This window comes from Chiloscyllium punctatum, chromosome 10 (assembly GCF_047496795.1).
Source record: "Chiloscyllium punctatum isolate Juve2018m chromosome 10, sChiPun1.3, whole genome shotgun sequence".
NCBI classification, from domain to species: Eukaryota; Metazoa; Chordata; class Chondrichthyes; order Orectolobiformes; family Hemiscylliidae; genus Chiloscyllium; species Chiloscyllium punctatum.
The window spans coordinates 78,555,935-78,628,023 of NC_092748.1; the positions used below are offsets into that span (position 1 = coordinate 78,555,935).

The following is a 72,089-nucleotide window of genomic DNA, read 5'->3' on the forward strand; positions in this document are numbered from 1 at the left end:
GCTTTGTCTACCCAACCAAACCAACACCCGAAGGAAAGACACTAGCACCTACCACTTGCTGTTTAAAATCCTGCAGAGCCCACAATCTGTTATGGACTAGGCCAAACCACTCAATTTATTGCCCTGCTGAACAAAATCAAAGACAGAGTTTCCTTAAGCCAAGGAACAGCTTCTAGGTGAAAAGAGACTAGTTTTGTGACAAATGAGCTGCCAGATGGAGGCTGGTACAATTATTAAAAGGCATCTGGAAGGGTATGAATAGGAAAGGTTTAGAGGAATATGTGCCAAGTGCTGGCAAATGGAACTAGATTTACTTAGGATATCTCGTCAGAATGGATGACTTGGACTGAAGGGTCTGTTTCCATGCTGTCCACCTCTATGACTCTATGGTCACCTACCACTTTTCTTTACAGTGCAGACCAAAACTACCTAACCTTTCTTTATAGGAGAATCTCTCCATGCCAGGTATCAATATAGGGAGCCTTCTCTGGACTGGCTCTAATGCCGTACAGTATTGAGTCCTGAAGAAGGGTCACTGGACCTGAAACATTAATTTTGATTTCTCTCCATAAATACTTCCCGTTCTCCTGAGACTTTTTAGTGGTATCTGTTTTTGTTTCAGATTTCCAGCATCCATATGGCTCTTTCAGAGTTTTGTCCACTGTAACATTCCTCAGGAAAGTGGACAAAGACTGTTCACAGTATTCCAGGTATGGTCTAACTGGTGCCTTGTATAGTTTTAACAACTTCTGCACTTTTAAAATAAAAACACCAAAGTGCTGGAGAAACTCAACAGGTCTGTTAGCATCTTTGCTAACAGAGAGAAACTGAATTAATAATGGGTGGGGGAACTGGAGAATGGATTTAATCAAAGTGGAGGACAGAAGTCATATTTTGCACTTGTTGAATTTAATTTTTGAGTCCGAGAGGGCATAAAGTGTGTAAGCAGAAAATGAGGTTTTGTTTCTCCAGCTTATGTTGTGCTTTGTTGGAACACTGTAACAGACACAAGATGGAAATGTCATAGGAGCAAGATGCTTCATTAACATGACAAGCAACTGAAGGGTTAAGATCATTCCGACAGGCAGAGAGGAGATATTCTGCAAAGCAGTCACTGAGTCTGAGTTTAGTCTCACCAGCATAAAAGAGATCCCAAAATTGAATACAATCATTTAGATTCAAAGAAGTATAAGTAAAACGTTGCTTCACCTGGAAGGGATGTTTGGGACATTGAACAATGAGGAGGAATAAGGCGATAGGGCAAGAATGACACCTTCTGTGATTGCATGGGAAGTTCACATGGGTGGGGGGTGGTAATTGAGTGACAATGTATTAGGAGCGATGGAGTGTGTCAGGGTGTGTTGTGGAGAAAATATAGAGAAGCACCAGGAGACGCAGAGTTCCTCAAGAAGTGGGTCTTTCATTTGCAAACAAAAAACCGTGACACTGAGAAAGCAGATTCGCGAATACCCCCGAACCTCAGGGTCCATGGATTTTTTTTTCTTTTTTAATCATGCTTCTGTTAACTTATCAGCATGTCCAAGGACTGATTTGGGATAGTCAGCATGGCTTTATGTGTGGGAAATCATGTCTCACAAACTTGATTGAGTTTTTTGATGAAGTAACAAAGAAGATTGATGAGGACAGAGTAGTAGATGTGATCGATATGGACTTCAATAAGGCGTTCGACAAGGTTCCCCAGGGAGACTGATTAGCAAGGTTAGATCTCATGGAACACAAGGAGAACTAGCCATTTGGATACAGAACTGGCTCAAAGGTAGAAGACAGAGGGTGGTGGTGGAGGGTTGTTTTTCAGACTGGAGGCCTGTGACCATTGGAGTGCCACAAGGATCGGTGCTGGGCCCTCTTCTTCTTGTCATATACATAAATGATTTAGATGCGAGCATAAGAGGTACAGTTAGTAAGTTTGCAGATGACACCAAAATTGGAGGTGTAGTGGACAGCAAAGAGAGTTACCTCAGATTACAACAGGATCTTGACCAGATAGGCCAATGGGCTGAGAAGTGGCAGATGGAGTTTAATTCAGATAAATGCGAGCAGCTGCATTTTGGAAAAGCAAATCTTAGCAGGACTTATACACTTAATGGTAAGGTCCTAGGGAGTGTTGCTGGACAAAGAGACCTTGGAGTGCAGGTTCATAGCTCCTTGAAAGTGGAGTCGCAGGTAGATAGGATAGTGAAGAAGACATTTGGTATGCTTTCCTTTATTGGTCAGAGTATTGAGTACAGGACATTGGTTATACCACTGTTGGAATATTGCGTGCAATTCTGGTCTCCTTCCTATCGGAAAGATGTTGTGAAACTTGAAAGGGTTCAGAAAAGATTTACAAGGATGTTGCCAGGGTTGGAGGATCTGAGCTACAGGGAGAGGCTGAACAGGCTGGGGCTGTTTTCCTTGGAGCGTCGGAAGCTGAGTGGTGACCTTATAGAGGTTTACAAAATTATGAGGGGAATGGATAGGATAAATAGGCAAAGTCTTTTCCCTGGGGTTGGGGAGTCCAGAACTAGAGGGCACAGGTTTAGCGTGAGAGGGGAAAGATATAAAAGAGACCTAAGGGGCAACTTTTTCACGCAGAGGGTGGTACGTGTATGGAATGAGCTGCCAGAGGATGTGGTGTAGGCTGGAACAATTGCAACATTTAAGAGGCATTTGGATGGGTATATGAATAGGAAGGGTTTGGAGGGATATGGACCGGGTGCTGGCAGGTGGGACGAGATTGGGTTGGGATATCTGGTTGGCATGGACGGGTTGGACTGAAGGGTCTGTTTCCATGCTGTACATCTCTATGACTCTATGTCCAACTACATTAATCAAAGTACCTCACTCTAGCTACACAATAAACTAGTGATGTTAGTTCCCATTTCCTACTTTGTTGTACATTCTGCTTAATGCTATTCTAATGTCACGGTTAGATATTTATTGCTAACTCTGCTACAGTGAACTGCTATTCCAGACTAACCTGTCATGAGAGATATTTAGCTATACCATCTATTACAATAGCCTCCTGTCTCAAGCTGACTCTACTATTAATTAGATATTTAATGTTATGTCCCAAATATTTATGATCCCAATCCTGTCATCATAACACTTAACAGAGAAACTTGCCTTATTACTTGTGTTATCTCATCTCGCCATAGTGACCTTTGAGCCTTAACCATACTCTACTAAATGGTGTAAGAGCATTCCACTATTCTTATCCCATCCTGCCTTCCATAGATCACAGCTTGCCAGTGGTCTTCATGCTTTAACCCTTCCTATGCTTTCATGTTATTTTCTGCAGATGGCACTGAGGGAGAAGTCTTTACTGAATGATTGTAAAAATCACACAACACCAGCTTAGTGCAATGGATTTATTTGAAACACTAGTGTTTGGAACGCTACTCCTTCATTAGGGGTTAGTGAGAAAGGAAGACCTTAGACACAGAACTTATAAGGAAAAGATCAAAGGGTCATACAACTCATGCAAATAAATTGATTACACATAAATGGCTCTTAAATCTTTGATCAGTTAAAATGCAGGTTTCAATTGCTTAATGTGCCAATCCCAGAATTTATTTCACGGCACCGCCCTGAGACAACTTATGGTGACACCTCTGATCAGACAATGTATTTTAGGCGAGTGTTAGGTGAAGGGGTAAATGTAGGGGAATGGGTCGGTGTGGACTTGTTGGTCCGAAGGGCCTGTTTCCAAACTGTAAGTAATCTAATCTAATCTAATCTTGTTTGGAGTCTGACTGTGACTTTTATTTTCAAAGTAGGAGTTTATAAAATGCCACATTGACTGGCTGTCTTCAAATTGTGTGCTTTTTGAACAAAATAGAATGCATTTGCAAATACAGATCTGCAAATGCAAATACACCCCACAGACTTATATGTACATGCATGTGCAAGTAAGAGAGAGGGAGAGACACAGTGTGTGGGTATGTGTGTGTATATTTGAGAGTGTGTGAGAGTATGAGGGAGTCTATGCATCTGAGTGTGTGTGTGTTTGAGAGATACTGGGTGTGTAAGTTTCAGAGAGAGTGTGCGTGAGTGTGGTGGACTATATGCATCTGAGAGTGTGCGCGTGTCCATGAGAGCAGCACTCCAAAAGCTAATGCTTTCAAATAAACCCATTGGACTATAATCTGGTGTCATATGGTGTTTGACCATGTCCAACCCAGCCCAACACTGGTACCTTATGAAATAATTACAGAGGAGAGGAAGGAAAAATGTATTTTATCCTGCTGGAGGCATTGGTAGATGACTCTTTGGAGGTAACTGTTGGGGTGGAAAGTGAGGATAAGAAGAACCATATCAATCTGAGAGGGAGGAGAAGGGCTGGACACCACTGAAGGCCTTGTCATCACAATGGGAATTGGGCAGGATGTGATCCCTCAGATGAGGAATGAGGACCATATATCAAATGCACCCTGGTCAAATGTTACATCATCAGAACAAATGCAACGGATACAGAGAAATTGGGATAATGGAATGGCTTTTATTAAGTGGCATCACGTGTAACATCTTATTGAATGCCTTTTAGAAATGTAAATTTCACCTACTGGTTCTCTTTATAATAGACCCTGACATTTTATCAATGACAGGTGTTAAGCTAACTGGCTTATAACTACCAATATTGTTTCCCTTCCATATTGAATAAAGGTGCTAACTGGCAGTTTTCCAAGCCCATTAAGACTTTTCCAGAAACTAAATGTTCTTAGCAGACTAATTCCAGTGCATCCAATATATCTACAGCTATTTCCTTTAATATCTTAGGATTCAATCCACCACATCCAGGGACTTATTGGCCTTAACTCTATTACTTTCCCTAGCATTTTTTTCTAGTAATCGTTATTGTATTTATTTCCTTTAAAGCTCAACCTTTGATTATTTAGTACCTTCGGAATGCTATGAGCATCTCCTATAGCAATGACTGATATTAATTATTTACTCAACTTCTCTACCATGTCCAGATTTCCCATTATTATTACCCATTGATATTTGCTTAGGGACCAACATTCATTTTGGTCTTCCTTTTTATATATTTAACGAAGTTGTTACTGTTTGTTTTTATGCTACTTGCTAGTTTAACCTCAAAGTTTATGTTGTGTGTCATCTTTCATTCATTTTAAAGAAGATTAGAAAATTTTTGAAAGAGAATTCTGAGTTATTTGATGTGTCATATATTGCTTAACTTAAACAAGATGTTGCATTCTTGGTAATAAGTTATCCAGTCATTTAGATGCATTGCTCTATTTGTCCACAGTGAGTTATAGATTTGTAAAGCACAGACACAGACTTTTCAGACCAACTCATCCATACTGAACAGCTATCTTAAACTAATCTAGTACCCCATACCAGCATTTCACTCATATCTGTCTGAACTCTTCATAATCATGTACCCATCCGGATGCCTTTTAAATGTTGAACCTCTGCCCACCAGTTCATTCCATAGAGGCACCAGCCTCAATGTGAAAAGGTTACTCCTCAGGTCCCTTTTAAATCTTACCCCTCTCAACTTAAACCTATGCCCTCTAGTTTTGGACTCCCTACCCTGGGGAAGACCTTGATTATTCACTCTATCCATGCCCCTCATTTTATAAACCTTGAAGTTCACCCCCTCAGCCTCCAACACAAGAAAAAAAAACCCAGCCTCTCCTTCGAGCTCAAATCCTCCAATCAAGACATTCTTGTAAATCATCTAATAGACTCAATATTTATTTCTTCAGCAATACATGAAATTATAATATTTGATCATTTCTCATGGCCATTTGCAGGATCTGGCTATATGCAAATCAGCTGCTGTCTTTGCTAACATAATGAAAAGAACTGGGCCACCTTGAAGAGCTTAGAGGGTTCAGGCTCCACAAGTACAAGCCCTTTCTAGCATGAGTTAAGTCCAGATTGTCCAGTTACAAAGGCCTGTATGAGGTAATCTATCGTCACGGTGACAGAATAAATCAAACTGATGTGGGCTTCTCTGGCTATACTAGTATTTACTGCCCATCCTTAAATGCACTTGAAAAGGAGGTGGTTTCTTGAACTGCATCTGTTCATTTGGTGTGGAGTCAGAGTATTGTTGAGGAGGAAATTCAAGGATTCTGATCCAGCAACACCATATTTCCAATGCAGAACGGTGAATGATTGGAGAGGCATATGCACATAGTGGTTCTCTATGTATCTACTGCCCTTGTCCTTCTGGATGCAATGTCAAAATTCACCAAACCTCCTTACAAAGTAACTTCTAAACCTATAAGCACTGTGAATTTTGACATTGCATATTATAGATGGCACACACTATTGCTACAGTGGAGATGCAGTACTACGCAAATAGGTTGCTTTGTCCTAGATACAGCTGTCTGTCATTGGAAATACACTGATCCAAGCAAGTGGAGGGTACTTTATCATAATTCTGACCTGGCCTTTGTGGATGGCACACAGGTTTTGCTGAGTCAGATATGTCATATATTGTAACAATCTATATGTGACACCAGACAAATAGCAATGCAGTTGACTCTCAACTGCCGTCTGCTGTGCATTACCAAGCCACGCAGAGGCATCAATCATTACGAAGTCTCAACAAGAAAACAAAACTGGACAAATCACTTAGTATTAACCCAAGCACTAGAGCTGAATGGCACAAACAGCTCTGTTGACCCTGCAAATTCCACAGTATTAATAATATCTTGGAACTACTGCCAAAATTGGGAGAGCGGTCTCTGACTAGTCAAGCAGCAGCTTCACAGTCACAAATTCAGAATCACACCGTACAACATTCCAGATGCTACCATCACCACCCCTGGACATGTCCTGCCCACTAGCGGAGATGGCAGCACAGTAGTATTCAGTCAAGAAAGAATGACCAGGTCTCATGGTTTCAGGTTAAGCTTGGGTAAGGAAAGGTCCTGTTGATTACCACATACCATACTCCCTCATTTGATGAATCAGCATTCCTCCATGTTGAACAATACCTAGAGGAAGCACTGAAAATGGCAAGAGCGCAAAATGTACTCCGAGTGGAGGATTTCAATGCAACACTACTGATCAAGCTGGTTGGGTCCAAAAGGACAATTAGACTCAGTCTGCAGCAAGTGAAGGAACCAACAATGTAGAAACATACTTGACCTCGTCCTTACCAATCTGTTGGTTGCAGATGAATCTGTCCATGACAGTATCAGAAAGAGTGACCACCTTGTGGAGATAAGTCTTGCTGTCACAGTAAGAATACCTTCCATTGTGTTAAGTGGCAGTATCATTGTGCTAAATCGGACAGACCTTGAACGAATCTGGCAACTCAAGACTGGGCATCCATGATATACTTGGCTATCAATAGCAGAATTGTACACCTCCACCATTTTCAACCTCATGGCCCAGTATATCTTACCATCAAGCCTGAGGATTAACCCTGGCTCAGCACAGAGTGTATAAGGGCATGCCAGGACCATATGAAAAATGAGGTGTTAACTGGTGAAACTACCAAATGGGCTACTCACATGCCAAACAACATAAGCAGACAGTTGCAATTGTTGGAGCTCAGTCATCTCAGTGTAAGGGCATCTCAGTATGAGTTCTTCAAGACAGTGTCCTAGGCCCAGCCATTTCAGCTTCCACCATCAGGTCAGAAGTAGGAATATTTACTGATGATTGCACAATATTCAGTACCAATTGTAACTTCTCAAAAAATGAAGCAGTCTATGTTCACATGCAACAAGACCTAGACAAGAGGCAAGTCATATTTCCACTACCCACATGCCAGGCAGTGACCATCTCCAGTAAGATACAATCTAACCATTGCCTCTTGACAATAACTGTGTTATCATCACTGAATTTCACACAATCAACATCCTGAGGGTTATCATTGGCCAGAAACTCAACTGAACTCACCATAAAAATAGTGGCTAAAACAGCAAGTCAGAGGCTAGGCAAGAAACTCACTTCCTAATTCCACAAAGTCTATCCACCAATTACAAGGCACACGTCAGAAGTATGATGAAATGCACTCTACATACCTGGACGAGTGCAGCTCTAATAACATTCATGAAATCATCCAGGACAGAGCAACCCACTTGTTTGTCCCACATCCACTCACTCTACCACCAACACTCAGTAGCAGCAGTGCATTCCATTTATAAAGATAAACCACAGAAATTCACTAAAGGTCCTCAGGCAGTAGTTTCCAAACCAATGACCATACAGTCATAGAGATGTACAGAATGGAAACAGACCCTTTGGTCCAACTTGTCCATGCCGACCAGATATCCCAACCTAATCTCGTCCCACCTGCCAGCACCCGGTCCATATCCCTCCAAACCCTTCCTATTCATACATCCATCCAAATGCCTCTTAAATGTTGCAATTGTACCAGCCTCCACCAAATCCTCTGGCAGCTCATTCCATACGTGTACATCCTTCTGTGTGAAGTTGCCTTGTAGGTCTCTTTTATATATCTTTCCCCTCTCACCTTAAACCTATGCCCTCTAGTTCTGGAGTCCCCAACCCCAGGGAAAAGACTTTGCCTATTTATCCTATCCATGCCCCTCATAATTTTGTAAACCTCGATAAGGTCACCCTTCAGCTTCCGACACTCCAGGGAAAACAGCCTCAGCCTGTTCAGCCTCTCCCTGTAGCTCAGATCCTCCAACCCTGGCAACATCTTGAACAGCAGCAGAAGATATATGGTTAGATTAATAGTTGATCAGCTACCCATCCAAAAAAAACAGATTTGTTAGTTTGAGATCCAGAGACTTTTTTTAGATGCATCAACTGGAACATTTAAAGTGATTAAACTGGTCACTTTCTTTCATATTTTAATGCACTTGTGTTCAAGATTTAGAGATCCCAAAAAGTATTGGGAGGTTATGAAGCTTTCCAAAAATGAAAGGCTGTAAACTGCATTTTAAGATGACTACCAAGGTCTTGCAACTGGAGTTGAACATAGGTTGGGAGAGATTTTGTGGTCAGCACAGGCCACTGTTGTAGTTGCATCTAATGGATGAGGCTGCACATGTAACTAACATGTTCAAGCTCAGGTCAGTAGGTACAGAAGGATGCTGGAATCAGTCAGGCTCTCATGACTGTGTTCAAGGAAGCTTGTGTAGTTCCCACAGGGAACCTATCTATGAATCAAATACTACTCAAAAAGGAGGCCCTCCCATGAATGACCTTTTAGCAGGAGAACACTAATTCCTGGGAGATGCCACTATAAGTAGAAAAAGGCTCCATAACTGGCCAGAAATAGCTGAATTGGGTCAATGACACCTTTCCCATTTCTGGCAAGATTGTACAACAGAAATTTATTAAGTAGGTACATTCAAAGTGAGAATTTATTGCTTTATATTTCTTGTATTTATTCATTAATAATAATAATAGAAATAACATGATAGCTTCTGATGCTAAGAATTCTAGGCTTTTTCAGTTATATCCAAATGTTCAAAAATCTTTTTACTGACCGAATATCGTTTTTGAGCTTAATTCCCAAGACTAGCTCTAAGCATGCTCGTGGACAAGAACTTGAGCAGTAATTCAAATATTTGTTAACTAGGTTTTGGTTAGTAAATCATTTTCTCATGGCAGCACATTTTCTGAAAGACAACACTGAGCATGAAAACTTAAAACAATGAAATACCTGAAATTTGAATTAAAGATAGTTGCAAAAATCTCACTACTACCTCCCATTGCCACTAGGATAGCTGTTGCCATCAGTACTAAGGTCTGCACATAAACTTGACGAACATTGCTGGAAATATGGCGCGAGTAGAAGGGCATTTAAAGTCACTCAAAGTCACTTGTCGTCTAGCATTAATAGGCTTGCATTCCTACTGTGGACCTACTCAACCTTGATTGTTCAATTTCCAGCACAACTTCCTATTAAAAGTTTAACCTTATAGTAAGTGTATAGCATGTCTATGTCAGGTTCTGGATTGAGTGTTTTTATTTGCTACCTACTAGGATTTATTTCTCCTAACAAAACAACAATAGAATGTAGTACAGTCACCACATGAAGTGAGTGTAACGATATCATTAAACATATCAACAAAAGCACTATGCAAAAAAAAAGTAACAAAAATCAGTCCATGGCACTGGTTAGTCATCTTCCTCTGTATTAACAAAACCAGTAAAGTTGTTTATAACTGTACACAATTCAGTATAAACGAACATATGGCCCGAGAACAATTCTCATTGGAAATAATGTATATAGTTGTGCGGTTGGGATGAACTTGCGACATTAGGAATTTATTATGGCTTTAGTATAAACATAGGAAAAGAGAATTGATGGTTATAGGGTGTAGATAGGAAAGTAGAACTGAGACCACAATCAGATGAGGCATGATCTTATTGAATGGTAAAACTGACTGAAAGGTTTAAATGACCAACTTCTGTTCCTGTATGCTTATGGTCTAAGAGTAGCTGAGGTTAAGACTAGATGCTTAAAATAAAACCTATGCTATTTTGAAAGTGATGCAATATTAACACAGCAAAATGCCTCCCGAAAGATGGATTTAGAATACCAACTATGGAAAAGATAAATGTACATTTGTAAATGACATTAAAAAAGGGACTACTAATCAACAAAGCTTTATAGTCAGCTTGAACTCGTAGAGCACTGAACATGTTATGCTCCTTCTGGCTTTTCCTCCTTTGGATGGCATTGGACTGACCTTTGTGTAGATTAGCCAAACATGGAATGGTTTATTATAGTCAGCAAAAGTGAAAATTTTTACATTTCTAGACTATATATTCAACATCACTATCAATATCCCTGGTCCTGCTAAGTATCTTAAAAAAAAAATCAGTTCAATGGGAAATGCTTTGCTGAACCCAAGACATGGCAATGTGATCCTTAATATTACTCAATGTACTCTAACATTGTCACAATTTACAGATTGATTTATAAATCAGGGTTTTATGTTCAAACTAAATGCGTTTAAGTAGCAAATTCTATAAAAGATCATGTGTAAAGACAATATAGTTTTACATGAGTAGAAGTGTGACTGAATCAGTTACTGACTGCTTTAAATCAGTACTGTCTGAAGTTGCCAATGCTGCTTAATCAGAGGTATTTATTGTAGAAGAAAATCCCAATGCTCTGGCATTAAAAAGGATAAATAAAATTGCAGTTGTGTTGGGCTATTTAACGAGAAAACTGCCTTTTGTCTGCTTTACTCCTGCCAACTTGCTTGAAGATCTTTGCTTTACGGACATTTTTGGCCTTCTGGTACCCAAATCCACCTCCACCACCTCTCTTCTTCAGTTTCGCCCCTCTGCTTGCATTTATATCTAGAGAATTCTGGTTAAGGAAAAACTACGTCAGAAAGAAAAAGTTCAAATTATAGCTGAAATGATTAGGAAGAAATACACTGAGTACCATTTGCAAACTAATAACAAAATTCAGACATGAAATACCGTTAAACATGTCTAACAAAAATTTTTAAAAAAGTTAAATAGGCTGGAGAGACATAGTTTAACTTACATTTGACATTTTATTATCTTCCCTTGTCCTTTTTCAGAAAAATGGCCAGATCATCTCTCAAACAAACAGTCATTTTGTTTATTGTTCCAAATCATTAAAATATAAACTGCATGAATGTGAAAAAAATATACATTTTTAATCAGTTTAAAAAATCTGAGAGGGGATCTAAAGAATTATAAAAAAATAGCCATAAGGATAAGACAAGAGCAGAGTATACATAAGGTAAAGATTTGGTTTGAGTGGCTTAATGTTTTTGGACAAGGTGGCAAAATGGCTACATACTCCAATCCTTCCAACCGACAAGCAGTTTCGCTTAAATGTATATTCATATCAATTAATCCCACGAGTAGCAGCGGAAGTGAATATTGTGGACACACTTAAAAGGAAGCCACATTTGGATTGGCAAAAAGGAATAGGGTATTATAACAGGGCTAGACATCCAGGCAAAGAAAGAAACCTTATGTGGAGCATAAATGCCAACAGAACCCTGTACACAACCTTTTTCTGTACTGTAGTCATTATGTAACTCTATAAATTGCTGGTAAGAATAGGCTTGATTCATTAACAAATACCCCAAGTCCAAGACTGCAAACAGTAAAATAACTATTGGGAGAACAAGGAGGCAGAGCAGGAAGAGGATATAAATTTAGAGTTACGTAAAATCAACAACTAAATGGATGATTTAAAAAAAAACAATTATGGTCATGATAAACATTTAAGCTCCTTGCCAATTAGAAATTCTGTTTTAACTGTTCTTGGGTCAACATTTAAGTACAAAATTCACTAGAGTATTTAAGAGCTTGCCATTTTGGAACAGTATTCCAATTTACTTTGCATTATTTGAAAGAAAAATCAACCATCTAATTAAATTAAACCATCTAATTTCATTTTAAAAGAAATGACAACTTTGGGACAAACTGATGTAGATACCAACAATTCATTAACATCTCAAAGCACCCCTTCACTTTATGCTTGTTATCAAAATTAGATTTCAAACTACAAGAAACACCCACAATGGCACCTTAACCATTTTCTTATATATATATACACACACACACACACACACACACACACACACACACACACACACACACACACACACACCTTCTTTCAAATATAATGCTTTCATTTGAAATGGCTTTCATTTACACTGCTTAAATCAAGATGGTCAAAGAAATGATTAGAAAAAACAAAGAGCAATTTATTTTGAAGGCTGTCAATATGATTATATATAACCTACTTCAATCTAGAAATAAATAAAGGAAACCACTTTTAAAAGGATACTAAGATCAACAAATGGTGGCACTTTGAAGCCAAATGAAAGAGCTACTTTGGGCAGATCCAGGGTTCTGACACTGTATATGTCTTTAAGAGAATGAGAAGCATAGGCACGGATGTAAGACTTGTACGCTTCCTGTGCTGATCTGTGCAAGTAATAATTTTGTTCAACTAACTTTTCAAGCTGAAATAAGAACAAAAACATATTTAGATTGTGTCGTTCCTTTTACATTAGTTTCAATCACTAGGAATCTGAGATCAACTACTGTAATACCCGATTTCTGAGGTTTACAAATTGAACTGATCATGATTCATTATATAGCTTTCGGAAAGACACTTCTAACATAGATGTAACCAGAGGGACGGGGAGGAGAATGAAAAACACTGAGCGCAAACTTTCCTCATCACTCGATTTCTGTTTTACTGAAAGGATGATAAAGTGAACCTAAAATGATTGTCCCCATGTTTAATGCGTACAGATGAGAATGAATAGTGGACACAATTGCTGCTTGGTGTTCAGCGGCCAGAGTGAACACACCAGATAAATCCATTTGCAGTATTAAACAGAAATTAAAATATGCCTTGGAGAGAAAACAGACAATTGTGTGTTTTATTCAAGTAAACACAGTGATCGAGTACTTTGCGGTATGGTTCTATAAAAGGTGATTATGCCCTACAGAGCAACTTTAAATAAGAGCAACTGAACTTTGCAGCAAATGGGGAAACTAATGTTGTTAGGCAATGTTATTAACATATCTAAACACTGCAGTTTACAAGTGGCTGAAGATGGCTGCTGATCAATTACATGTCGCAAATGTTCGATTTCTATTATAAATGTTTTTCTCATCCACATAGTTCCTGGGGCACACCCGCAGTCAGATCCCACTAAATACCATTCTGTAGCCAGCTGCCGAAGTTGACGCAGCAGTTATTTGATAACTATTCCTCTCCAGAAACTCTCTTGTATATTACTGCAAGTTGTTGCTTCAGTATTTGCCACAAAAATAATACATCCCAGAAAGGATTCCTGAACAAATTATATTTTCAAAAGCACACAATTGCTCCAGAATTGATGTCATTTGTATTTGCCTCCAGAGCTATTGCATTGCAGGATTGCCAATCAGTCATGCGACTAAACTATTCCCAAATTCACTATTGCACTGAGGTTTTCCTTTTGAAACATCTTTTTCTGACTCAGTCCTAGCTTTTACTATCATGGGATTTTAAACAAATCCAATTCAAGGCCTAAAATATAAATTTCATCACTTTGCACGGTAGCTTCATTGTATGCATGGAATTGGCAGGTTCTCAGAGAAACCAGCGAACCTCATTTTTGAATCCAAAGATTTGTCCCGAAAAATATTTTAAAATCACTGTTATAATGTAGACATGCAATTTTACCTGAACTTGTACATTTGCAATCTTGCTCCAAGAAAACTCAAATTCATTCAATGGTACCTATCAAAATAAAATTTAACATTGACATTAATAAGACTTCAAATAAAGTGAAAACTTCAATCAGGCTCAAGTGATTGCAAACGCCTATGTCTGACCAGGAGATGTGATATATATTGTGCCAACAAATCAGAAGATAACTCAAAAATGCAACGTTTGTGAAGGTTTGTAGCTCAGGTTGAGGTTTACGGTGTAGGTTTGCTCACTGAGCTGTAGGTTTGATATCCAGACATTTCATTACCTGGCTAGGTAACATCATGATTGGCGACCTCCAAGTGAAGCGAAGCTGTTGTCTCCTGCTTTCTATTTATATCTTTCTCCTGGATGGGGTTCCTGGGGTTTGTGGTGATGTCATTTCTTGTTCGTTTTCTGAGGGGTTGATAAATGGTATCTAGATCTGTGTGTTTGTTTATGGCGTTGTGGCTGGAGTGCCAGGCCCCGAGGAATTCTCTGGCATGTCTTTGCTTAGCCTGTCCCAGGATAGATGTGTTGTCCCAGTCGAAATGGTAGTTTTTTTTCATCAGTGTGTAGGGCTACGAGGGAGAGAGGGTCGTGTCTTTTTGTGGCTGGCTGGTGTTCATGTATCCTGGTGGCTAACTTTCTTCCTGTTTGTCCTATGTAGTGTTTGTGGCAGTCCTTGCATGGAATTTTGTAGATGACGTTGGTTTTGTCCATGGGTTGTACTGGGTCTTTTAAGTTTGTTAGTTTTTGTTTGAGAGTGTTGGTGGGTTTGTGTGCGACTAGGATTCCGAGGGATCTTAGTAGTCTGGCGGTCATTTCTGAGACTTCTTTGATGTATGGGAAGGTGGTTAGGGTTTCTGGCTGTGTTTGGTCTGCTTGTCGTGGTTTGTTCCTGAGGAATCTGTGGACTGTATTTTTTGAGTATCCGTTCTTCTTGAATACGTTGTATAGGCAATTCTCCTGTTTTCCAAAGTTTGTCTGTGCTGCAGTGTGTGGTGGCTCGTTGGAATAGTGTTCTGATACAGATTCATTTGTGTGTGTTGGGATGGTTGCTGGTGTAGTTAAGTATTTGGTCAGTGTTTGTCGGTTTTCTGCATACGCAGGTTTGTAGTTCTCCATTGTCCTTTCTTTTGACTGGAATGAGAGTTTGTTGTCGGTTTCTTCCTCCTTGGTGAACTTTATGCTAGTGAGGGTGTTATTGATAATGTTAAATGTCTCTTCTATCTTGTTTCGTTTTATGACGACAAAGGTGTCATCTATGTAGCGGACCCAGATTTTTGGTTTGATGGTTGGTAGGGCTGTTTGTTCTAGTCTTTGCATTACCGCTTCTGCTAGGAATCCTGATAGCGGAGATCCCATGGATGCGCCATTGGTTTGTTTGAAGATTATGTTGTTGAAGGTGAGGCACAGGTCCACTAACTTCATAATGTTTTCATTGGTAATGTGAATGATGGTGGTTGGGGTGTGTGTGATGGTCTCTTCTAAAAGTGTGGTATGTGTTTCCTTTGCCAGGTTGATGTTGATGGAGGTGAACAGTGCTGTTACGTCGAATGAGATCCTTGTTTCATCTTCCTCTATTTTGGTGTTTTTGATGATTTTTAGGAATTTCTGGGTGGAGTGGATGGAGTGCTGCGACTCTTCTACTAGGTATTTCAGTCTTGCGTGTAGTTCTTTGGCCAGTCTGTAAGTTGGTGTCCCAAAAATCCATAAACCAGGAGCTCCCCTCAGACCTACAGTCTCACTACCCGGAACACCAACCACCCCTCGGCACACAAACCCACCAACACTCTCAAACAAAAACTAACAAACTTAAAAGACCCAATACAACCCATGGACAAAACCAACGTCATCTACAAAATTCCATGCAAGGACTGCCACAAACACTACATAGGACAAACAGGAAGAAAATTAGCCACCAGAATACACAAACACCAGCTAGCCACAAAAAGACACGACCCTCTCTCCCTCGTAGTCCTACACACGGATGAAAAAAAACACTATCATTTCGACTGGGACAACACATCTATCCTGGGACAGGCTAAGCAAAGACATGCCAGAGAATTCCTAGGGGCCTGGCACTCCAACCACAATGCCATAAACAAACACATAGATCTAGATACCATTTATCAACCCCTCAGAAAACAAACAGGAAATGACATCACCACAAACCCCAGGAACCCTATCCAGGAGAAAGATATAAATAGAAAGCAGGAGACAACTGCTTCGCTTCACATGAAGGTCACCACTGATGATGTTACTTAGCCAGGTAATGAAATGTCTGGATATCAAACCTACAGCTCAGCGAGCAATCCTACACCCTAAACTCAATATCTATAACATATGCATTATGATGAGCCTACAGTTAATCTCCACATTAAAACTGGAACTAAACTTCAAATAGTACATTATTGGTTACTTCGTGCTTTGCAATGCCAAGAGTGTATAAGCTTTCCTTCTATTACAAAGCCAATTAGTTTTAGACAAATCTCTAACAACAATTATTAATGCAAAACTATAAAAATTTTCAAGTTTCTATGATTGCACCTGTTCCCACAATTTACTTTATCACTATCAAACCAGAGACAGCAACTAGCAAAATGAAACCGGAGATTACAAGTTTAGGGAACTTGTATTCGAGTCAGAGTTTAAATCTTTCCAAAAAAGATAATGCAATTCCATCTGTGACTGGCTCATTAGGAGCAGTTTGGTATTATCATGAAAGAATTTAGAAATTATCCATTATGAGCAGAGAATTCTTAAATTGTATTCAGTTTTATTTAAAAAATTCCAAAACCAAAGCAAAAGTTAGGAATTACTCAATTCACATCAATATTTTTAACTAGTTAACTGAACTTGGAAATAATTCCCAATGCCTGTGAAAAAATAATTACCCTGGCCTGTTTGAGATAACGAAGGAAACCCAGTTCTTCCATTCTCAGAATAAGTAACGCATTCCCTTGTGCATTAATTCCTCTTGCAGTCCTGCCCACGCGGTGGATATATTCCTGGTAGGATAATGAAAAGACGGTACATAATGAACTTACATTTCATTTTGATAGAAGTACGGCATAAATACTTTCCAGGGCTTGCAATGGATACGGTTTGATAGATAATTTGGAAATAAATGATCACCCAAGTTATTGAATTCTCATTAAAACTAGTTCTCTAATCTCTAATTGGGAAATTCAAAAGGCCACACCGAGCTTAAATGTCACTCCAAAGCCTTGTTAATTCGTAACTCTGTTGAAAGTTAAGCATGTTGCCTTTAACAAAGAAATCAGGCCACTTCCATGGCAAACAAGATATCCTACAAGAAATGTTAATTGAAACATTCAGATCCACTTAAGTGTACTTTACACTGGAAGCAAATCAATGGGCTTAAATCTGTTTGATCTAGGAATACGCTGGAGAGAAAACTGGTAACAAACATCAGAATTAGTATTTTTACATTTAATGCTCACTTTAAAATGATATTATACCTACCTTTGGATCATCTGGGGGATCATACTGTACAATCCAGTCTACTTCAGGAATATCCAGCCCTCTGGCAGCGACATCTGTACACAGCAGTATTCCACCAACTGCATTACAGAACTGGAAGAAGGTGGATGTACGTTTTATTTGCTTTTGCTTTCCCTTTGAACAAAGACAATTCAGAGAAACGATTAAGGGAAGTGATTTGCATTTAGACATTACAAGTATTTTGTAGATCAAATTGTACAATTCTTTTCAGTAATTATTAATATATACATAATTTGAACCCATAATCCAGACACTGAGTGTTTTATAGAAACAGTACTTCAAAGCAGATGCAGCACTGTATTTCAGAAGAGAGAAGCCAAGATTTATTACTTCAAGCCAAAGCTTGAGAAACAACACAAAGGTGTATTATCAAAACAGCCTGAAAAGGAAGAGCAGCTTCAAAGTGAAAACCTGTATGGAAACAGGATGGACGGAGCTAATTATACCAGCAGTGGTAAAGGAGGCCCAGAGCTTGAAATGTGACATCAGGAATTAAAAATAGCATTGATGAGGCAGGAATATCTGATTGGCTATCTTCTTAGCCTTCATCCCACTTGGCAGCAGTGAACGTTTGCTGATCTTACAGTGGCTGATCAATATGGAATGCACTTCAACACTTACCCACAAACAAGGAGGACAGTGGGCTCCTAGGATTAAGTGGTTTATACGTTTCAGTCCCTATACATCCAACTGAGAACAGAGTGATTCTTATCAACGATGAAAAGATAGTTAGCGCTTGTAGAAAGTGGCGTTCAATTGTCTTCGCAACTGAAATGCAGTCATTGATGCAAATGTCCTTGACATTACACCACAGGATGCTAAATCCAACCAGCTGAATGCCACCTTAGCCTGAAGTGGAGACGTCCACAGTTGAGAACCAACAAGGCCACCACCACAGATGGAACCCCAATGAAATACTAAAATACAATGGTGAAACACTCTTGGCAGGAATACATGACATCATCTCCCTCATCTGAATTTGCATGGGAATCTCAGACACTATCTCTGAGACACTAGACCTTAAGAAAGGAGGTGATTACAGTGCAAAAATTGCAAGTTGCTCCCTCCTTGTGGCTAAAACCTGCTCCCAGATTCACAGTGTGGATTCCAGCTATTAGTCACAGTAGACATGATCTTTACATCAAATATGCAGCAGCTATCTTGATACCTCGCCTTTTTGGATCGCACAAAGGCCTTGACTCTGCCAACTGGGAGGGATTACAGAGCATCCTTAATTTGGCTGACTGGAGAAACTGCTGCTATCTTCTGCTTGCTGTATGACATGCAATCCACGATTTTCACCAACTGATCCATTAGAGATCAAACACTATTGCAAACTGGGGTAAAACAAAGCTGGAACCTCACATCAGGGGGTGGCATGTCGGCTCAGTGGTTAGCACTGTTGCCTCACAGCGCCAGGGACCCAGGTTCAATTCCTGTCTTGGGTGACTGTCTATGTGGAGTTTGCACATTCTCCCAGTGTCTGCATGGGTTTCCTCCCACAATCCAAAGATATGTAAATTAGATGAATTGGTCATGCTAAATTGCCCATAGTCAGAGGTAAATATGGGAAATGGGTCACGGTACATTACTCTTTGGAGAGTCGGTATGGACTTGTTGGGCTGAAGGGCCTGTTTCCATATTGTCAGCAATTTAATCTGATCAAGTTTTTATCTTTCTCACCACAACGTTTGTCCATAATCCATTAATTGTCCCACTAGACAACTAGAAAACTGTTCAACTGATATCTCCTTCAGGCCAGGGCCAAGGTCAGCACTCGTAAGTACACACATTCAGGTACCAAGCTTTAAATATCATCAATGCCTTCACTCAGGCATGAGTGAATGGGCTCAGGCTAAATATGTGGAAGACAAGGGTCCTCTTCCAGCTTGTTCCCTCCATGCAACAGTATGCTCTACTATAAAGATTAAAATCCTTAGCAAGCCAATGTACATCGTAGATCAGTTTTCACACGTCGAGAACCTCCCTTCAGCGAGGGGAGACAGGGACAGTAAAACTTGACACTGCTGCTCAGGAAGGCATCAGCCATCTGAGAAATAATGTGTTTCATGACAAAAACCTCAAGACCTGGCAGCAATGTCAAGTCGTTACATGCCCTCCTTGTAGATATGGACAATGTACCACAGAGACTTCAAAACCCCAGAAAAATGTCATCAGCCATGTATCCACAAATTCCTTCAAATACAATTGCAGAATTGGTGCTTTACTATCTGTGCCTGCTCTCAGGCCAACATTCCAGTATCAAGGTACTGGTTACAGGTAAGTTGGCTGTGTAGTGTAGGCCACATCCGTACCCTTGCCAGTAGACTTTCCCAAAACAAGCTCTCTAACATGAGCTTCTATACAGCAGTAGTTAACAGGAGGGCAAAGTAATGCATCAAGGATGTTTTCAAAACCCTTTTCAAAGAATTGCAACATCTACATGAATCAATGGGAATTTCTTTCCCAAGCCAACACAATTTTGACAAAAACCATTGTAAAAGTGCTGACATTTTCAGCATCTCTGACAGGCCCAAATGGAGACTAGGCAAAAACAGCAGGCACAGCATGTGAAAACTTAAGCATACCACTTTGAAAACTATCTTCAACATCTGTGCAAGGGAGCTCCTATAGGCCTGGCTGATAATTAGACTTTGCAACACACCTAGGGCATATTATGGATATGGAATACATTTCACAAGTGAGGGCTATTGCAGGGAAAAAGTGCACCCTTTACTCTCACCAATCACTCACTCCAGACTCATGCTACAACATTACCCAATTGCTATTTAAAACCCAGTAACTCCTTATCAGGAGTACAACAGAGTAATAAACTGTCACCTTCCAGCATCAGACATCTCATAATGCAAAGTTGGAAATGGTCTTCTGCACACCAACATTTATATCATTAATACATATCAGGAAAAGTAAAGGTTCAAAATTGATTGATATTTTCCTCTTGAAACCAATCAAAAACACTGTACCCAACAGTACAATCAATAGATAACTCAAGAACATAACCATGTTTAATTATACTCAGCTAGAAATTAATCAATACTACCAAGAGAGAATTTAAATTATTCAATTCCCATACCAGGGGTGTTCAATTCAAAATGCAACAATCATGTTCTATGCTATGCATACAGTTGAATAATCCAATCTGGTGTTTAAGCCTGTGTTTGTTTAATTGCACAGAATAAAAGGAAACTCAAGGCCAGTGCTTCCTTTGCAATAAATTATTTAATCCTAGTGGCAGCATGAGCATTATCACAAGTATCTTTAAATGCCTATGGAGGAGAGAGAGGGGAGAAAATTGGCTAGTGTCCACTCTTGATCACTATTTGATAACTATGCTACCACTGTAGCTAGGCAGACCAGGTTCAAGCTCATTGACATTTCTCTCATGGTTTTGAATAATCTGCCCTACACTCATCACCTTGGTTCAAACGTGAATGATGACAGTTGGACCGGATACCAGCAACAAAAAAGATACGCATGGAACCATATCCCAGCAGAAACGAAGGGCAGAAAATACTGACAAGCTTTTCCTTTTTACTCACATGAATTGCCAGAACAGGTAGATCAATGTAGTTGAAAAGCTCATAGTGATACTTCACAGACAAGCATGTAGAGAAAAAAACCATGATTTTCTTCTTGCGATTCTTCTTTAGAAAAGTGAAGAGTAAGAGGAATCTTCTCTCAGAGGGGCAAACTACATAACCCTAAAGATAAAGATAAATTAGTCAGTATGTAATAAAATATTACATTTGAATTGCACATGCATTTACAACTAAAACACAGGAAAATATTTGTTCCACAGTGCAGGCTTGCAGGTTTGTGTGTTCTGTGGACAATGCACCATACTTTTAAAAATTCCACTTTTAAAAACACTAATAACTCTGATCAGTTGTAACTGACTCAACACATAAGCAAACTTGAAACAAATTTTTGGAGAAAATTATTAATTATGATCTAGTTACAATATTTAAAAGACCCAGTATTCTGCTCTTGAAATCCCTAATTCAATCTTCTCACAAGCTTATAATTGAAATAATAATGAGAAGAGGTGGGCATTGTTCTTATCAACATATATACGTTAACTTCAAGCACTGATGAGGATTGAAAAAATAAATTAATGCAAAAATATATCGAAGTGATGTACATGGATTTTAGCAAGGTGCTTGATAAGGTCGTCCAAGATAGGCTCATTCAGCAAGTAAGGAAGCATGGGTTACAGGGAAACCTGGTTGTCTGGAAACAGAATTGGCTGGCCACAGAAGACAGAGGGTGGTGGTTGACAGAAAGTATTCAGCCTGGAGCTCAGTGGCCATTGGTGTTCCGCAGGGATCGGTTCTGGGACCTCTGCTCTTTGTGATTTTTATTAATTACTTGGATGAGGTGGTGGAAGGGTGGATTATTAAGTTTGCCAATGACATGAAGGTTGGTGCAGTGGTGAATGGTGTGGAGGGTTGTTATAGGTTGCAATGGGACATTGATAGGACACAGAAGTGGGCTGATAAGTGGCAGATGCAGTTCAATCTGGAAATAAAGTGCGAGGTGATTCATTTTGGAAGGTCAAATTTGAATGCAGATAACAGGGTTAAAGGTAGGATTCTTGACAGTGCGGAGGAACAGAGGGATCTTGGGGTCCATGTCCACAAATTCCCTCAAAGTTGCCACCCAAGTTGATAGGGTTGTTAAGATGGCGAATGGTGTGCTGGCTTTCATTAGCAGGAGGACTGAGTTTAAGAGCTGCAAAGTTATGCTGCAGCTCTATAGATCCCTGGTTAAACCACACATGGAAAATTGTGTTCAGTTCTGGTCGCCTCATTATAGGAAAGCTGTGGAAGCTTTAGATAGGGGCCAGAGAAGAGTTACCAGCATGCTATCTGGACTGGAGGGCATATCTTACAAAGAAAGGTTGAGAGAACTAAGAAATTGGTTGAGAGAAATTTATCACTGAAGTGAAGAAGGGTGAGAGGCGACTTGACAGAGGTGCGCAAAATGAAGAGAAGCACAGATAGAGTGAAGAGCCAGAGACTTTTTCCCAGGGCAGAAATGGTTATCACGAGGGGGCATAATTCTAAGGTGACTGGAGGAAGGTTTAGGGGAGATGTCAGAGGTAGTTTCTTTACACAGAGTATGGTGGGTGCATGGAATGCACTGCTACTGGTGGTGGTAGAGTCAGATACATTAGCGACATTTAAGCGATTCTTCAATAGGCACATGGATGAAATTAAAACCAAGGGTATGTGGGTTAGATTGATCTTAAGAGTAGGATAAAAGGATGGCACAACATCAAGGTCTGAAGGGCCTGTACTGTGTGTTCTATGTTATGTTGTGAAGGTACTGGTGTTGGACAAGGGTGGACAAAAGTTAAAAATCATACAAACACCAGATTATGGTCCAACAGGTTTATTTGGAAGTACAAGCTTTCGGAGCACTGCTCCTTCGTCAGGTAGCATGTTGAGCAGGACCATAGGACACGGACTTTATAGCAAAAGATCATAGGTGAATTTATAGCAAAAGATCATACAACTGGTGTGGTATATTGAACAAACCTTCAATTCATTAATATGTTCCAGGATTTACATATTAATGAATATAAACCTACAACCCATTCTAAAAGATGAAAGACTTAACAGCAATCTAGGTTTATTCCATATAGCATATTTGTTGTATGACACTATGATCTTTTGCTATAAATTCGGTGTCCTATGATCCTACTCCACTATCTACCAGATGAAGGAGCAGTGCTCCGAAAGCTTGTACTTCCAAATAAAGCTGTTGAACTATAACATGGTGTTTTGTGATTTTTAATTCTGTTCTATGTTCAACGTTCAAACAGCCATAGTATTATTCTTGTACTTACTATGCATAGTCATTACTATGGATAAACTCTTGCTGCAGCTAGCTATTTGAAGATGAAAGTCATTCCATCAGTAAAACCAGAAAGCAATGGTTATTTATTCAAAAATATTCCACCATATGGAACATTTGGAAAAGTATTCATTAAGAACAATCAACCTAGATTTGTTAATTTGGGAAGGCTGTGGCTGACTAAACTCAACGTTTGAACGTAGTGACAAGTAGAGCTACATACAATCAACACAAATTTTAGAAATGTTTTTTTGACAAAACAACACCGCATTTGTCAGATGATGTAGAGTCTGTGTGGGTGGAATTGAGGAACCACAAAGGCAAAAAACCCATAGTGGGAGTTATGTACAGACCTCCTAACAGTGGTCAGGACCAGGGGCGCAACGTGTACTGGGAAATAGAAAAGGCATGTCAGAAAGGCAAGGTCACGGTGATCATGGGAGACTTCAATATACAGGTGGACTGGATAAATAATGTTGCCAGTGGATCCAAAGAAAGGGAATTCATGGAATGCTTACAGGATGGCTTTTTGGAACAGCTTGTCATGGAGCCCACAAGGGAGCAGGCTATTGTGGACCTAGTGCTATGTAATGAACCAGACTTTATAAAAGATCTTAAAGTAAGGGGACACTTAGGAAGCAGCGATCATAATATGGTAGAGTTCAGTCTGCAGTTTGAAAGAGAGAAGGCAAAATCGGATGTAATGGTGTTATAGTTAAATAAAGGTAATTATGAGGGCATGAGAGGGGAACTGATGAAAAAAGACTGGAAGCAGAGCCTAGCGGGGAAGACAGTAGAGCAAAAATGGCAGGAGTTTGTGGGTATAATTGAGGACATTGTACAGAAGTTCATCCCCAAGAAAAGAAAGATTATCCAGGGAGGGATTAGACAGGCATGGCTGACAAAGGAAGTCAGGAAATCTATCAAAGAAAAAGAGATCCTATAAAGTAGCCAAGAGCATTGGGAAATCAGAAGATTGGGAAGGCTACAAAAACAAACAGAGGATAACAAAGAGAGAAATAAGGAAGGAGAGGATCAAATATGAAGGTCGGCTAGCCAGTAATATTAGAAATGATAGTAAAAGTTTCTTTCAATACATAAGAAACAAATGACAGGCAAAAGTAGACATTGGGCCACTTCAAACTGATGCTGGAATTGATGGGAGATAAGGAAATAGCAGGAGAACTTAATAAGTATTTTGCAGTGGAAGACATGAGTAATATCCCAACAATTAAAGGGAGTCAGGGGGCTGAGTTGAGTATGGTTGCCATTACAAAAGAGAAAGTGCTAGAAAAGCCAAAAGGTCTTAAAATTGATAAATCTCCTGGCCCCGATGGGCTACATCCTAGAGTTCTGAGGGAGGTGGCTGAGGAAATAGTGGAGGCATTGGTTGAGATCGTTCAAAAGTCACTGGAGTCAGGGAAAGTCCCGGATGATTGCTGTTGTAACCTCCTTGTTCAAGAAAGGATCAAGACAAAAGATGGAAAATTATAGGCTAATTAGCCTAACCTCGGTTGTTGGTAAAATTCTAGAATCCATCATTAAGGATGAGGTTTCTAAATTCTTGGAAGAGCAGGGTCGGATTAGAACAAGCCAACATGGATTTAAGTAAGGGGAGGTCGTGCCCTCTTACTTTGAAGACGTGACAAGTAGATTAGACCGGGGAAACCCAGTGGATGTGGTCTACCTAGACTTATAAAAGGTCTTTGATAAGGTGCCACATGGGAGGCTGCTGAGCAAGGTGATGGCCCATGGTGTTTGAGGTGAGCTACTGGTATGGATTGAGGATTGGCTGTCTGACAGAAGGCAGAGAGTTGGGATAAAAGGTTCTTTCTTGGAATGGCAGCTGGTGACAAGCGGTGTTCCGCAGGGTTCAGTGTTGGGGCCACAGCTGTTCACATTATATATTAATGATCTGGATGAAGGGACTGGGGGCATTCTAGTGAAGTTTGCAGATGATACGAAGTTAGGTGGACAGGCAGGTAGTCCTGAGGAAGTGGGGAGGCTGCAGAAGGATCTAGACAGTTTTGGTCCCCACACCTCAGGAAGGACATACTGGCACTGGAACGTGTCCAGCGGAGATTCACACGGATGATCTCTGGAATGGTAGGTCTAACATATGAGGAACGGCTGAGGATCCTGGGATTGTATTCATTGGAGTTTAGAAGATTAAGGGGAGATCTAATAGAAACTTACAAGATAATACGTGGCTTGGAGAGGGTGAACGCTAGGAAATTGTTTCCGTTAGGCGAGGAGACTAGGACCTGTGGACACAGCCTTAGAATTAGAGGGGGTAAATTCAGAACAGAAATGCGGAGACATTTTTTCAGCCAGAGTGTGGTGGGACTTTGGAATTCATTGCCTCAGTGGAGGCTGGGACGCTAAATGTCTTCAAGGCAGAAATTGATAAAATTCTTGATGTCACAAGGAATTAAGGGCTACGGGGAGAATGCGGGTAAGTGGAGTTGAAATGCCCATCAGCCATAATTGAATGGTGGAGTGGACTCGATGGGCCAAATGGCCTTACTTCCGCTCCTATGTCTTATGGTCTTATGTCGGAAAATTAAAAGTTAATGGATCAAAGAGCATTTAAAATTGGCTTACTGACACAAAGGCTCAATATGGAATTTCCAGCTGTTTATAGTATTCAGCAGTAGTTTAGAAGTAAATGTAGGTGGCATGTATATGTTTAGGAAAGGTATGAAAATTGGTCATGTAGTTGACAGTGAGGAAATGCAGACTACAGAAGGCCAGTGGATTGGTCCAGTAGGGAGAAAAGTGATGTTTGGAACTCAATCTGAGAATATTTTATTTTTATTCATTTAAAGGATGTAGGCACTTATAGAAGAACCGTGATTATCTGAATGACACAGGCGGGGAGTATTTTGTTCTGATAATCGAATGCTGGATAACACACTTTAGCCAAGCAGTGGGGACTTGTGATCTTGTCTGGATAAACCTTGGTGAGTGACTAATCTTCTGGAATTTTTTGAGGATGTAACTCTGAAGATGGACAAGGGAGATCCAGTGGATGTAGTGTACTTGGACTTTATCAAAGGCTTTCTGAAAGTCCCACATAGGGGGTTAGTGAGCAGAATTAGGCGCATGGTATTGGGGGCAAAGTACTGACTTGGATTGAAAATTGCTTGGCTGACAGGAAACAAAGTGTAGTGATAAACAGCTCCCTTTCGGAATGACAGGTGGTACCGTAGGGATCAGTGCTGGGACCGCAGCTTTTTACAACATATATTAATGATATAGAAGATGGTATTAATAGTAACATTAGCAAATTTGCTGATGATACAAAGCTGGGTGGGTAGGGTGAAATGTGATGAGGATGTTAGGAGATTACAGGGTGACCTGGACAGGTTAGGTGAGTGGACAGATGAATGGCAGATGCAGTTTAATGCGGATAAATGTATGTTTATCCACTTTGGTGGCAAGAACAGGAAAGCAGATTACTACCTAAATGGAGTCAAGTTAGGTAAAGGGGAAGTACAAAGAGATCTGGGTGTTCTTGTACACCAGTCAATAAAGGCAAGCATACAGGTACAGCAGGCAGTGAAGAAAGCTAATAGCATGCTGGCCTTCATAACAAGACGGATTGAGTATGGAAGCAAAAGAGGTTCTTCTGCAGCTCTACAGGGCCCTGGTGAGACCGCATCTGGAATATTGTGTGCCGTTCTGGTCTCCAATTTGAGGAAAGACATTCTGGCTATTGAGGGAGTGCAACGCAGGTTCACGAGGCCAATTCTTGGAATGGCGGGACTATCTTATGTTGAAAGATTGGAGCAACTGGGCTTGTATACCCTTGAGTTTAGAAGACTGAGAGGGGATCTGATTGCGACTTATAAGATTATTAAAGGATTGGACACTCTGGAGGCAGGAAACATGTTTCCGCTGAAGAGTGAGTCCCGAACCAGAGGACACAGCTTAAAAATAAGGGGTAGGCCATTTAGGACAGAGATGAAGAGAAACTTCTTCACCCAGAAGGCAGCAGAGGCCCAGTTTCTGGATTCGTTTAAGAAAGAGTTGGATAGAGCTCTCAAGGATAGTGGAATCAAGGGTTATGGAGATAAGGCAGGAACGGGATACTGACTGAGGATGATCAGCCATGATCATAATGAATGGTGGTGCAGGCTCGAAGGGCAGAATGGCCTACTCCTGCACCTATTGTCTATAATCCGAAATTCAGATACTCAAATGCCGGATAACTGAGGTTCCTCTGTATTGTCCATCCCTAATTACCACAAAGGTAGTTTTGATGAGTCGTTTTGTTTAACCTTGCAAATCTTGGGGTGCAGGGACAACTAACGCTGAAAGGAATGGGGGTCCCAGTATTTTGACCGAATTTTTTTTATCACTGTTCTTTCACTGTGGAAAAGTTCTAAGTTAGGATGATGAGTGGTTTGGAGGGATACTCGGGAGGTGATATTCCCATGAAACTGCTGCCCCTGTCTTTTTAAGTGCAGAAGTCATGGAGGGAGCTTTAAGAGAAAATCTTGGTGAGTTACTATAGTGCATTTGTCTATGGTGCACACTGCTGCCACTGAGCAGCTGTGGTGAAGACAGTGAATGTTGAAGGTGGTGACGGGGTGCCAATCAAGCAGACTGTTGTGAGTTAGTTGTTGTAACTGCTTCCGGTGTAGAATATTCCATCACACATGCATTGTGCAAATATCAGCAAAACTCCGCTCTGACTTTATGATAGAGGCAAGATAGTTGATAAAGCAGTTGAAGATGGTTAGGCCTACAACACAATCCGAGGAAATATGACACAATGCATTTGAGGAAGGTTAAGCTTAAAATGTATAGAACATTAGTTAGAATGGAGCTAGGGTACCCTTCACATTTCTGGTCACTGCATATCAGGAAAGATGTGGCCTGACCATCGAGGGTAGAAAGGCAAGCTGCAAGGATGTCACCTGGAATGGAAAGTTTTATCCACAAGAAAGACTAGGATAAGCTGGATTGCCTTCCTTTGAAACAGAGGGGAGATTCAATTGGGGTATAATAATGTATGAAGGGCCATGATAGAATAGATTGTCAGGATCTATATGACCTATTTCTGTCAGTGGAGAAGTTTGGATACTCTTTTCCCCCCCCCCCCACATGAATACAATGGGTCTAATGCTTTCCTACTATGCCATTAACTTTTCTATGATTCAATAATGAAACAGGGAACTAGCATTGTATTGATTGAAATATCTGTAGCAAATCAACTTCACAAGTTGCATTCATCATTCAATTACTCCCCCTTTTCCGTTTAAAACACACAATGCTGCAAAAGGGCAGAATTATCTTATTATAAACATGGCAAATGCACATTGTGATATTATAATCTAAAACACTTCAAAGTAATAGAAAAGTGCTGTAGAACGTTAAATTTTTTAAAAGGTTGAATAAACAGCATTCTTGAATACACCATGAAGTTAAACACCATCAACTGAAGGAGCAGTGCTCTGAAAGCTAGTGCTTCCAATTAGTGCTGTTGGGACTATAACCTGGTGTTGTGTGGTGTTATTTTTAACTTTCTACACCCCTGTCCAACACTGGCATCTCCAAATCAATACTTAGAAATAACATTCTTTTAACTTGCTGGGGTATATTTTTGAACTTCCAGAATGGCAATAATTGAGGGCACATAGATCTTATGAAAAGCTGCAATTCCCCATTAAACCTGATGGTACTGTTGGGCTTGGCTAAGCCACTTTAGTCGCTCAGCAGACACATTAGCAGTGAAGTTGGTCATAATTGGGAAAGTAACGTGGTATTTCATAAGACTAGCTAAAATCCGCGAGAGACGAGAAGCAACAAATGTTTGCAAGCCAGGTTAATTAATGGGCCTTAATAGTTTTATACTCATCAGGAGAATTGGCAAGGACACCAACATAAAGGGAAAACAACATTTACATTGTCGGAGAGAAGAATGATTGTTTAGCAAGCAGACTCTGATTGGTAGAGATGTTGCCATGGTGAATGCACCAGTTAGACTGACAGTCAACTACAGAGCACGGTCTAAATACTAAATCAGGCAAGTTGATTCGGTTTGTAAAGACTTTCTCCCGAGAAATAACCCATAGAACAACTTGCTTATTTTGGTGAGTTGAAACAGGTGTAGTTTGTAGTTCTTTCTATCTGCAAAAAAACAGGACTCTGAATACCACTTACGTTCATACAGTTTTCAAATGTGGGAGAGTCTAGTACTAGTTTAAAAATGAGTCAACTCAAATTCAAAGCAGAGGTAAGGTGAAATGTTTTTCTCGAGGGTTGCTGGTCTTTGGGAATTCTCTATCTCACAAAAAGTGGAAGCTGGGTCAGTGAAGATATTCAAGATAGAGTTAGACTCGTTATTAATGATCAAGGGTACATGTAGTTAGGGTTACAATCAGATCACCCATAATCTTATTGAATGGCAGAGCTGGCTCAATAAACGGAATGACCCACAAGCCTGTTCCTACTTATGATTTTGTGGTTCTAATCCAATATCTATGTAAGCACAGGTTGAATTTGTTACATTGACTGCACTTGCCAGGGAAAGTGCTAGTTGCTGCTTTTTCTTTACTAATTTCTATTTGCTAATAAGTCAGGTGCAATGAGATCAGCATCCAGTACGAACAGCTTCTTGAACAGCAAGTCTGCGTCTTTTCATAATACCACAAACTAATGTTATATGGCAATGTGGATCATGGGCTAGAATATTTCTCATGATAAAATTGCTCTCCATTTTGAACTATTTTGATAATTCACCAATGAGTCTTTGAAAACACTGCATATTGAACTGATTGATATATTAAAATTATTCATAGTAAACTCTGACAAATTTTACTGTGCGTTGGCTTGATCAGTAACAAGACAAAAATGCAAGCAAAAAAAACCCCTGAAGATTAAGTATTCATCTTACTTGCTCAAGGCCTTCTACAGTAGCAGTTTCTTTGTCATCATCAACACCAACATACAAAGGTTCTTTCTTCAGTGAGATTTTAGCTAAATCTTCCACTCTACGAGTTTGTGTTGCAGAGAAAAGCATTGTTTGTCGTCGCTCTGTAAAGGTTATATACAAGCTATTAAGGATTAATTCATTTTTTTTCAAAGACCTCCACTTAATTTATTTTTATCTCCTGAATTGCTAAATTGGCAAAAAAGGTATTTTACAATCAGTCAACAAACTAGAATATATCGCCTTGTATTAAACTATAAATGTTCCTGTCATCCCCTTTACCCTTCAGTCGAAGCAAAATGCTCAGACAGTATGCTTTTAACTCCACCTTTATTCTGGGCCCTGGAGGGAGATAGAACAACCGCCCATGTGCACAGGGACACAGGTTCTTGGTCTTCTGTGATTGCAGTTTCTTATTGAATTATATAGTCATTTACAGGGAGCACCATCTAGACAAGGCAACATGTATATATTGAAATGGTGACCTAAGTGCCTCAGGAAAGGCTGAGGCACTTGGGGCTGTTTTCATTGGAGAAAAGAAGGTTTAGGGGTGACTTGATAGAGGTGTACAAGATGATTAGGGGGTTAGATAGGGTTGACCATGAGAACCTTTTTCCACGTATGGAGTCAGCTATTACGAGGGGGCATAGCTTTAAATTAAGGGGTGGTAGGTATAGGACAGATGTTAGGGGTAGATTCTTTACTCAGCGAGTCGTGAGTTCATGGAATGCCCTGCCAGTAGCAGTGGTGGATTCTCCCTCTTTATGGGCATTTAAGCGGGCATTGGATAGGCATATGGAGGATAGTGGGCTAGTGTAGGCTAGGTGGGCTTGGATCGGCACAACATCGAGGGCCAAAAGGCCTGTACTGCGCTGTATTCTATGTTCAATTACAATCAGCGGGCATCAACAGTAAAGATTAAGCCATCTGCTATTACACAATGAATATTCTTAACTTTAACTGGTTTCACATGATGAATACTTTTCACCTTGTTAACTGACCTTACATACTGAATTCTTCCAATATTATTAAATGACTCTACATAATGAATGTTTTTCCATCTTATTAACCCATTACCCTTGCTCCAGCACGCCATTGTTAACTGCAAATACTTATCTGATCTGAGTCATGCTCAGCTGAACATAGTTTCACAAAACTCAACTTAACTCTGTCCCTACCTGCTCGTACCCTTTCCACATTCTCATTCCAAGTTGAAAAATAATGAAAGTCAGAACCAAACAAACAACTTATGAAGTGTACCATAAACTGTTAAACATCCAAAAGTATTTGATGTGGAACGATTAGGGAAAACCTTCCTGCACTAATGCACCTGTGTCACTCCATTTTTTTCCCCTTTGTAAATAACGTTTGACCTCAGTGACAGCTTGCTTTCTAAGTGTGTATAGCCTCTAATTTGTAGATATTTTTAGACCATGTAGGCAAATAAAAGTAAATCTTAAAAATAGGAAATTGAAAATCTGCAAGCTGGGCTAGAGATGGAAATGCAGATGCAATCTTGTTTCTTTTAGGACTTATGCTGGAAAATAGAAGTTGGGATGTCAGGCAAAAATAAGGACAAACTTGGGTGAATATTTTCAGATTGTTACACTTTGCTCACATTCCACATCAAGCATAGAAATAAGACAATTAATGAAATAGAAAATATACTGAATATTCAGACAAGGTTTGATGAAACAGAAATAAAGCGAGAAATTGCTAGAAAAATTCAGCAGGTCTGGCAGCATCTGTGGACAGAAATCAGAGTTAATGTTTCGGATCAAGTGAACCTTCTTCAGAATCTGTTTGATAAGATAGAACTAACAGTTTAGAGTCGAATTCCCCAAAAATTATTCCCAAACTAAAGATTGTATTAACGCAAGAAAAACCTCACCATTAAACTGCAAATGCTTACCACAATGTGCTAAGTATGCTAATTAATACAGTATGTTCAAAAAGGGAAAACACACAGGTTTACAATTCATAAACAGTACATTTCCTGAGTATTTAAAAATCCAAATGTTAATGTAAACTTACTTAAAACAAGCTAGTGGTTTCCATAATGATTATGCTAGATTTGAATGCAATGGTAGATCAATGTTGCAATGATCTGAGGCTACATGAACTTAGTGCATCCAAAATTCCAAAAGTAGTCATGGACAAAGTCTTAACTTATCTTGACTAGAATGGTTAAAATTAATTTGAAATAGAAAATATTTAATATTGCATTTCTGGAATTTTGGAAACAAGTTACTATGGTGATAATAACTATTACTATTTTAATATAACACGACTATATTGCCTTCAAAAGTACAAATAAAATGACTGAATTAACTCACTCGGCAGAAGTCTAATTATCTGTTTCAACTCTTCTTCAAATCCCACTTCGAGGATACGGTCCGCTTCATCTATTATCAGACATTGCAGGTTCTTGTACATAAATCCTGGCGTGTTCTGCCAAGAGGAGATTAACAAAATGAACCATCCAAATAATATCGCAAATGGAAGATTTTAAAATCTCAATTATCTGAATACCACCTCCATTCTTTTTGAAAGTTTCAAAAATTAAAATTGTAAATCCATTATGGATGGTGTGAAGCCAAGAAGATATATTCTGAAGAAAGGAATTAATGTGAATTTTGAAACATTTACATTGTAAATTTCCAAGTCTACAACACAGAGGAATCAGAGCCAAGTAAAGTAATTACCAGGAAGGATTATAATGCAAAACTGAAATTTGAAAGGCATAAAGACAATGCGAAGAGGAGCTGAAGGTGTTGCCTACCACAACATGAGAATTGTGTAATGAGGAGTAGATTAATTTGTATTTGAAGTCAAGCATAGACATCTAAGTTCCAAGAATGAGGATCCCTCCTGATAGCAGCACTGTAAAAGGGAGATACAGTGACATTTTAACATAGCTCTAAGTGCTGTGTATATTCTCAAATCAGCTTATTCCTTTTGACATTTGAATCCTAACATAGCAAGTCCATAACACAGGAGGAGCAAATGTGCTTTAAGGTATAAAGTAGACCTATAGGATTAGAAGATGATCCTACAAGTACTTGTATCCTAAATTATAACATATCACACATTACAGGGCAATTCAAAGAAAAGTAAAGTACAATGTTTGAACATAGTACTTCAGTCCCTACATTGCTTCTAGTAAGCTTGACTGATAATCACAAATTGAATATTAGTGTAGCTACTTGCACACTCAATTGTTTAGCAAGTGTTGTTTACACAGTCAGATGAACAGTTATAATTTGGATTTTGCAAACACGAAGAACAAGGGCAGCATCTGCATGGCAACATCACAATACGCAAGCCACACACCATTCGGATTTGTAACCAGACGGTTGTTCTTTCACTGTTGCTTGGTCAAAAATCCTGGAACTGCCTTCCTCAACAGCACAGTGGGTATATCTATACCAAAAAAACCCGTAACAATTCAGGGCTGTTCATTATTACTTTCCAAGGCAACCAAGAATGTACAATAAATGCTGACCTGGAAATCAATTCCCACGCCACATGAAAAAGTCAAGATACTAAATCTTAAAAGAAAGCAGTTAAGATAGATCTATCATCATCCTGGTTTTTATTGCTTAGCAAAGTAGTTATAGCCTAAACTATCGAGGAGAAGGTGAGGACTGCAGATGCTGGAGATCACAGCTGAAAATGTGTAGCTGGAAAAGCGCAGCAGGTCAGGCAGCATCCAAGAAACAGGAGAATCGATGTTTCGGGCATAAGCCCTTCTTCAGGAATAAGCCCATTCCTGAAGAAGGGCTTATAGCCTAAACTATCTTTGACAAAGAACATGTGCTGAATGAAATTTCTTTATAGAAGCTAGCTATATTCAACAATTTTTATACAAAAATTAATTGACAGGATGGTTCTACATAATTAAAAAAATCAGACACCAGGTTATAGTCCAAAAGGTTTATTTGAGATTGCAAGCATTTGGAACTTCACTCCTTTCTTAGGAGTGGTATGATAGGAAGGTATAAGACACAGAATTTATGAGGAAAGTAGCAAAGTATTTTAATCAACAGTCTACCTCCTAACTGATTAAAGGATTCAACAAGGGCAACTAGTTTTAAAGCTGTAAATCTGTTGCTTACAACTACTGTGTCTTTTGTACTGGCTCAGTTCATGAGGAAGAAAACTTATTTACAAAAACAAATTGTGCATTCAAGGTTTACAAGAAAGGAATCATCATTTTGAAGTGCCAGCCTCAATCAGTGGTAATACACTTGTCTGATACAGTAGTTTGAGCTTAAGCCCCAATCTACAGTGTTGATCAGAATCTTAAGCTCTCATGTTAGTGCTGTATCTAAGAAATGCGGCACTGGTGGTGGTAATTTCTTTTTAGCTCAAATGTTAAAATTGTGGGCCTCTCTCTCACTTAGTTGAGCATACAAGATTTCCTGGCAGTATTAAATGGGGATTTAGGGGAGCTCTCCGAAAGGCATGACCAATATTTATCCCTCAATCAACATCACCAAAACAATTTGCTTATCTATGCTGTTGCATAATATATGCCATTCTGAAAAGTATATAATAGATTGCAAAATGTGTTGCAATTTCCTGAAGTTGTGAAGGATACTATCCATATGGAAGTTCTTTTTTATATACATTTATGAGACTTTCACATGATAAATGCTTATTACCTGCAAATGATCCAGAAGTCTGCCAGGAGTTGCAATTAAGATGTTCATTCCATTTGCCAATTTTTGTGCTTCTGCTGTTCTGTTGCTGCCTCCCATGAGTAAGCCATAAGTATGAACATGGTATGCCATTAGCTCTTTCAGAACACCAAATGTCTGCATGGCTAATTCTCGAGTTGGCGCAAGAACGAGGATACCAGTTCCTGAGGAAACAAGATTATTTTCAATTACAGACCACAACCACAGTGTAGCTTTATGAATACCTCTAAACTATTTCTACTTCAAAAACTGGATGACTGTAATAGTAAAGAATTGAAGTGTAATTGGGGCTGAGGGGAAAGAGGGCTCAAAAACAGGCTAAATTAGGAGACTTTTACTGTTTAGATTTTACTAGATTTTTCAAAGCGAAAACATTTATAAGGCTTGAAATTAAGGTAAACCAACTACACATGTTTGATATTCAGATTTTCTTTCAGAAACAATTCCAACGACTGAAGACATACGGTTATAATGGAGTATTAGTAAAACAAAATACCGTTGCTGTAAATCTCAAATAACAGAAAGATTGGCAATTTACACGTTTAGCAGAATCAGCTCTGATGAAAGAACACCAGAAATGCTTACTTTGTTTCGCTATCCACAAATGCTATCAGACTTGTTTAACTCTTGCATCATTTTTTTTAAAAATTAAAAACATTATTTGCTATCAAAATGCATTAGATGCTGCTCCAAACATAACAAATCAAACAAGTTCTACATAAATCATTAAAATTATGAATTATGGTCAATGAGTGGACCACTATTCAACTTCAATCAAGCAAACCTGAGCTATTTGCTTACCGTTTCTGGGCATGAACTTAAGTTTGTAGATCAGTTCAATGGCAGGAATGAGAAATGCCAATGTCTTCCCACTGCCTGTCTTGGCAGCAGCCAAAATATCCCTAAAATAAACAGTTAGGTTTTAATTTCATAGCTTTGAATTTCATCTTCCATCAGAATTTTATTACTCCTATTGGATAAATAGATCATGTCTGGAAAAACAGGTCTTACACACTGTCCTTAGAACACAACAGTAGAGTACAGGCCCTTCAGCCTTCAATTGTTGTGCCGATCCGTGAAACCAATCTGAAGCCCATCTAACCTACAGTATTCCATTATTGTCCACATGTTTATCCAATGACCATTTAAATGCCCTTACTACTGTTGCAGGCAGGGCATTCCACACGCTTACTACTCTGAGTAAAGAACCTTAAATGATTCTGGAATCAAATACTAACGATCAAAAATAGCAATTTCAGAAAAAGGATACAAAAAACTTTAAATATGTGTTTTAAAAGAAATAGCTCTCTCAATTCTTTTGCCACACCAACCATTTCTATGTTTAATGCACAAATTGTCCCAGAATGTTTCAGAGAAGCATTCTCAAAGATGGCACACTAAACCAAAGACGACAATAAGGACATTTAAGAGTAAATGCTTACAGGGGTGGGTTTTTAAAAGACTCTTAAAAAAGTATTACGGCAAGATGATTATCACCAATGATTAGAGTAAAATGGTGGGGGGAGGGGAAGCACAAATAACTTGAGGTTTTACGGGCTGTAGGGAATTCAGAAATATGAAGTGTACAACTGAAGAGACTTAAAAATTAAAAGATACAAATTCATTAAATTTGATACAAAGTTGGACAGGATACCAATATCCCTCATTGAGTATATCGGAAATGTGCAAGCAAGTCTTTTTGTGGGATGGGGTATATAGTATAGTTTAGATAATTGAAGCCAACAGGTATGGAGGTTAGGAGGCAGGCCATAAGAACATAAGGCTGGTGTGACAAAAGCATGGATGAGTGTCAGTAGCAGTGACAAAGCAATGGCAAGAAGGACAATACAAAGAAAGGAAAGTAGATAATTTTCACTACCTCAAAAACTGAGGTTAGAAACTCCACTTGGAATCAAACAGGTTGCTGAGGTTGCATACAGACTAATTCAACCTGAGATCATAAGATGTAGGAGCAGAATTATGTCGTTTGGTCCACTGAGTCTGCTCTGCCATTCAATCATGACCAATAGGTTTCTCAGGAGAAAGTGAGGACTGCAGATGCTGGAGATCAGAGCTGAAAAATGTGTTGCTGGAAAAGCACAGCAGGTCAGGCAGCATCCAAGAAGCAGGAGGATTGACGTTTCGGCCAATAAACCCTTCTTATGAAAGGCTTTCATCCCTGAGATCATGCTTATGAACCTCCTCTGGACTCCCTCCAAGACCAACATATCCTTTCTTAGATACTTGACCTAACATTGCTCACAAACGTCAACATGAGGATAAAGGTGCCAGCTCTGGTATTGAGATTGCAGCAGAAATCAAATATGACAACTTCAAATTTTGCCTAGACATTTAGATATGCAAAATTAAAATTCAAAGACAAGGCACTGGACATACAGCCTGATAAAGAGATAGAATAGCAGCTAAGAATTGTGAAAAATTAAAAGGTGGATGTTATCAGCATACAAACAGGAGCTGAACATAGGTCTGTGGATGATTATGAAGGGGCAGGAGATGAAAAAAAAAAATGCCATGATAAGTTATTGAAAATCCCAAGGGCAGTGGTACAAAAACAACAATTTGTACATCTCCATTTGCAGTGAAGAAGGCAAGTTCAGAGGAGTTGATCCTGTGCTACTTCTGATGGCTTATCCAAGTAATGCACCCTAAATCATTGATCAGGTTGACAAAACAGCACTGAACAAAAGAAGAAATACTTTTTAAAAAATTACACAAATAATGTTCAAACTTGTATGAAATATATGGTAAACACAACCTACCTGCCCTCCAATAAAGGTCGGATACTTCTCTGTTGAATGGGTGTCATATGAGTAAAGTTCATGTCAGCAACCCCTCTTAAAGTATTTTCACTGACCTTGTCAGCCAAAGAAGAAAAAGCAGTGTCTTCAAAAGCACCTGAATAAAAAGAGCATGAAATTAACTGAAAGCATCGCCAGAAGGTGCTACTTATCACAAAGACGAATGACACTCACCACATTGCTGGATTCAAATTTTGATGAAAAGTTTCAGTTACTTCAACACACACTAAAATTTCAAAAATATTGCCAAAACTCTGAATTATCACTCATACAGAGATGGACCACTTGACCAATTAGATCCATGTCAATATTAATTCTCTTACTGTCTTCAGCTCAACTGATAATACATCCTTTTATTGTTCATGCCCTTTCATGTCCTTATATAGTTTCCTTCTTAATGTATTTATGTTAATCACCTTGACCACGTTCTCAGGTAGAATGTACCATAAATAAAGACCATAAAACATAGGAGTGGAAGTAAGGCCATTCGGCCCATCGAGTCCACTCCGCCATTCGATCATGGCTGATGGGCATTTCAACTCCACTTACCTGCATTCTCCCCGTAGCCCTTAATTCCCTGAGACAACAAGAATCTATCAATCTCTGCCTTGAAGACACTTAGCGTCCCGGCCTCCACTGCACTCTGTGGCAATGAATTCCACAGGCCCACCACTCTCTGGCTGAAGAAATGTCTCCGCATTTCTGTTCCGAATTGACCCCCTCTAATTTTAAGGCTGTGCCCACGGGTCCTAGTCTCCTCACCTAACGGAAACAATTTCCTAGCGTCCACCCTTTTCAAGCCATGTATTATCTTGAACGTCTCTATTAAGTCTCCCCTTAATCTTCTAAACTCCAATGAATACAATCCCAGGATCCTCAGCCGTTCCTCATATGTTAGACCAACCATTCCAGGGATCATCCGTGTGAATCTCCGCTGGACACGTTCCAGTGCCAGTATGTCCTTCCTGAGGTGTGGGGACCAAAACTGGAGACAGTACTCCAAATGGGGCCTACCCAGAGCTTTATAAAGTCTCAGTAGCACAACGGTGCTTTTATATTCCAACCCTCTTGAGATAAGTGACAACATTGCATTCTCTTTCTTAATCACGGACTCAACCTGCATGTTGACCTTTAGAGAATCCTCGACTAGCACTCCCAGATCCCTTTGTACTTTGGTTTTACTAATTTTCTCACCGTTTAGAAAGTAGTCCATGCTTGTATTCTTTTTCCCAAAGTGCAAGACCTCGCATTTGTTCACGTTGAATTCCATCAGCCATTTCCTGGACCACTCTTCCAAACTGTCTAGATCCTTCTGTAGCCTCCCCACTTCCTCAGTACGAGCTGCCTGTCCACCTAACTTCGTATCATCTGCAAACTTCGCGAGAATGCCCCCAGTCCCTTCATCCAGATCATTAATATATAATGCGAATAGCTGTGGCCCCAACAATGAACCCTGCGGGACACCGCTCGTCACTGGCTGCCATTCCAAGAAAGAACCTTTTATCCCAACTCTCTGCCTTCTGTCAGGCAGCCAATCCTCAATCCATCCTAGTAGCTCACCTCGAACACCATGGACCCTCACCTTGCTCAGCAGCCTCCCGTGTGGAACCTTATCAAAGGCCTTTTGGAAGTCTAGATAGACCACATCCACTGGGTTTCCCTGGTCTAACCTACTTGTCACCTCTTCAAAGAATACCAACAGGTTTGTCAGGCATGACCTCCCCTTACTAAATCCATGTTGACTTGTTGTAATCAGACTCTGCTCTTCCAAGAATTTAGAAACCTCATCCTTAATGATGGATTCTAGAATTTTACCAACAACCGAGGTTAGGCTAATTGGCCTATAATTTTCCATCTTTTGCCTTGATCCTTTCTTGAACAAGGGGGTTACAACAGCAATCGTCCAATCATCCGGGACTTTCCCTGACTCCAGTGACTCTTGAAAGATCTCAACCAATGCCTCCGCTATTTCCTCAGCCACCTCCCTCAGAACTCTAGGATGTATCCCATCAGGGCCAGGAGATTTATCAATTTTAAGACTTTTTAGCTTTTCTAGCACTATCTCTTTTGTAATGGCAACCATACTCAACTCAGCCCCCTGACTCCCTTTAATTGTTGGGATATTACTCATGTCTTCCACTGTGAAAACTGACGCAAAGTACTTGTTAAGTTCTCCTGCTATTTCCTTATCTCCCATCACTAGGCTTCCAGCATCAGTTTGAAGTGGCCCAATGTCTACTTTTGCCTGTCATTTGTTTCTTATGTATTGAAATAAACTTTTACTATCATTTCTAATATTACTGGCTAGCCTACCTTCATATTTGATCCTCTCCTTTCTTATTACTCTCTTTGTCATCCTCGGTTTGTTTTTGTAGCCTTCCCCATCTTCTGATTCCCCACTGCTCTTGGCCACTTTATAGGATCTCTCTTTTTCTTTTATAAATTTCCTGACTTCCTTTGTCAGCCATGCCTGTCTAATCCCTCCCTGGATAATCTTTCTTTTCTTGAGGATGAACCTCTGTACAGTGTCCTCAATTATACCCACAAACTCCTGCCATTTTTGCTCTACTGTCTTCCCCGCTAGCCTCTGCTTCCAGTCTATTTTTGTCAGTTCCTCTCTCATGCCCTCATAATTACCTTTATTTAACTCTAACACCATTACATCCGATTTTGCCTTCTCTCTTTCAAACTGCAGACTGAACTCTACCATATTATGATCGCTGCTTCCTAAGGGTTCCCTTACTTTAAGAAAGTATGTACCTTAATCTGATCACATTGAATGAAGTTGTGGCAAAATTGCAGCTTATTTAAAATTTATCACTTCAAATGATGGCATGTAACTGCCATTCACCGATTAGATTTTTCTATAAATCAGGCTCGTATGCTTTCACAATCTTTTTTTCCCCAAATGACATTTGCTAACTATGGTACAGATTTTTACTTGACTGTCATGAGTGTATTGCTGCAAGGCCAACAATTTATAGCCTTTCTCCAATTATTCCATACTGAAGGATATGTTCAGTTATTTCAGAAGGTACTTAAGAGTCCACTGCATTTCTATGAGTCCAGAGTCATATAAAGGCCAGTGCAGATATGGGTGGCAGATTTCTTTTTGGAAAGGGTGTTTGTCAACGAGATGAGCTCTAAAACAATCCAATGTTTCCAGGTTTATAGCAAAGGAGATAAGCACTGTTGTGAAAATCTAGGTCATGGTGTGTGAGAAAGGATAGTTTTTAAAATGTAACCTAATTTTATGAACTGAATTTTAGCTGTAGAAAATGAATAAATATATCTAAAGCAAGTTAGTGCATATTATATTTAAGTCTTAAATTAAAGCTTAAAAACTTAGTGCCACCCTGTCTTAAGATAGTAACAACTAGCTAAAATGCTGGGCCTTGAGATTGCTAGAACACCTAAAGAAAAGTAAGTTCAAAAGATCATCCATATTTGTTTATGGAGGACAAGGTAGAAGAGATAGAGCTTTAATACAGCAGATAGGCTGACTTAGCAAAAGAGCTGGAGACATAACCACTACAATATGAAATAGAAGTGCAATCCAAAGAGATGCTGACTAATGAATTAGAGCCAAATTAGTTTACAAAATTAAATATCCCAAAATGTTATAAATCCTCTTCTTCAGATCAATTAGGAAATTGTAAACAAGGCATAACTTAAAGATCAATTTGAAAGTAGCTCAGTGCAGCCTACGTTGTTGTGGATAATAAAACAAAGAACTGTGAATGTTGAAAATCTGAAACATAAACAAGAAGTGCTGGAGAACCTCAGCAGATCTGATATCATCTGTAGAAAAAAAACCCAGAATTAACATTGAGTCCGGTGACCCTTTGAAGGGGTGAAACTAATTTTGTTTTTCTCTGCACAGATGCTGCCAAACTTACTTAAGTTTCTTCAGTACACACTGTTTTGCATCATCTTGGAGATGGGTGGAGCTTAGAGAAGTTCTCTGGTTTCAATTAGGACACAGTTTCTGAGAGTTGGGTGCAGGTGGTTTATAGCTTACTGAGAGAAGATAGCCAAAGTAAATGATAGCAACCAGCAGATTTGCTAAGTAGTATTGAAAAGTATGCAGAATATGGATTTAGTTGCCCATAGTCAAGAGACTGTGAATGGAAACTTTACTTCTAAAGAATAGCTCAAGTAGGGGACTAGAGTATATTTATGGATGGTACAAAGAGAATTAGATAATTTTAAGATTGTCAAGTCTTGAGAATTCGTGGAGAAAGTTAGTAGACGACTTCATTGCATAACACATTTACAAGTTTTGAGTTAGCAATTCTTCCCTTAATAAAGCTATGCTGACTATCCTTATCGATCCTCCTTGTCACTTCCTCAAATAATTTAATCAAATTTGTAAAGTATGACCTTCCCTGAACAAAGCCATGCTGACTATCCCTGACTAGTCCATGCCTTACTATGTGACAGTTTCAGATTTCTCAGGACTGATTTTAGATTAGATTAGATTACATTACATTACAGTGTGGAAACAGGCCCTTCGACCCAACAAGTCCACACCGACCCGCCGAAGCGCAACCCACCCAGACCCCTACATTTACCCCTTACCTAACACTACGGGCAATTTAGCACGGCCAATTCACCTGACCTGCACATCTTTGGACTGTGGGAGGAAACCCACGCAGATACAGGGAGAACGTGCAAACTCCACACAGTCAGTCGCCTGAGGCAGGAATTGAACCCGGATCTCCGGCGCTGTGAGGCAGCAGTGCTAACCACTATACCACCGTGCCGCCCACAATTTGCTCACCAAAGTAAGGCTATCTGGCCTCTAATTGTTTGACATTTCCTCTGTATTCTTTTTACACAATGGAACCACACTTGCATTCCTCAAGCCCTCTGGCACCACAGTCCTCTAGCGAAGTCTGGTAAATAATCTTCAGAGCATTTGCTATTTCCTCTCTGCCCGCCTTCAACATCCAAGGGAGCAATCCATCCAGCCTTGGTAACATACCCACTTTCAAGGATTCCAACTCATCTAACACTTCCTGTGTCGACAACACCAAAATTTGTTGGAAAATATGCTGTGAAGACACAAAGAATGTGCAGACAGATAGATAGGTTGTGAGAGCAGACAAAGAATTGGCAGATGGTGTATAATGTTGGAAAATGTGAAATTGCTCACTTTGACCAGAAGAATACAAAAAGCAGACTATTAAATAAGTGGAAATTGACTGCAAAACTTTGACGTGCAAAGGGATTTAGATGTTATGGTGTATGAATCACAAAAGGTTTGTATGCAGATCCAGCAAATAATCTAGAAGTCTAATGGAATGCTACCCTTTATTATGAGAGGCATTGATTATGAAAGTAGGATGCAGTGGCTCAGAGACAGGGCATTGGTGACAGCACAGATTTAATGCACTGCAGTTTTTGTCTCCTTACTTAAAAGGATGATGTAAACACATTGGAAGTGGTTTACACAAGGCTTGCTAGATTCTTATGAGGATAAGTTAGACAGGACAGGCTTACTTTTACTGGAGTTTAGAAGGGTGAGGGATAACTTGATTGAAACACACGAGACCATGACTGGTTCTGTCAAGATGAACCTGAAAAGAACATTTCCTCTTGTGGGCAAACCCAGATGTATAGGAAACTGTTTAAAACTACAGACGGCCCTTTTCTGATAGAGATTGGAAGGAAATATTTGCCTCTGAGGGTTGTGCAATTTTGGAAATATTCTACCTCATAAGATTGTTGGAGGCAGGGCCATTGAATGCTCCTATTTTGCATCTCAAATTTTTTCCTCAACTCTGATCCAAGATGACTATTCCACTTAAACTGCAATACCCTAGACAATTTTTTTGTGAAAAGCGGACCTTAACAAAAATACATTCTTTATATACTTTCTTTTTAGGTTTTGAAAAATTTCAACAATTGAAGTTTAAGGAGACACTTGTTTTTTAAAAAATTTCTAATTTAATCTGGTCTGAACTAATAAAACCTGACATGGTACCCTGTCAGCATGCAAGCCTCATAACTGTCAAGAGGCTTCTTATTTCAACAGTTTTACAATGTACAAGCAACAGTTTAAAACAGGATTTATTTCTCATCCCCTGATCCACTTGAGAAGGGGATAATGCGTCACCTTTTTCCAACTGCTGCAGTCCACATGTACAGAACTGTGAAGGAGAACTTCTAGGATTTGGATCAGTGGTAGTTATTTGCTGGGGAATCAGGTGGTTGTTTTCCATTGTGCCTGCCGTCCTTGCTCATTTGGGTAGTAGGTGATGAGGTTTTGAAAAAAGTTTGTCAAAGAAACCATGGCAATGATACATACTCCTGCTACCATGCATTGATGGTGGAGGGAGTAAATATTTAAGATGGATACAGTACCAATCAAATGGATTGACTGCTCTTCTGTGCGTCAAGCTGTCTGACATTTGCTGGATCTGCACTCTCATCCAAACAACTCATCACATTCCTGATTTGTGCTCGGACTCTGGGAAGTCAGGATTATTCTGTCTCTGATGCTGAAGTCCTGTGCATCATCTGCTCCCTTTGGGAAACTGGATTGAGTTACATAGTTGTAATATTCACATTATTCTATCAAAGAAGATAACCTATTCTGAAAAAGTAATTTCTTAAAAGCCATGCCATGATCATCATGTGATACAAGGATTCATTAACTGAATCTTCAATCAACACCGATGCACCAACAGCCTGAGGACCAATGTTCATTTCAAATTCCAACAGAACCACTCCTCTTCAGAATGCATCATAGCCTTGATTCAAGCTATTGAATCAAGAGCTAAACACAAGAGAGATGAGAACACCTGCCTTGACATTTACAATATCAACACAGCTTTAACAAAACTGCTGAACATCCAACTTCACCTTCCTGCCTCTCTGCATGTTGGTATGTAAAAGTTTCCACTCCTCAAGTGGTTTTTTTCCCTTCAATGTTATTGGTACTGAAAAATCTACCCTGAACTACTCAGGCCCTTGCAGTCTACAGCCCATTTCCAATCTTCCTTTCTTGCAACCTTGAAAGATTGTTACAAATTAGATTTTTTTTAAAATTGCATTATGTTTGAACCCGTATATGGTTTCCAACCTGACTGAGCTCTACAAAAGGTTGGCAGTACAGAAGGCAAACATTCCTAAAAAGGAGAAAAATAGCCAAAGCATTTTGTCTTGCACTTGTCAGGAGTCTGATGCAAGAAAACAAATTTGAAAAAAGTTATCAATGCAGTGCTTGGGAAAATAGATGTTTGTTCCCAAAATGAATAAAAACTAACCTTCAGAAGATGGGCAAAGGGGAAACAGTTATATCAGACAGGTCTACATCTGTCCTGCGCTCATTGTCACTTGTCTGAATCTTTTTAGTCAGGGTAGATTGCCAGCCATAAACATAGGAAGTATCAAAAAATACTCAAGCAGAGGACAGTCCTTATTAGATTGCAGTGATTGCTAGGTGGCTATTTTCTTCAGATGAAAGATTGACTAGAAGGGGAGTACAAAGAACCAGAAGAGTTCCCTAACACTTCAACAACTGAACAGGATGCAGCTTTCACAACTTTGATGAGTTCAATACACTCTGCCAACTGCGTAATCATCTTTTGGCATCAGTAAACCAACCACAATTATCACGGGCTGTAGTTTATTTTTGTCTAAAGAATGCCTAATATCTGCTCCTTAAACTCAAACCATTCAAAATTTTTTTAAATAATCAACTGCCTAGCAATGATCACGAACTCCCAAAATCTAAGATCCTTGACATGCTGCTCTGGCAACATCAACACTTATATCAGATTTGTTATTAATTATGGTAAAACAGCCAGCTCTACGTCATCATCTCAACCATTCCTGACCAATCCATTGACTCTCAGTACCTGTCTATCTAATTCAGTCCTGAAGATGAAGTTCACATATTTTTCTCCAAGATATTGGATTCCAACTTGCATTCACACGTAGCAGCAACAATTCACCAGCAGTCAAAGGTTTAAACATCAAAAATGTGTTTACCTGTCAACCCGAAAGGCAAAGTTGGTCCTCCATCATCTTCAGACTGTTCTTCATTTTCCTCATCCTTTTCATTCTGTATCACTAAGTCATCAACTTCATTCACCTCCAGGTCACCATCCTCTTTTGGTTCAATGTTCTTTGGTTTTTTAATTTCTACAGTAAAAGAATAAAACCCAAGTTGGATTATTGACAGGTGCATTAGCAATACTAAAGCTTAGCATCTTTGCCTACACTGTAACTCCACAATACAATGAAGCTCTCTCCAAATACAAAATTAATCTGTAACAAGAGGCTTAAATATCCCGATTCTGGATTCTAAACTATTAATTTCTGCAAACTGTGTGATATAACTAAAATAAACAGTGAGTGTCATGGGCCATGTATTAGAATCTTCAAAATACATAAGGACAAAGTACAATTTTTTCCCTGCAAGCCCCAAATTGCCCTGAAACACACACTCATGGGGGTGACCAATGGAAGAAAAGTTGTCTTTGTAAGCTGAATGGAAGCAGAGTGAGAAGTACTCCTCCAATTAAGGCTGGCTGTGTCATGTGCTTGCTGCTAATAGGTTTACTGGTAAGTCACTTGTGATTGGAAAAGCACAGGGTGGGAAGGAGGGAGAGAAGTAAAGAAGAGATAAAAGGTTCAAGCTCGTCAACGGAGAATTACTTGGTTGACTGGAAGCTGGAAAACTTGAAATCATTCAGGTAATTATTTACTCTCAGGTGAATGTGAAATCTCAATGTTCTAGTCTACTTTAAGGCTGAATATGTTCAGGAACTATACGTGGGCAAGATTGTAATGGATCCTGCTGCAATGAACACTGATAAATTTAGATTTGAGTATTCAGTATTTCTAATTCATTTATGAGATGCAAATGTGACTGGCATCCCAGCTTTATTGTCTGCTTCTTTTTGCCTATGAGAAGATAACAATGTGCTGCATTCTCGAACGGCAACAGACAATTTAGTGTACGTACCCCATAATTCTCTTAAAGAGGAGGTCTCAAAATTTTAACCAGTGACACTGAAGGAATGATGATGTATTTGTAACTCAGAATGGTGAGTGGTTTGGAGATTCCCATGGATCTACTTCTGTTGCTCTGCTAGATGGTAGTGATCGTGGGTTTGGAAGGTGCTAAAGAAACTTGCTTAAATTCTGCAGTATATCTTGTAGATGGTACACGTTACTACCAAGCGTCAGTACTGGAAGGAGTGAATATTTGTGGATATAAAGCCAATTAGGCAACCTGCTTTATCCTTGATAGTGTCATTTAAGTACTGTTGGATCTGCACTCATTCAGACAAGTTGAGCGTATTCCATCACTCTCCTGACTTGTGCCTTGAATATGGTATATTGATTTTGGGGAGTCAGAGGATGAATTAGTCACTGCAGGATACTTAACCTCTGACTCAATCTTATAATCACATTATTTAAACATCTAGTCTAGTTCAGTTTCTGGTCAATCGTAATTCCTAGGTTAATGTAGGTCTGACCTAACAAAAGAGTAATAACTACCGGTGTTAAAATATTCCAGCTTTTTGGATGTGTGATGCAATTACATTAGATGGAATCTTATAGTAATTGCTTTGTGTCGAAGTGCATGATTGTCAATTTTTGTTAAAATGTCTGTTGTTTCATGCCAATTTAACTACGGTGACATCTAGGAAATTCATTTTCCCTGTGTGCTGTGCCTTTCAATGTAATGCGATTGATGATTGCAGACATTCATGAGTCCCTCTACTACTACAGTGAGGGACCAAATACTTCTGTAATTGTGTTGATATATAAGGTAATGTTACCACATGACTACTACCTAATAAAGGAGTTAGCGAAATGAAAAGTGTATGAAGAATGAAAATGTGGCTTTCAAGGGGAGACCATAAAAAAAGTGCCCTATTGTATAAAAAAAATCTCATTTTCCCAATCAATCAGTTATGAATCTCAGTAATACAGAGTATCAATTTTGGAGGATGAAACACCATGAAAATCAGGAAAATGTTTTTATCCCATCACTTTTTTGTTTTTAAAAATTCAGCAACGAGCTTCCTTTTGCTACCAATATAGAATATGACAATATCATTCTACATTCTTCCTTAAGTGCCCCTAATATCTGTAAACATACATAATAATTACATTAGATAGACAAAATAAACCAATTGAAATCTAGTGTAATTCTAATAATTTAAAGTTTCTTTTCATCTAAGTTGTGAGTTAAACCGATCAACTGCACAATATCTACTCCTCAGTGCTCAACAGTGGGATATTATTTAAAAAAAAGCTTTGTGCTAAATGTGCCTGTTCTTAATTCATACAAACAATTATTGTTGTATTGCAAAGTTGACCAATTCCAAGTTAAATTACTTCCTCATTCTAAAACTTCAATGACAAAATTATTTTGAATTTCTGACAAAAAAAAGAATGACATGCTGTTGAAGCTTTGTCTTGTACTCCTCAAGACAGCATTACCAAATTTCAAAGAATAAGAATTTATATTGCACATAGTATACTGATTGGTCGCCATGTGGACTGATTGCGTTTTGGAAATGGCCTGATCTGACTGGTTGAGAATTACTAACTTAGACTGACATGAACCGCTTGATCTAAGGTGATTAAACTCCTTTCCATTTTTTGATTTGATCCACGTGCTTTTATCTTGCCTCAACACATGATTCCACCAAAAGCAATACTATTTGAAACATATCTTGACTGTAAATTCAGTTAAACATAAGTGTTTAAGCAGTGCAATTATGCCTAGCATAACCAGATTTTACAGAGTATGTAATCAGTGAAACTGTAATGACAAAATAAATTAATTTTTAACAATGGATGCAAATTTGGAGCCATCGGATCTACTATAACGCATGACCACACGACCCGACTCAACTGTGAGTTAACAAAATTGTTTGTTAGAATTGACAAGGTGTAGCAGTTTGCCAGAGATGTATTTCAGTTTGTCCCCCAGGTTTGCTGCAACCACTTAGTATGGGCTATGCAAGACACACAAGTGATATCCCTGTAAGCATTATCTTGTATGTAAATGATTACGTGACTTTTTTTTTGAAACAACTTGTGCACTTGATATTAGTGTTAACTAGAATAGCAATTATTACTCATTTAATTGGCTAAATTGAGTGACTTGCCGAAACCAGTCTGAGCAACTTTTCCAAATGCATGGTGAAAGATTTCTTAATTACAAAATTATAATAGGCCTACATATCAAAAGTAACACCATACCCATGTGCTCAGTGGACATTGCTAGCATATTCACAATGTGCTGATCTAGGAAGCCAAAGACACTTATGCTGCATCACTGTATCCTAGCAATCTACACATGCTGTCAGTACCCGAATCTATATTAACTGAATTTATGAACATAAGATACTTGTACAGTTAATTTCAGCTTCAACAACACCATTTACCTGAACACAAGCCATGGAATCGCCTTTAAATAGCTGTTGCTAACACGTTTATCAGTTCCAAAGACACTTATTTCGTTGGAATGACTCTTGCTTCTTGCATACTTCTGATAGATAGGTAATACATTTGTTATATTTCAATCTGCAGTCTACACATACATGCCTTAATGGGCTCAATTTCATATGTGAAATGGAGCTGTCTAACAAACTCCCTTTCTGTATGTAGTAAATGAGAACTCCACTGATGGAGTCGCTACTATTTTACAACAGAACATCCCAATTTCTGGGGCCACAAGCTCCAAGCTAGAAATGGCTGCCATGAAGCTTGAACCTCAGTTAACAGCAATGAACACCATTTCCTTGAACTGCACACAACTGCTCTTATGCTCCACACATTATGATTGGGGTGCTGATGCAGATCAAAGCACTGAATTCTGGCTCTGGAGATAGATATTGCACATGGATCTAGGTTATCCGCGCAGAAGAAGAAGAGATAGAACACCTGTGAGTCCCTTCTTAAATCCTCTGTTGTTGAAATCACGGACATGGCTTAACTAAGAGCTCTTTGGTGTCCAATTTCTCTCCAAAAAAAAAGGAACAAGATAGGAATTTAAAAGTTCCTAAAGGTCAAACACTTTGTCTCTTCTTCAGGCTCTCAGTTCCTCAATACCAACCTGCCTCATGTGGTAAATTTCAAGCTGTCAAACAGAGTTCAGCGGGGAAAAATGTTTGGAAAATACAGGCCAACCATGAGCTCATCTTCATTGGTTAATAAACACTTTACAATTCCTGCATCGCCATGAGCTACAAAATTGGCGTCACTGGCAACCTCATATAGGGCCTGAACATTTGCACGTGTTAATGTTTCTCATGTAGCATAAATGCCTTTTTCCCATTGAAATCTGGTGTTCTTGGAATTCCGTCCTGTTGAATACAAAATGATAAGCTCCACCAGCATATATTTTCACTAAAACACAAGTTGTACTCATGTCTGACAAGCTATTGCACATGTATTACTGAAGTACTCAAAGCAAAATTACCAATTTCCTGAATGTTAGTTGCAAGCTTTCTTTTGTTTTTCTTGATTTTTGTCACTGATTTTTGTTCAGTTTCATCCTTTATAAGCTTTTGTTCTTCCTTCAATACTTCTGGCATGATTTCCTGATCAGTTGTTGACTCTTGTGGTTTTTCATTTTCCACATTCTTTTGTTTGACCACTAAAAGAGAAAATGTAATCTGTTTATATATAGAGTCCAAATTCACACCATTTTCATGTAGAGTTGCACACAGACTCTGACCTTTTACTTGGTTACAGAATCTAGAATTCTAACTAATGAAACTAGAATTTAACTATAAATGAATCAACTCCAAAAACAGTATGAAAACTTGCATTGCACCTTTCATGATCTCATCTCATTCCAAATGACTTCACAGTCCATTTGCTTTTGAATTATAGTCCATGTTGCAAAGTAGGAATTTAGCAACATGCATAACAACAGCCAACAAATAAGAGAAATCAGAAGGTCACCTGTAGATTTGAAAACAAGGTCAGAAAAGAAAGTTAAGATTGGTTAGCAAGGGACACAGGTAGGAGGTGGGCATCAGTGAGAGATTTAGGGGGATGGAGGAAGGAATAGGAGATAGAGGGTAGACAAACAGGAGACTAGAAGATCACAGCAAGCCAGGCAGCATCAGGAGGTGAAGAAGTCAATGTTTCGGGTATAACCCTTCTTCAGGGCTGGTGGTGGGTGTAAGGGGAGCTGTAGATAAACTAGGGGGAGGGTGGTAGGTAGGTGAATAGGTAGAAGGTACAACCTGATTGGAAGGAATGAATCTGGTTGGTAGCTGGAAAGAAGGGTCGATCAGAGGAACAGAAGGGAGAGAGTCAGGGGATGGGAAGGGAGGTCATTTGAAATTGGAGAACTCAACGTTGCGTCCTCTAGGCTGCAGGCTGCCCAGACATAAGATGAGGTGTTGTTCCTCCAATTTACAGTCTGATTTGCTGTGGAAATGAAGGAGACCAAAAATGGTCATGTCCGAAGGAATGGGAATTAAAATGGGCGGTGACTAGGTGGTCAGGTCGGTCCCAGCAGTCCTGGCTGAGATACTTACTCAGTCTCACTGATGTACAGAAGACCATATCAGGAGAGGTCCATACCACACTGCAACAGGAGTGAACTAATTAGGCCCTTGAGCCTGCTCTGTCACTGAATGAAAAGATGGTTGATCTGAGGGTTGATGGGGCAAGGTGGGTGAATTGGGGGAGGAGAGAGCAAATGCAGGAGCAACTGAAGAGTGAACGGTCGTGTGGGGGGGGGGGGGGGGGTGAGAGCTGCTCAGCAGAGATTGTATACAATTGATTGTAGGACCCTGGACAGAGAGGCCTCAGGGGTTCAGGTGTACAATTCTATGAAATTTGTGTCATTTTATAGTTAAGAAGGCATTTAGTATGCTTGTCTTAGAGTATCGAGTTGGGACAGCTCATTGAGATCATAAGAGATGTTGGTGAGTGAGGCCTCTTCTGGAAGTAGTGCGCACAGTTCTGGTTGCCTTCTTATAGGAAGGATATAATTAAACTGGTGAGGGTACAGAAAAGATTTGCCAGGATGCTGCTGAAAAAGGAGAGCTCGAGTTATAAAAATAGGTTGAATTTGCTGGGACTTTGTTCATTGGAGGGTAGGAGGTTGAGGGATGACTTTGTTGAGGTTTATAAAATCATGAGGGCATAAATAAGGTAAATGACAAGGGTCTTTTCCCTAGGTTGGGGGAAGTGCAAAAAGGAGGATATATGTTTAAGACTTAAAAAGGACATGAAAAAATTTCATGTGGCTGAGGGGCGACCTTATAGAAGTTTACAAAATCATGAGGGGCATGGATAGAATAAAGTCTCTTCCCTGGGGTGAGTCCAGAATTAAAGGGCATAGGTTTAGGGTGAGAGGGGAAAGATATAAAAGAGATCTAAGGGGCAACTCTTTAACATGGAGAGTGGTGCGTGTGTGGAATGAGCTGCCAGAGGAAGTGGTGGAGGCTGGTACAATTGCAACATTTAAAAGGCATCTGGATGGATATATGAATAGGAAGGGTTTGGAGGGAATATGGGCCGAGTGCTGGCAGGTGGGACTAGGTTGGGTTGGGATATCTGGTCGACATGGATAGGTTGGACCGAAGGGTCTGTTTCCGTGCTGTACATCTGACTCTATATGGAATGAACTGACTAAGAAAGTGGTGGCTGAGGGACAGTTTCAACGTTTAAAAGACACTTAGATAAGTTCGTGAGTAGGAAAGGTTTGGTGGGATAAGGACCAAGTGCAGGCAGGGTGAGATTAGTCGAGTTTAGGAACATGACCAGCGTGGACTGATTGAACCGAAGCCTCTGTTTCCATGCTGCATGACTCTGAGAATGACGGAGCCGCTATAAGTTTAAACTTACTCAGATTGAGATTCTCGGCTGTAACTCACCCCCTCTACCCGCCTCACACTCACTAACCTTCTTCTCTCGTCGCTAAATTGATCTGTTTAATTTTGGCGTTTTTCTTCTGTAACCTTTTGCGGATAATTTTCATCTGAAGATCCGCCATTTTAGCGCACCACGTGAAAGATTAGGACCCACACCGCTGGGGTGACTATGAGAATGCCCGCTAACAGGAAACCACCATCATCAAATCATCCCATTAAAATAAAGTCTCTGCTTGTACTCAACGATCTTACTCACGGAATTATACTCCTGAGGTTTTTCAATAAGATTCAGAGTCGGACATCTTGGCGACCTTTTGAGGCAGCTATAAATTGCACATGCGCAGTAATGAATCGGTGATTGAGGAAGTAATTTTCAATCGATTATAAAACAGTGAAGCGTTTACGGTGTGGGGCTGTTCAGTAACGGAGGGGACTCGCTGTATAAATGGTTTATGATTTCGAGTATCTGCAATACAGATTAATTTGTGGAATCCAATCTATTGTTGCATGTGTGTTACAAGTGCATTATTTGGGTTTCATTGTTAACTTATAGTCATACAGCACAGATACACGCACTTTGGGCCAACCAGGTTTCCGAAACTGAACTGGTCCCATTTGCCTGTGTTTGGCCCGTATCCCTGTAATCCGTTCCTATCCAGGTACCTTCCCAAATGTATTTTAAATGTAGTTGTACCTACCTCTACCACTCCCTCTGGCAGCTGTTTCCATTTATGCACCACCCCTGTGTGACAATGTTACCCCTCAGGTCCTTGTTAAATCTTTTCCCCCTCTCACCACTGAGCCTATGCCCTCTTGTTTTGGACTCCCCTACTCTGGTGAAAAGTCATAGAGATGTTTATTCAGCCACTCATAACGCAAACGTTATAATCTCAGTAACATCCTTGTAAGTCGTTTTGCACCAGGATTATATGTAGAACTCCAAATATGGCCTTACCAATGTCTTGTAACTTGCTTTCTGTAAACAACCAAAACCACATACTGTTTGGTATGACTTGTCAGTCTTTAGAACTATTGGCCTACATACGTTGCATCATACTGGCACTGAAAATGATATGCAACCTTACTCAATTGTTTGATAGAATTCCACCCTTGATGCTAATGCACGGTTTTAGAGTGAGTGGCTGCCTTTGGCCCTCTCAAGAGTATGGGCAACATGGTGAGAAACTCTGATCAGGCACTTATCTAGATAATGTCTACCTTGATCAGATCATTTCTGAAGCACAGAGAATCTACAATATAGAAGCCAATGATGTAGAGATTCTGCAATAAAGCAGTGAATTCTAGAACCACAGCTAGCGTTTGCTAAAGAGGTTAGGTTCTTCTCATTCTACCGCCTCCAAAACTCAACTCTTAGCCAAAGAATGTAGTGATTGTTGGGCCTGGTAAAGTAAGAGAGAGTGACATAATTCCCTGCAGCAAAGATCACTGTTGCATGCCTGGTATCAGTTCAGGATATTTGCATAGTGCTGGAGAGTAGCTTGTATTATGAGGGAGAAAATCCAGTTGTGACCAATATTGGTGTCAACATAATTGGCAGGACAAGGAAAAAGATTCTCAGGGGAGTTACATGCTAGTTTAGAAGGGTTATTTTCTCTAGGTTATTAACTGGGCATATGTAATTTGATATGGTGTATATACACTTTGAGGGATGAATGTGTGGCTCAAAGTCTGATGTGGGAGAATTGCTTAATGTCTCCTCATAAGACAAGCCTTCCATCTGTGGAATTAATCTAATGAACCTTCTCTGAACTGCGTCTAATGCAATTACATAGATTCTCAAAAAAGGGGACCAAAACTGTGTGCTATACTCCAGATTTTATTTCCCCAATGCTGTGCACAAATACAATGATATTTCCCTGCTCTTATATGCTCTATTCTTTTCACAATAAATGCCAAAATTCCATTTATCCTACTTATTACCTACTGTACTGACATACAAGTTTTCCATTTCATGATTGAGGATATCTAGATACCTCTGCATTGAAGCATTTTGAAGTTTCTCTCCATTTAGATTATAAGCTGTCTTCTTTAATCTTTCACCAAAATTGTATAACCCCAGTCTTATCCATGGTGAACTAGATCTGCCAAATTTTAGCTGAAGTGCTTAATTTAAATTTACTTTTTAGTGTCATCTGCAAATGTGGCTATAGTATGTTTTTTCCCTGCATCCAAATCATTCATATCGATTATAAATACGCCTGTTGGGATCTGAGAACTGCACCCTGTGGCATGTCATTAGTTACAGCTTGGCAACCAGAAAAAGACTCATTTAGAACATAGAACATAGAACATAGAACAATACAGCACAGAACAGGCCCTTCGGCCCACGATGTTGTGCCGAACTTCTATCCTAGATTAAGCACCCATCCATGTACCTATCCAAATGCCGCTTAAAGGTCGCCAATGATTCTGACTCTACCACTCCCACGGGCAGCGCATTCCATGCCCCCACCACTCTCTGGGTAAAGAACCCACCCCTGACATCTCCCCTATCCCTTCCACCCTTCACCTTAAATTTATGTCCCCTTGTAACACTCTGCTGTACCCGGGGAAAAAGTTTCTGACTGTCTACTCTATCTATTCCTCTGAACATCTTATAAACCTCTATCAAGTCACCCCTCATCCTTCGCCGTTCCAACGAGAAAAGGCCGAGAACTCTCAACCTATCCTCGTACGACCTACTCTCCATTCCAGGCAACATCCTGGTAAATCTTCTCTGCACCCTCTCCAAAGTTTCCACATCTTTCCTAAAGTGAGGCGACCAGAACTGCACACAGTACTCCAACTGTGGCCTAACCAAAGTCCTGTACAGCTGCAACATCACTTCACGACTCTTGAATTCAATCCCTCTGCTAATGAACGATAATACTCCATAGGCCTTCTTACACACTCTATCCACCTGAGTGGCAACCTTCAAAGATCTATGTACATAGACCCCAAGATCCCTCTGTTCCTCCACCTGACTAAGAACCCTACCATTAACCCTGTATTCCGCATTCTTATTTGTTCTTCCAAAATGGACAACCTCACACTTGGCAGGGTTGAACTCCATCTGCCACTCCTCAGCCCAGCTCTGCATCATATCTAAGTCCCTCTGCAGCCGACAACAGCCCTCCTCACTGTCCACAACTCCACCTATCTTTGTATCATCTGCAAATTTACTGACCCACCCTTCGACTCCCTCATCTAAGTCATTAATAAAAATTACAAACAGCAGAGGACCCAGAACTGATCCCTGCGGAATCCACTTGTAACTGGACTCCATGCTGAATATTTACCATCTACCACCACTCTCTGACTTCGACCGGTTAGCCAGTTTTCTATCCAATTGGCCAAATTTCCCTCTATCCCATGCCTCCTGACTTTCCGCATAAGCCTACCATGGGGAACCTTATCAAATGCCTTACTAAAATCCATGTACACTACATCCACTGCTCTACCCTCATCCACATGCTTGGTCACCTCCTCGAAGAATTCAATAAGACTTGTAAGGCAAGACCTACCCTTTACAAATCCGTGCTGGCTGTCCCTAATCAAGCAGTGTCTTTCCAGATACTCATAAATCCTATCCCTCAGTACCCTTTCCATTACTTTGCCTACCACAGAAGTAAGACTAACTGGCCTGTAATTCCCGGGGTTATCCCTATTCCCTTTTTTGAACAACTCTCTGCCTTCTGCTGGTTCGCCAATTCTCGATCTAAATAATATATTAATCGAACGCCATATGATCATACTTTTGTGTTGACATATCAAATGTCACTTGGAAGTCCAGATTTATTACATCTACAACTGTCAATTATCCACTTTGTTTGTTAGATCTTTTGAGAACTCTAGCAAATGAGTAAAACACTATTTACCTTTCATAAAATTATGCTGACTCTGATGGATTGTGTTTTGACTCTCCAAATTTCCCATCACCTATTTCCTAAATAATTCCTTTCAACATGTTAAACTAGTCTTTAGTTTCCTACTTTCTGCTGCCCTCTCTTTTTGAATAAGGGCATTTCATTAGCATTTTTCCAAACCACTGGAAACTTTCAAGAATCTAAGAAAATTTGGAATGTTATAGCCAATGCATCCACTATCTCTGTTCCCACTACCTTTAAGACCCTAGGGTGTCGGCTATCAGCTCCTGGGCATTTGTCTGACCTTAAACCCAATAGTTTGCTCAGCACGTTTTCCCTACCGATGGCGATGGTTTTAATTTCTTCCTTTTCTACAAATTCTGTATTACCTGTTACTATTGGAAGAATGTCAGCATTCTCCATTTGGGTGTTCCATTATTAAATCCCCAAACTTGACTTCTAAGGGACCAATATTCACTTTAATTACTCTCTTCCTTTTTATATACTTAAAGAAGCTTTCACTATCTGTTTTTTATGGTTTCCACTCGTTTTCTTCCATAATTCTTTTCTGCTCTTTTTTTATTATTGCTACTTCAGATACCTCGTATTGGTCGTGTTTTCTGATCTTCTCGTCTGCCACCGACTTTGCAGTATAGCATGCCTTAGCTTTTGCCTTTGTCATGTTTTTAACTTCCTTGCTTAGACATGGATTCTTTATTCCTGCTTATAATCATTATTTCTCTCTGGATTATAATATATTATATTTAGGAGGTATTGAATATGTCCTTAAGGAAGAGAAGGAGAGATCTTGCTTGAAACAAAATCTAAAGGCTAAAATGCAGGTATCTGCAGATATGAGAGCTTGTGTCAAAGATGACCCAGGATGTCCTGATACATTATGTAACAACAATGCTAGCTGCTGGACCTGGAGTCACATGGACTAGTTGGCAATTGATAGTGCTAAAGGTATAGCTGCCATTTATTTGTTTGCCAGTAGATTGTTTCAGGAATCTACTGGGCACCTCTAATGAAATTGCAAATTTTCAACTCCTAAATGCATCCAGGATATCACTGGTACTCTCCTTGAAAGAGACCACCAATTCACCTCATTTACCCTTGACATGAAGTCAGCAACCTGAGATTAAGGATTCTCAGCTAACACTGGACACAATTGATTGCAGCCACAAAGGAAGGCAAATGTCATATTCTTTATTCTTTCAGGGACATTTGTTGCCCATCCCTAATTGTACTTGGTGTAAGTGGCTTGTTAGACCATTACAGAGAGCAATTAAAAGTCTACCATTGTGTGTCTGAAGTAACTTTTAGGGCAGACCAGGTAAGGTTGGCAGATTTTTATTTAAAAAAACAGATGGGTTTTAAATAATTGGCAATCAAAATTAATTTCACAGTTACCATTACTGAGACTAATTCCAAATATTAATTAAAATTTAAATTGCACCAGTTGCCATAGATGGATTTGAACTCCTATCCTGTGTATATTAGATCAGTGGTGCTGGAAAAGCACAGCAGGTCAGGCAGCATCCAAGGAGCAGGAAAATCGACGTTTCTGGCAAAAGCCCTTCATCAGGAAGAAGGGCTTTTGCTCAAAACGTCGATTTTGCTGCTACTCAGATGCTGCCTGACCTGGTGTGCTTTTCCAGCACCAGTCTGATCAAAACTCTGGTTTCCAGCATCTACAGTCCTCACTTTTGCCCTGCTCACGTGTATATTAGCCTAGGCCTCTGGACTTCCAGTCCAATGCCAAAGCAAATCATCTTCACTCAACTCAAAGAAGGAACTCCATTGAGAGGAGGTCAAAGGGAGCATTTAAAAGATTCTGTGAAGGCTTTCCTCATGAATTGCAACATAGGCATCAGCAGATGGAAGACCTTCGGTCATAAGAAACTGACGTGAGGGACACAATTCTTTGAGAACAACCCATTAACAAGAGGAAGTATGGATTAGAGTGGTGCTGGAAAAGCATAGCAGTTCAGGCAGCATCCGAGGAGCAGGGAAATTGACGTTTCGGGCAAAAGACCTTCATCAGGAAAGAGGCAGAGTGCTTGAAGGTTGGAGAGATAAATGAGAGGAAGGTGGTGGTGGGGAGAAAGGAGCATAGAGTACAATAGGTGAGTGCGGTTGGGGATGAAGGTGATAGGTCAGGGAGGAGGGTGGGAGAAGGTTGCAAAGAGTACAATGGGTGAATGGGGGTGGGATGAAGGTGATAGGTCAGAGAGGAGGGTGGAGTGGATAGATGGAAAGGAAGATAGGCAGGTAGGACATGTCATGGGGACAGTGCTGAGCTGGAAGTTTGGAACTGTGGTGAGGTGTGGGAAGGGGAAATGAGGAAACTGGTGAAGTCCACATTGATGCCCTAGGATTGAAATATTCCGAGGTGGAAGATGAGGCGTTCTTCCTCCCGGCGTCGGGTGCCTCTCCCTCACCTATTGTGCTTCACCCTCCCAACTGCGCACAGCTTGCTTCTATCTACTTCCCAAAATCAACAAACTGGACTGCCCAGGCAGATCCATTGTTTCAGCATGCTCCTATCCCACCAGATTCATCTTATCTCAACTCAATTTTGCTTTCTTCCTTTGCTCAGTTCCATCCCAATTTCATCCACTATTCTTCTGATGCTTTACATCAATTTCTAGTTTGAAGGCTCCAGTTGCTTCCTCTTTACAATGGACATGCAATCCCTTTACACATTCATTCCCAATCAGGATGGCTTCAGGGCTCTCCACTTCAGGATGGAAAAAAGCCTGATCATCTATACCTTGTATGACAGTTCTCTGATTGGCTGAGCTTGGCCTCACCTGAACAACTTCTCTTTTAACTCCTCTCTCTTTCTTCAGGTCAGAGTAGGGGCCATGGGTACCCACATGGGCCCCAGTTATGCCTGTCCTTTTTTGGGGTATGTGGAACATTCCTTACTCCAGTCCTACTTGAAGCTCCTCCCCACAACTCTTTATCTGTTACACCAATGACTTTAGTGCTGCTTCCCTTTCGTCTGGAATTGGAAAAGTTTATCAATGTTTTGCTTCCAATTTTCACCCTGCCCTCACCGTCACCTGGTTCATCTCTAAATCCTCCCTTCCATTTCTCAAAATCTCTGTTACCATTTCTGGGGATAAGCTGGCCATTTCTCTCCACTCCAAGCCCACTGACTCCCACAGTTACATTGACTATACATCCTCATGTCCTCCTTCCTCTCAAGACTCTATTCCATTCTCCCAGTTTCTCGGACTCAGTTGCATCTGTTTCAATGATGCCATCTTCGACAAGGGGGCCTCTAAAATGTCCACCTTCTTCCTCAACAGTGGCTAGTCTGGTTGACCGGGTCCTCAGCCATGTCCAACCCGTCTCCTGCACTCTGGCCCCATCCGTTCTGTTCCCTCCTACAACAGCAATAGGGTCCCCTGGTCGTAACTTATTATCCCACTAGCATCCATTAGCCATGAATTTTACCTCCAGCGGGATGCCAATATCAGACACATACTCCTCTCTCCTCCCTTATACGTCTTCTGCAGAGACTGTTTCCTCTGGGAAACTTTAGTCCACTTCCCCACACCCCCTGCTGCACCTTACCATGCAATCACAGACAGTGTTAAATCTGCCAATTTACCTCCTTCCTCACTCCAAGGCCAAAAACACACCTTAGAATCTTTAGAATTAGCCTTAGTGTCACATGTACTCAAATGTGTACAGTGAAAGTTTACAAGTTGCCATTTAAGGCACCACCTTAGGTACAAAGCTACCTAAGTACAAATACTTAAGGGGAAAAAAATAGAAAAACGAAAGAAAAGTGCAACATTACAGATCATAGGAATATATTAGAAAAATAAAGAAGTTAAAAAGTTCAGAATAACATCCTTCCAACCCAGTCCATGCTGGAACTTAGATCTGGTCTATGACAGGTCTGACTCCAAATGGTGCCGGACTTCACCTCGAGGCTCTCAAGACTGGAAGACCATTCTGGAATCACTTTCCAGGCGAAACTGCAATTTATCTTCACTTCACTCAACCTAGTCCACCGTATTTGCTGTTCACAATGGGGTCTCCTCCACACTGAGGAGACAAAATGTAGAATGGGTAATCACTTTACAGAATACCTATGTTCTGTCCACAAAAGTTGCCTAAAGCTTCCTGTTGTCTGCCACTTCAACACAGCACTGTGTTCCCTGACCAATATCTCTGTATTGGACTTGTTGTCATGATCCAGTGAAGCTCAGTACAAGCTGGAAGAACAACAACTGGTTTTCTGCTTGGGAGCCCTGCAGCTCTAAGTTCAATACTTTTAGGGCCTGAGCACCTTCTCCCATGCCCTTACCCCAACTCCACACACCAGGCCTTGACTGCTACCATAACCATCGTATTGTCAGCCATTAATGGCCCCATTAGCAGCTATTAATTCTCCAGACTGACCTTTAACCCTTCCTTTGACAGCCCAGTTGTTTCTCTCTCTTTGTGGGTTCTATCTGCATGTACCATTTATCCCCGTCCTCCTCCTCGTTTCCCTCCCCACTTCAGTTTATATTTACCAAACCTTTCATTGCTACAATCAGTTCTAAAGAAGGGTCACTGGACCTGAATCTGTTTCTGTCTCCACACATGCTGCCAGACCTGATGACTTTATCCAGCAATTTCTGCTTTTGTGACTGATTTTACCATTACTATCATAAATATTTCTTTTTTGGGTCCACCACTGAGCTGCATTAGACCCTCGCTTCTGTTCTGGAGTTATTGTTACCTTCAGTGTCACAGATTCATCTGTCTCGTTTTCTGTCTGCATTTGAAAGAAATAGGTTAGTTTTCAGTTAATTCCTTTCCTCTCTGCAGGCTAATTTAAGATAAAGTTATGTATGTATTTGTCACTTTTTTAGTTCCTGAGGAAAGCCTGATTTTTTTTTAACATAATATGCTTGTTCAATATTGTAGGTGGTAGAGTTTGGCTTGGATCCAATGAAACAATAAGTGTAAAATTATAATTTGCGAATGTCGTAAACTTAACATGTAAGGTTTATTAGGAATAGCTTAAAACCTGACTGGAAACATTTCCATAGCACCCTCTGGTGACCAGTTAAAATAACTCTGACCTTTGGCTGTAGTCTGGTGAAATCATCTCCAATGTAATTCTAAAGTAATTGTAGAACTTTAACAATTTTGGATATATCTAAGATTATGAAGAAAATTGAGCTTTGTTCATAAAGTTTAAGCATAGTTCAGTGAAGCTATATAGATTTCAACATGACAACTATCTTTAATGATACATTGTACATCATTCAATCCAATTTTCCAATAGTGCATCTTTGTTATTACTGTCATAATTTTCAATTAGTTTCAGCATAATTAATGTATTAATAACAAACTTGAAAAGTGCAAAATATACTTTCATGTTTTTTACAATTTACTTTTGTTACCTATATGTCCAAATTTGTTAGAATTTAAACTTGCACAAGGACTTGATAAACATACTGTATAAAAGTAGCTGGAAAGCATAAGGCACATATGGGCTCCATGTCCTATAACAAGTGACCTTTCTCTATCTAGATATTGCATGTGTTATGAACCAGACCAAACCCAAATGTATAAAGGAGGTAATACCAAATGTATTAAGGAGGTAACTTAGACACTAACTTTCAATTTATTTAATGGCAAGTGTAAGGTGCTATGTTCCAGATGTAATTCAATTGGTCACACTACTCAGCTTTAAGCAAAAACATGATATTCTTACACTCCGTACAAACAAAAGAAAGAAGAATTGGTATAACTTGAACACTATTGGAAAACTTAATAGAATAATTGATTATTCAACTACTAAACAATAGCTCTTCTAATATAGTAACATCCCATAAACAAGCCCTTGACAAATGCAAATTCAGTGAAGTAGATTGTCTCACATACAATCTTTTCTAGTCCAGGAGAAAAGACAAGATTTGGGCAGAGAGAGAGAGAAAGAACTCCAACTTTTTGCTTTGGCCAAGAGAAATGTATAGCAGCTTCTATAACTAACTTAAAAACTTCAACCATTGAAAACTAAACTAAAACTGTGGGAGCCTGACTCCACCCTTTCATGCTGCTTCTATTGTTCTGAATTTAAAAAAAAACCCAGGGCCTCATAAGATATTTACTTTCATGGCTTGGAAGCAATAACTGTCTCAAACCATCTCTTCAAAAAAAAGAACAAAATGTACCTCTCAAAGCCATAATATCGGCACCCTTCCTTAAAGAAATGAACCATCAATATACCAGATGGCTTAGTTTTTAAAAAAATCTTTAGCCTTACACTTTAGTCCACTAATATACATTACATTGACTCGAAGCATGCAGACATTCAGTGCTCAGTCCATTTTAGCCTGTTTCTTCTGTCAATGAACAACTTCATCTTCCTTCATCGAAGTCACAACAACATGTCAACAATTACATTCTCTTGTTCTACCACATGTATAATTTGCAAATTAAATGGCTGTAATAATAAACTTCATTTAAACAGTTCAGTAGTTTTATCTTTAAAGTTTTCCAAAACCATAAAAGGGTTATGATCGGTATCTACAATTGACTCAGACATGTTACTGGCAACATAAATGGTATTGCAAAAGTTCGTCAATCTAAATTCAAGGTCTCCTTCTCAATTGTAGAATATTTCTGTTGATGAATATTCAACTTTCTGGAAAATTACACACTAGGTCTTTCTATCTTATTGTCTTCTTGCAAGAGTATAGCACTGACACCTACATCGTGTTCATCTATAGCCACTTTGAATGGCTTTGAGCAATTAGGTGTGTCTAACACTGGACCAGTGGTTAACACAGCTTTCAGGCTGTTAAATGCTTTCTGACATTACACTGAAATTTCCTGCATTTCTTCAAGTCAGTCAGTGGAGCAACCTGCTGCTAAGATTTAGTACAAATATTCGACTAAAAACCATTCTGGAATCATAGTACTTTGATGGTATGGGAAAACCCCCAATAAAATTTGTTTTCACATCCTGAGGAGCCATTTGTCCATGTCCAATAATTTGGCCCAGGAATTTGACTTGGGCTTTTGCAAATTCACTCTTAGCTAGGTTTATCACCAAGCCTACAATTCTGAAAGAATTCTCATGATCCAAATGCTCTTTCTATCTGTGATTGAAAATCACCAGATCATTGATGTCTGCCACACAATTGGGTAATCCTGAAATGACTTTATTGGGTAGTCTTTGAAATGTAGCTATTGCATTTTCCATACCAAATAGGATAATGTTAAACTGGTAATGTGTATTTGGTGTCACGAAAGCCGAAATTTCCTTCGTTTCTCAGATATAGGTACCTACCAGTATCCTTTTGAGTAAGTTTCAGCTTCGAAATATAAGTTTCTTGTCCCACTTTTTAAATACAGTTTTCAATACACAAGTGTTGGGTACCATTTGGTTTCGGCACTATTACAATAAGTGAGCTTCATTCGCTGCAACTCACTCCTATTATATCGTTTTTGAGCATACTTTCAATCTCTTTTAAACCTGTGCCAATTTTAAAGGTTTAAGTTTTTATAAGCATGTTACTTAACTGGAACAGCATTTCCTATGTCTACATCATGTGTAATCACGTTAGTACTTCCCAGCTTGTTCCCACATAAATCTTCATGTGATTGCAATAACTCTTTAAGATCATTTTGATTTTTCTCTGGAAAGTAACTCAATAATTTATACAAATGTTTGAGAACTTCCTTTATTATCCAATTTAATTTGAAGAATATCAAAATGAAATTTATTTGGATTTAGTTCTTCGTTCCAAGTTGTAACAAGTTCCATATTCCCTCCTTGCTATCCTTCCATTTCAAAATATCATTTGAGGATATTCATATGACACACTGAGTTTTCCTTCTACCTGGCGGTCTTATCAAATAATTCACTTCACTCAATTTCCTTTTCAGTTTGATAAGGCCCACGAAACTTTGCTATTAAAGATTCACCTATCATTGGTAGTAATACTAGCACAGTATCTCCTCTGAGATAATGTGTTAGTACAAGTTTGATTTCTTGCCTGTTTCATTACATGCTGTGTTACTTTTAATGCTGTCTAGCCAATTCATCTACTCTATTTACATTTTGGCTAAAATTTTACACATAGTCCAAACATGAGCTCTCCAAATTCAATTTTTCCTTAATTAATTTCAGTGGTCCTCTCCCCAATGTAGTGTACAAAATCCCATGCAAGGACTGCACAAAACATTACATAGGACAAACAGGAAGACAGCTAATGATCCGCATCCATGAACACCAACTAGCCACGAAACGACATGACCAGCTATCCTTAGTAGCCACACACTCAGATGACAAGCAACATGAGTTCGACTGGGACAACACTACTATTATAGGACAAGCCAAACAGAACAGCCAGGGAATTCCTAGATGCATGGCATTCATCCACAGATTCAATCAATAAGCACATTGACCTGGACCCAATATACTGGCCACTGCAGCGGACAGCTGGAACTGACAACCGGAAGCGGCAGATACAAATCACTATAAATGCCGGACGAAACATCACTGAAGCGCTTCACAGGAGGCTCCCAAGCACTGAGGATGTCACCTAGACAGGGGACGAAACGTCTGCAACACACGTCTGCGAACAGAACCACAATAATGATTTTTTAAAGTTTGCTGCTATCACTCTAATAATTCTTAGAAGAGACAACTTTGCATCTGGGTCTCAAAAGTTTTTTCAAACAAAAAAGGACAAAAAACCTCTGAAAGCCATTGTATCGTTTCACATACACAAAAGCTTGAAAACTATATGGTTGATTTTTTGGGGAATTTGAGTTTTGAGCCAATAATAAATTCTAAGTATTAACTATTAGCAATTACTTGTAATCCTTTGCCATTCATGGTCATACATTCTTGCTAGGAATATCAAGTAAGAATTTTTTTTCCCTGAAAACTGATAACTGAAAAAAAACCAAATTCATGCATTTTTAAACAACATCCCAAGAGATAGCCCAAGATATTGTTACATTAAGTGAATAACTTTATTTTTAAAAAGGTGGCACACTTATTTTGGTAAAGTCCACTATGTAGAATTGGTTAAACATTTCAAATTCCTCGATTCAACTCTCACCTAATACATTAAAACCAAATTTTGACCTTTGATTTAAATGTTGTTATGGTTGTATCACGCATTAGGAAGATGAGCTCTTTCTTTGTTTTTTAAAAGGTGCATAACCTGTAAAAATTTACCTTGACAAAATAGACTCCTTAGGATCAAGTGACTTATTTCTCGAGATTGAAATGAAGGCCGACCAGGCCTCTAAAATGTAAATGTCCTGAAGTGGTGTAAGAATGCAAGATCACATTTGGAATTTATAGTTGGTAATATCTGAATATTTAAAGAAACTCAAATGTGATAGTTGCTCCAGACTTGGTGTCTGTAATCTTGAAGTCTGACAAAGAGGGATCTGAGGGAACCAAATTAACAAAGAGGTGTGAATTATGTCATTCATTTATCATTGTGTGACAATTATCGTTGACATAAAACAATTGTGGTGAAAATGGAAAGCAATGGTACTATTGTCAATTGACAGAAAATATTTTTCTTCAATTTGTAGATAGCTCGATGACAGTTAGCCTGGCCTACAAAGATTAAAGACCTGCCATCTTGCCCAGTGCAAGTGAGGATGCTGTCTGAAAACTCCAGCGATCTCTGATCTAAATTTTCCACTTGAAGAGAACTGGAAAACATTTCCATGCCTGTGACAATTTCAACTGCCTTCTTGGAGAAACTGAGTAAAATTGTCTTTTGGGATTTTAAGTAATGTAAGTGTATACTACTTTCCATGGAAAGTATGTGTGTGTGTGTGTGTGTGTGAGAGAGAGAGAGAGAGCAACAGTAATAAATATTTATTTTTCCTTGTGGCTGGACAGCCTGTTTTGCCTGTTGTTAAATGTTACAGCATGCAAGGGATTAAAACTTCTTCTGAAAAAAACATCTTTGTTGTGGTCAGGCTCTAGATGGAGAAAAAGTAGAAATTATATTGCATCTCTGTGTCTGTCACAAAGAACACTGAACTTTTCTGAACTTTGCAAAGAGATGTGTTACTAAATAGAAGGAAAGGACTTTACAGAGCAACAAGCATTCATTCAATTGACATTTCAGGTCATATATCTTACAGTAGAAACATAATTTTGCAGAAATCTGAAATGGAAAAAGAAAATGCTGGAAATACTTCACCAGGTTAAAGATATTTCTGAAGTATGGTGTAGCCAACACATTCCTGTGATGAATGTCCATTGGCCTGTAATGTTAGCTTTTTGTGTGTTTTGTGGATGTTCCCTGGCCTGTTGAATATTTCCAACATTCTTCATTTTTATTGCCTTTCATCAGGACTGGAAGACATTGAGGAGGAACAGCTTTTAAGATTCCTGTAGAGTGAGAGCACGAAAGAATAAAAGGAAGTGTGATCTGATAGAGTGGAGGACAAGAATAATCAAACAACAAAAATGATGATGATGATGATGCAAGGCAAAAGGATGTGAAAACAAGACAAGGGTAAAAACAAAGAATGGGTGCGCGGGGAGTGTAATTTGTTATAGCAGCATAGTAGCGTGCACAGGGCTTGTAGATGAGATTGGAATGATTGAACCCTTCATGTTGTCCCACTTACCTATGCAGCTTGCTTTTCTAGCGATTGGAACTATAGGCAAACACTATAGACATAACATTAGAACTGGAAGTAGATGTTCATGACTCCTTGGATTCACTATCTGCTGTGTTATTTCTACAGTTCTTTCTCACATTTTATTTTTAGCCCCTCTTTGTTCAGACAAGAACAATCAAATATTTCTTATCTTTTACATTTGTCATTTTTAAATTTGATAACTTTATTAGCACCAATACCCATTTTTCCACATCAAGGTTGCCTTTATTTGTCAGTACATTGAGTATGGGAGTTGGGAGGTCATGTTGCAGTTGTGTAGGACATTGGTTCGGCTGTTTTTGGAATACCGCATTCAATTCTGATCTTTCTGCTATAGGAAAGATATTGTGAAACTTAAAGGTTTAGAAAAGATTTCTAAGGATGTTGCCAGGTATGGAGTTACTTCAAGAGGCTAAATAGGCTTGGGCTATTTTCCCTGGAGTGTTGGAGAGTGAGGGGTGAGCTTATAGAGGTTTTTCAAATTGAGGGGCTTGTATAGGATGAATAACCAAGGTCTTTGAGGGTAGGGGAGTTCAAAACTAGAGGGCATAGGTTTAAGGTGAGAGGGAAAATATTTAAAAGAACCTAAGGACCAACGTTTTCACACAGGGTGGCATGTGAATGGAATGAACTGCCAGAGGAGGTGTGGAAGGTCCTTCCATATACACCTAAAAGGCATCTGGATGGGTATATGAACAGGAAACGTTTAGATGGATATGGGCCAAATGTTGGCAAATGGGATTAGATTAATTTAGGATAGTTGGTTGGCATGGACCAGTTGAACTGGAGGGTCTGCTTTCGTGCTGTACATTTCTGACTCTAAAACTATGATGGTTATTGTTCTATTACACGGTTACCTCTCCAAACAAAGAAGGATATATAAAAAGTCAAAGGTTGATGCTTACAAGCATTCACAGTCAACATTTTTCTGAAAATTTTGTCAGGAGTGAATTTGTAACATAATGCTCTAGCCAGGAATCAAAATGCATTGGAAACTGTATAAAATAATATAATCAATCATATAGACTTGTGTTGAAATATATAACTATTAGACACAGCCATTGATTTTGATTACGTACTTTTGACAACATGTCAGTCAATGTTAATTACATAGTGACAAGATTTAGAGTTATTGTTGGCACAAAATGCTAAGCAGAGAACTTAATCATAAATGGAAAACAATCATTAGATTTTTTCCTTGAGGTTGAAATGATTTGGAGCTTGTCACAGGTCGAAACTGTGTCTGGTGGATGCTTGCTAAATTATGTTCCTTTTGCCCTGATTACTATATGCATAACATTTCACACACAGTGTGAAAACTTCCTTAGTTCAGTAAGAATGTAGGTTTTGAGCCTCGAATGTTCAGGCTGTTCTACTTTTCTGGGGTTTTCTCTGATTTAAAAAAATATAGATTTTTTTCTTTCCTGAAAGAAATGTATTAAGACCATTATAAAGTGTATTGTTAATTCCTATTGCATAAATTCATTTGTTTTCTGTCCCATAAATTTATCATCCTCTTACTTAGTTGACTTCAAAATAAAAAAAAAGCTACTTAATGATGAAATCTTGTGTAAAATACGGTACTTCCTGTAACAATATGTGCTATATCTATTGAAAAATATTTTTAATAAAAGTAAGACTTTGCTTCTCCCAACTGATGAAAAGTCCTTTCAAACTTCCTGAATATTATGTGGTAATTCTTTAAACTTTAACATAGACCTTTTGTAGTTTTGTCCATGTCTTTGGTCATGTGAATAAATCAGTTTTGAGACTGATAAAGCTCCACAATCACTGAGGACTGCATAAGTCATGCATTTCTGGGAATATTGATTAATTTGATTACTGCATGCTGTATTTTTTTTTCATTTGATGTGGCTTTTCTAGAATAACCACTCTTTGTCATAATAATGGAAGAGGAAGAGGAGCTGCAGAGGCAGCTAGGTCTAGAGAATAAAGTGCCATGAATTGAATTAGCAGCTAACAAGATGCTGTTGTCCCCAGACAGTAAATGTTTTGTCATGTGAGGATCTATTATCAGAAGAACTATCTATCAGATGACTTCAGTTTATGAAGAGCAAGCCACTTTGACAAGTTCTGCAATGACCTCCAGCCATGGTCAAAATGTTTCAACGTGTATGTTAAAATTGAAGTCATCAATAAAAATTTAAGGCAAAGCATTTTGAAAGAAGTTTATAAATTTGTGGGACAGAATACCAATAAGTATGTGGAATAAGCTTCAACATTTGTGGCTCTAGCTTTTTTTTCTCAGCAACAGTATTTGAAACATTAGTCAAGGAGCCATAAGGACCTGAACTTGAAAAGTTACCAACACCCTGTTCCTGAGGGTAGCAGCATTGCTCAAATATGACATAACCACAGTATAGTTGTGGGGAGGCAGTGGCATAATAACTGTGACTGGACTAGTAATCCAGAATCTTATGCTAATGTGCTGAAAACAAAAACAGATTGCTGGAGAAACTCAGCAGGTTGGCAGCATCTGTGGAAGGAAAGGACAATTATTATTTTGGGCTCAGTGACCCTTCTTCAGAACAGACAGTGTAGTGATTGTAATGAGGTCAGCCAGGTGGACTTCATAGAATATGAGTTCCCTAATTAAGGTTGTTAATCTGGTCTAATCAGGGAGCTCTGGCTGACTGACATAAACAGGAATGTTAGAGGTTTGTACATGCATGTGTAAATAAAGGGTGACTTGGTGATGGGATACCAGCCTCTGAGGAGCTATTTCAGTGGCAATAAAAAAAATGTTTCTGAAGAAATTTGCTCGCAACAGCTGTCTTTGAGCTGGGATAAGCATTTCATGCATCATGCAGTTATTTGGGAAGCTTGACCCATTCGATACTTCTGCCAAAGACTGGGCCCAGTACGTGTAAAGAATACATTACTGAGAAAATGAATATGAATAGTGAGAGCTGGCTCTGAGGAAGCTGGATCAGTATCAAGTACTATGTCTGTGTAAATAAAGGATGACTGGTGACAGTTACCCACCTCTGTGGAGTTATTTCAGATAGTATTTACACTGAAGACAGTGGATGGGGTAAAAGGAGTAGGGGGATAGGTGGAGATAGAGCCCAGATAGAAAGAACAACATTTGGAAGACAAAGAGATGGATGATGGCAAGACAGGGAGGAAAAAAAAAGTTGATAATGGGGACTATAAGTCAGTGAAAATGAGTTGGCTATACTGAAAGCAGCCCATGTTATTGACAAGGGTGTGTGGGTGGGTTAAAGGATATGGAAGAAGATGCTCAGATCCTAAAGTTATTGAACTTGATCTTGAGTTCTGAAGGCTATAGGGTCCCACATGGAAATGAGATGCTGATCTTGCAGCTTGCGCTGAGCTTTGCTCATTTTCCCAGGAACAAAAAAACTATTGGACCTCACAACAGGTCAGGAAGCATCCATGGAAAGAAAGCAAGCCAACATTTCAAGTCTAGATGACTCTTCATCAGAACTGTAATGAAGTGTGGAGGTGCAGTATTTATGCAATTGTGGAGGGGTATTGGAGAAGATAGGTTGCTGGGGGAGAAAGGATGTTGATAGTTTGGATTAAGTGATCAGAATGTGAAAATGCCAGAGCAATGGTGTGTCTAACTGCCAAACTGGAAAGAACAGACAGTCCCACTGGACAGGGGGGAAGGGAGAGAGGGAATGGTGACAGAGAATGCAACAAATAAAGCTAAAATGGAAGGAGTGGGAGTGGGTTCACAATTTGAAGATGTTGAACCCACAAGGTTGTAGAATACCTAGTTTGACACCCTGCCCCGCTGTTGCATAAATACTGCTCCCTCCACATTTCACCTGCTCTGAGGAAGAGTCAATCAGACTTGAAATGTTAGCCTGCTTTCTCCCCATGGATTCTGCCTGACCCATTGTGATCTCCAGCACTTGTTGCTTTCAGTTTAGATTCCAGCATCTACAGTAATTTGCTCCAACTTAATGTTCCAGGGATATGGGTTCAAATTAGTGGTAAAATTATAATTTAATAAAACTCTGGAATTGAAAATTAGCCTAATGGCAACTATGTAACCATTGCTGATTGTAAAAAAAAAAACTCATCTGGTTCACTAATGTCCTTTAGGAAAGGAAATCTGTCATCCTTACCTGGTCTGAATTATATGTGACTCTGGACTCATTGCAATGTGGTTAACTCTTAACAGCCCTCTGGGAAATTAGGGATGGACAATAAATGCTGGTCTAGTCAGCAACACCCACATCCCATGAGCTATTTTTAAAAAACACACAGCGGGACATGCACCAATTGTATATAGACTTCATGGATTTTCCACAGTACTGTCGGTGATTGATGGAATGTACATGACGATTAAATCTCAAATTGAGAATTATGTAAATTATTTCACTTAAAAGGCCGGTCAGATGGATTGCATTTCCAAGGAATGTGCAAATGAATTGCTAAGATGTGGGCAGCTTTCATAATGTGTTGATGTGCAATCTGACCACTTTTCAGGCAGGATAACCAGGAAGAGACACCTCTTTTGCTGCTTCTATTTATGTTCTTGATGCTAAGACTGATGATAACACTGTGGTCCTGCAAGCACAGAGCATATGTTTGCATCCGAAGTAACCCTGAGATAAACCTGCAGTCACAGATCTATTCCATTACC

At 39.4% G+C, this 72,089-nt stretch overlaps 1 protein-coding gene across 1 annotated transcript; it reads right to left on the reverse strand.

Moving 5' to 3' along the window:
* Window positions 1-10,080: 10,080 nt before the first annotated feature.
* ddx18 (DEAD (Asp-Glu-Ala-Asp) box polypeptide 18) lies at window positions 10,081-53,053 on the reverse strand. The gene is made up of 14 exons (XM_072579620.1): window positions 52,939-53,053; window positions 50,492-50,668; window positions 46,033-46,185; window positions 37,993-38,128; window positions 36,014-36,114; window positions 35,177-35,376; window positions 32,846-32,960; window positions 30,474-30,613; window positions 21,250-21,411; window positions 17,651-17,803; window positions 17,059-17,172; window positions 14,153-14,209; window positions 12,758-12,935; window positions 10,081-11,280 (listed from the first exon to the last, which is right to left on the reverse strand). The coding sequence occupies exons 1-14, from the start codon at window positions 53,027-53,029 to the stop codon at window positions 11,135-11,137; spliced, it is 1,923 nt and encodes a 640-aa protein (XP_072435721.1). The 5' UTR covers window positions 53,030-53,053; the 3' UTR covers window positions 10,081-11,134.
* Between the last annotated feature and the right edge of the window lie 19,036 nt (window positions 53,054-72,089).

Coding starts and splice junctions, on each gene's coding strand:
- ddx18 (XM_072579620.1), bottom strand. CDS start 53,029: ATGGCGGATCTTCAGATGAAAATTATCCGCAAAAGGTTACAGAAGAAA. Junction 30,614..32,845: donor GATAATTAGACTTCTGCCGA/GTGAGTTAATTC, acceptor TAACCTTTACAG/AGCGACGACAAACAATGCTT. Junction 12,936..14,152: donor TTGCAAATGTACAAGTTCAG/GTAAAATTGCAT, acceptor TTCTTATTTCAG/CTTGAAAAGTTAGTTGAACA.